Source organism: Panulirus ornatus, chromosome 17 (genome assembly GCF_036320965.1).
Source record: "Panulirus ornatus isolate Po-2019 chromosome 17, ASM3632096v1, whole genome shotgun sequence".
Taxonomy (NCBI): domain Eukaryota; kingdom Metazoa; phylum Arthropoda; class Malacostraca; order Decapoda; family Palinuridae; genus Panulirus; species Panulirus ornatus.
Window position 1 is genome coordinate 51,913,610 of NC_092240.1, and position 67,683 is coordinate 51,981,292.

At 41.6% G+C, this 67,683-nt stretch overlaps 3 protein-coding genes across 3 annotated transcripts; all 3 read left to right on the top strand.

Annotated features, from left to right (window-relative positions):
• Window positions 1–9,004: 9,004 nt before the first annotated feature.
• LOC139754486 (uncharacterized) lies at window positions 9,005–10,709 on the top strand. Its single transcript, XM_071671752.1, has one exon. The coding sequence runs from the start codon at window positions 9,019–9,021 to the stop codon at window positions 10,618–10,620; it is 1,602 nt and encodes a 533-aa protein (XP_071527853.1). The 5' UTR covers window positions 9,005–9,018; the 3' UTR covers window positions 10,621–10,709.
• A 5,121-nt stretch (window positions 10,710–15,830) lies between these two features.
• On the top strand, window positions 15,831–20,215 carry LOC139754449 (uncharacterized). Its single transcript, XM_071671723.1, has 4 exons — window positions 15,831–15,946; window positions 17,068–17,554; window positions 19,319–20,048; window positions 20,141–20,215. Exons 1-3 carry the CDS (start codon window positions 15,831–15,833, stop codon window positions 19,439–19,441), a joined length of 726 nt encoding a protein of 241 aa, XP_071527824.1. The 3' UTR covers window positions 19,442–20,048; window positions 20,141–20,215.
• A 13,517-nt stretch (window positions 20,216–33,732) lies between these two features.
• LOC139754757 (RING finger protein 145-like) lies at window positions 33,733–56,071 on the top strand. Its single transcript, XM_071672527.1, has 5 exons — window positions 33,733–33,871; window positions 38,349–38,519; window positions 39,703–39,878; window positions 43,966–44,124; window positions 51,460–56,071. The coding sequence occupies exons 1-5, from the start codon at window positions 33,841–33,843 to the stop codon at window positions 53,068–53,070; spliced, it is 2,148 nt and encodes a 715-aa protein (XP_071528628.1). The 5' UTR covers window positions 33,733–33,840; the 3' UTR covers window positions 53,071–56,071.
• The last annotated feature ends 11,612 nt before the right edge of the window (window positions 56,072–67,683 follow it).

The following is a 67,683-nucleotide window of genomic DNA, read 5'->3' on the forward strand; positions in this document are numbered from 1 at the left end:
GGGCGCTGGGCTCCTGGAGGTGCAGGATTGTGGTGAGGAAGAGGACAAGGTAGGTGGGTCGAGGGATGCGAGATGACGCTGGTGACGGTGGGAGGCGTCGGAGGGGTGACGTGGTGGGAGGAGGATGGCGGCTCCGCGACGTGATGCTCCTGTAGGAGGCGTGGAGCTCCCACCGAGGTCCTGGCCGACGTCGACGTCGGGAAGGTGAGGCGCCACAATGACACATGCCAGGAAACGACTGTCGCACACTTCCGACCTTCCTACCATGATGGTGGACGACTGTCGCACACTTCCGACCTTCCTACCATGATGGTGGACGACTGTCGCACACTTCTGACCTTCCTACCATGATGGTGGACGACTGTCGCACACTTCCGACCTTCCTACCATGATGGTGGACGACTGTCGCACACTTCTGACCTTCCTACCATGATGGTGGACGACTGTCGCACACTTCTGACCTTCCTACCATGCTGGTGGACGACTGTCGCACACTTCTGACCTTCCTACCATGTTGGTGGACGACTGTCGCACACTTCCGACCTTCCTACCAAGCTGGTGGACGACTGTTGCACACTTCTGAAGTCCTACCATGATGGTGGACGACTGTCGCACACTTCCGACCTTCTTACCATGATGGTGGAATTGAGGTCAAATTCGTAAGGGCGGCGCTTCTTTTGGAGGGGAGGTCAGAGGTCAGAGGTCATCTTTAAGGTATGAATCACCCACCCTAATGCGGGTCGTAGGTACATCCCCCCCGCCCCCCCTAACCCCCCCCCCTACCCCCTTACGTTATATCCCATATTGCAAAAGAGGTCTTGTTGACAAGGCGGTCCTCCCCCCCTTCCCCCCTCCCTCTCCGTGTTATTCTTTTATCCTCAGATTAAAAAGAAAAAAAATAGCGGCGCCGATCACAAATGGCGTTGATTATTGATGAGGGAGGAGTAATTAGTGTGCAATGTTGATGAGAGGTGTCGGGTCGATAGCTGAAGGAATGCAACGGGCCCCTCCGCCCTCCGCTTCTGTCCTTATTGCAATATGCAATGGCTTTGAGGAGGGGGCGACGAACCCACCCCCCCTTCCAGCGGCCGTACGCGCCACATCTGCATTTTTTTTTCCTCTCTCTCTCTCTCTCTCTCTGCATTTAAGACAAAAGGCGATCAGCCGGGCGTATAACTTCATCAACACGGCCCGGGCCGGCGAGAGGGCCCACCTGGGCCCTCTCGCCAGGCACAGAGGGGGGAGAGAGAGAGAGAGAGAGAGAGAGAGAGAGAGAGAGAGAGAGAGAGAGAGAGAGAGAGAGTCGACCTGTGAGAGAGGGGACAGGTGAGAGAGAGAGAGAGAGAGAGGGGGGGGGAGAGAGAGAGAGAGGGGGGGGAGGGAAGGAAGAGAGAGAGAGTAGACCTGTGAGAGAGAGGACAGGAGAGGAGAGAGAGAGGGGGGGGGGGGGGGGAGAGAGAGTAGACCTGTGAGAGAGAGTACAGGTGGAGAGAGAAGAGAGAGGGGGGGGGGAGGGAGAGTGTACCTGTATGAGAGAAAGAGAGAGAGAGAGAGAGAGAGAGAGGGAGGGCGGAAGAGATGTTTAAGTTCCAAGATGACTCATCATAATAACTGGCAACTAACTAGTGTTTTGGGTGTGTAGGTCTTGTGTGTGTTAGAACCTCGTAAATCTCGATCGAAGCAGGTGCTTTAAAAAACCTCGACTCGCCTGACGTCCCTCTTATGGATGAATACAAGCGGAAGTTTGATCCCAAATGGGGCGAGGACTCTTCCCGTCAAACGAGTTGGGATATGAGTTATCCCAACGTATATTCATCTGTGAGAGAAAAGGTTCAAGTAACAGATTTTGAAAAATGATTCATCAATATTGACCTTATGTTATTTGAATATGCTTAGTAAGGTTCTTATTCATTTATCTTCAGGTTACAATAAAGAAAAGGATATAAGTTTTTTTAGGGGGAAATTGTGTAAAAAATGTATAGCGAAGATGAAATGTCTTCAGGGCAAGGGAGGGTAGGGTAGTGTAGTGAAGATGATGGTGTCGTGAACTTTACAACGTATTCGTAATGGACCGTCCTTTTTTTTTTTTAATGTGAGTTTCCTCTTCTCGTAATTAATCTTCGTTGTTGTATAGGATCCTGGAACACAGCTCCTCCGAAAGTGTCCATTGGAATGGTAAAGTTAGAGAGTACTACACACTGCATCACATATCAGAATACCATCGCAGCGACGTCTCGGCGAAGACCAAGCCAGTGCCGAGGGAAGGTGAAGATTACTGGCGGAGGAAAAGGTCGTCTTGGTGTGGTAAATACAAAAGGGAGTTGACTTACGTTGGCACGTAGTGGACCTGCGACACGCTCAGCTGCGTTACTGTGTGGTTTTCAGCCATGGTGGTATGTGCCCCTCCCTATCTTGTCCGGGTGAACCATGTGTTTCTGGTTCGTAGCTGGCGGCTTATCCTACAGTGACAGAGGCTCCGCGTGGATCGTCCACCTGCCTGGTGATGTGAGAGGGTGTCCAGGTCATGAACATGTATATGGACACGTCCTCCAGAGCTTTGTAGTCTCCTTTAATTGCTGCACGTTGGGCTAGGAGGACCTTGTAGTTCGACATGGTCACCACCCTCCTCCTTGCTCGAAGTCGACTGGCGTTGGGTTGTCATCCGTCTTGAGGGCCTGCGCGGGCTTGTGGTGGTATTGTTGTGGGGATGAACAGATGTTTCGAATGGTTAGACAAGTCAACGTGGGCGCCAAGAGATAGGAGGTGTCATGATTTCGACACATCTCAGACGTGAAGTATAGAGAACTGTAATTTCCTCCACCTTCTGCCGAAGGCGCTGCAGGTGGAGGGTGTGGTCATCACCCACGTCCATCGAGCCCATCAATCGTCCATGGCTTAGCTTCCTCTTGTGCCTACAACTGGTTCTCGATGACACACACATAGGCTTGAACGAAAAGGACTTCTTCCTCCTGAAGGTGCTTTGAACGAAGAGGAATGACTCCTCCTGAAGATGCTTTGAACGAAGAGGACTTCCTCCTCCTGAAGGTGCTTTGAACGAAGAGGACCTCCTCCTCCTGAAGATGCTTTGAACGAAGAGGACTTCCTCCTCCTGAAGGTGCTTTGAACGAAGAGGACCTCCTCCTCCTGAAGATGCTTTGAACGAAGAGGAATGACTTCTGCTGAGGGTGCTTTGAACGAAGAGGATTTCCTCCTGAAGGTGCTTTGAACGAAGAGGACTTCCTCCTCCTGAAGGTGCTTTGAACGAAGAGGACTTCCTCCTGCTGAAGGTGCTTTGAACGAAGAGGACTTCCTCCTCCTGAAGGTGCTTTGAACGAAGAGGACTTCCTCCTCCTGAAGGTGCTTTGAGCGAAGAGGACTTCCTCCTCCTGACGGGGACACCATGACAATACCATCTCCACCTGGCGGTAAAGGTTTCCTCCCTGCCTCTGGGCATCGGAAAAAAAGGGGGGACCTTCCTTCGCTCGCTCGCGCCCGCCCGCAGCCTTTCCCGCTCCTGCAGTAGTGCGCCTGCTCCTGCAGTAGTGCAAGGGTGTGTTGGGGGCACTCTGTGATGTCGTCGACCTGGAACACAGTCGCGACGTCTTGGGAGGGAGGTCAGCACACCCTATGTGGAGAATTCCCCCTTCGTCCTCCTCAAATTATGTCCATGACTTCATCATCACGTGATCTCGGGGCAGACTTCGCCAGGGATGCGAGGGAGGGAGGGAGGAAGGGGGTCGTCAGGGTGCGAAGGAGGGAGGGAGGGAGGTGATTAGGTTGTTTGGTTGTTTAGCAAGCTTGATGAGAAGATGTGGGAATCTGGGAGATGAAAAGGATGTCGTAATGAAGGTCAACGATTGGTGATTACGTTGCGCGTTGAGTAGTTTAGTATCGAGTTATATTGTTTGTTTGTTTGTCTCTTTGTTTGTTTGTCTTAACTGTCGTTAAAATGGAAACTTGTATCGAGTTATATTGTTTGTTTGTTTCTTTGTTTTAGATATTAGAATGGAAACTTGTATCGAGTTATATTGTTTGTTTGTTTCTTTGTTTGTTTTAGATATTAAAATGGAAACTTGTATCGAGTTATATTATTTGTTTGTTTGTTTGTTTTAACTGTCATTAAAATGGAAACTTGTATCGAGTTATATTGTTTGTTTGTTTGTTTGTTTGTTTTAACTGTCATTAAAATGGAAACTTGTATCGAGTTATATTGTTAGTTTGTTTGTTTGTCTGTTTGTTTGTTTGTTTTAACTGTCATTAAAATGGAAACTTGTATCGAGTTATATTGTTTGTTTGTTTGTTTGAACTCATTAAAATGGAAACTTGTATCGAGTTATATTGTTTGTTTCTTTGTTTGTTTGTTTGTTTTAGATATTAAAATGGAAACTTGTATCGAGTTATATTGTTTGTTTGTTTTTGTTTGTATGTCTTAACTGTCATTAAAATGGAAACTTGTATCGAGTTATATTGTTTGTTTGTTTGTTTGTTTGTTTTAACTGTCATTAAAATGGAAACTTGTATCGAGTTATATTGTTTGTTTGTTTGTTTGAACTCATTAAAATGGAAACTTGTATCGAGTTATATTGTTTGTTTCTTTGTTTGTTTTGTTTTGTTTTAGATATTAAAATGGAAACTTGTATCGAGTTATATTGTTGTTTGTTTTTGTTTGTATGTCTTAACTGTCATTAAAATGGAAACTTGTATTGAGTTATATTGTTTGTTTGTTTGTTTGTTTTAACTGTCATTAAAATGGAAACTTGTATCGAGTTATATTGTTTGTTTGTTTCTTTGTTTGTTTTAACTGTCATTAAAATGGAAACTTGTGAAGATAGAATGTTGTGAGGACAAAGGACATAGTGATGATTGGGTAAAGACATAGTGAAGATAGGATGTTGTGAGAACAAAGGACATAGTGATGATTGGGTAAAGACATAGTGAAGATAGGATTTTCTGAGGACAAAGGACATAGTGAAGATAGAATGTTGTGAGGACAAAGGACATTGTGATGATTGGGTAAAGACATAGTGAAGATAGGATGTTGTGAGAACAAAGGACATAGTGATGATTGGGTAAAGACATAGTGAAGATAGAATGTTGTGAGAACAAAGGACATTGTGATGATTGGGTAGAGACATAGTGAAGATAGAATGTTGTGAGGACAAAGGACATAGTGATGATTGGGTAGAGACATAGTGAAGATAGGATGTTGTGAGGACAAAGGACATAGTGAAGATAGAATGTTGTGAGGACAAAGGACATTGTGATGAGTGGGTAGAGACATAGTGAAGATAGAATGTTATGAGGACAAAGGACATTGTGATGATTGGGTAGAGACATAGTGAAGATAGGATGTTCCGAGGACAAAGGACATAGTGATGGTTGTGTAAAGACATAGTGAAGATGAAGATGTGTTGAGTGGGTGGGCGTAAGGGACGTAATGAAGATGGTGTAAGGGTAGAGAGAAGACAAGGGTGCGCTGAGGATGAGACAGGGTAGTGAAGATGACGATGTCGTAAGCATTATAGAGATCGCCTGAGACTTTGATCTTAGCGGTTGATGGCCCGCTTACTCTCCATCATCATCCGAGGTCTGCTCATCTTTGCGAGTGAAGTTGTAGGTCTCTGTGAGTGAAGATGTAGGTCTCTGTTAGTGAAGTTGTAGGTCTCTGTGAGTTAAGTCGTAGGTCTCTGTGGGTGAAGTTGTGGGTCTTTGTGAGTGAAGTTGTAGGCCTCTTTGTGAGTGAAGTTGTAGGTCTCTGTGAGTGAAGTTGTAGGTCTCTGTGGGTGAAGTTGTGGGTCTTTGTGAGTGAGGTTGTAGGTCTCTTTGTGAGTGAAGTTGTAGGTCTCTGAGTGAAGTTGTACGTCTCTTTGAGTGCATTTGTGAGTGAAGTTGTAGGTCTCTGTGAGTGAAGTTGTAGGTCTCTGTGAGTGAAGTTGTAGGTCTCTGAGAGTGAAGTTGTAGGTCTCTGTAAGTGAAGTTGTAGGTCTGTGAGAGTAAAGTTGTAGGTCTTCACTCGCCCATATTTCCTTCAAAAATCACAGTCCTCCATGTACGAGAGCAATACCTCCCAAAATTTTTCTTCTTCTTCTTCTTCTTCTTCTTCTTCTTCTTCTTCTTCTTCTTCTTCTTCTTTTGAATATTCCCATACACGTATGTTGAGTTATGGACTTGGCGGTTTTAGGAACAGGATGGCTGTCACAATAGGTCGTTTTAGGAACAGGATGGCTGTCACAATAGGTCGTTTTATAAACTGGGTTTGAGATAAGCTGAGATAACCATCCACTTCCTTTATCTGTAGTGAAGATAATGCATCTCAGTGGGTAAGTTTGGTGTTACATTGTACCGGGCATCCAACCTATACCACCCAGTCAACTACCAGACATCCTTGCTACCACCCAAACAACTACCAGGCATCCTAGCTACCATCCAAACAACTACCAGACACCCTAACTACCACCCAGACAACTACCAGACACCCTAGCTACCACCCAAACAACTACCAGGCATCCTAGCTACCACCCAAACAACTACCAGGCATCCTAGCTACCATCCAAACAACTACCAGACACCCTAACTACCACCCAGACAACTACCAGACACCCTAGCTACCACCCAAACAACTACCAGACATCCCAGCTACCACCCAAACAACTACCAGACAACCTAACTACCACCCAGACAACTACCAGATATCCTAGCTACTGCCCAAACTACTACCAGGCATCCTAGCTACCACCCAAACAACTACCAGGCATCCCAGCTACCACCCAAACAACTACCAGACAACCTAACTACCACCCAGACAACTACCAGACATCCTAGCTACTGCCCAAACAACTACCAGGCATCCCAGCTACCACCCAGACAACTACCAGACAACCTAACTACCACCCAGACAACTACCAGACATCCTAACTACCATCCAGACAACTACCAGACAACCTAATTACCACCCAGACTACCAGACATCCCAGCTACCACCCAGACAACTACCAGACATCCCAGCTACCACCCAAACAACTACCAGACATCCCAGCTACCACCCAAACAACTACCAGACATCCTACTACCACCCAGACAACTACCAGACATCCTAGCTACCACCCAAACAACTACCAGACATCCCAGCTACCACCCAAACAACTACCAGACATCTTATCTACCATCCAGACAACAACCAGACATCCTAGCTACCACCCAAACAACTACCAGACATCCCAGCTACCACCCAAACAACTACCAGACAACCTAACTACCATCCAGACAACTACCAGAGATCCTAGCTACCACCCAAACAACTACCAGGCAACCTAACTACCACCCAGACAACTACCAGACAACCTAACTACCATCCAGACAACTACCAGACATCCTAGCTACACCCAAACAACTACCAGACAACCTAACTACCACCCAGACAACTACCAGACATCCTAACTACCATCCAGACAACTACCAGACATCCTAGCTACCACCCAGACAACTACCAGGCACCACTACCACCAGACAACTACCAGACATCCTAACTACCACCAACAACTACCAGACAACCTAACTACACCCAGACAACTACCAGACAACCTAACTACCACCAGACAACTACCAGAACCTACTACCACCCAACAACTACCAGACACCTAACTCCCATCCAGACAATACAGACACCTAACTACCCAGACAACTACCAGACATCCTAACTACCACCCAGACAACTACCAGACAACCTAACTACCACCCAGACAACTACCAGACATCCCAGCTACCACCCAAACAACTACCAGACAACCTAACTACCACCCAGACAACTACCAGACATCCCAGCTACCACCCAAACAACTACCAGACATCCTAACTACCATCCAGACAACTACCAGACAACCTAACTACCACCCAGACAACTACCAGACATCCTAACTACCATCCAGACAACTACCAGACAACCTAACTACCACCCAGACAACTACCAGACAACCTAACTACCATCCAGACAACTACCAGACATCCTAGCTACCCCAGACAACTACCAGACATCCTAACTACCACCCAGACAACTACCAGACATCCTAACTACCACCCAGACAACTACCAGACAACCTAACTACCATCCAAACAACTGCCAGACATCCTAGCTACCACCCAGACAACTACCAGACAACCTAACTACCATCCAGACAACTACCAGACATCCTAACTACCACCCAGACAACTACCAGACAACCTAACTACCATCCAGACAACTACCAGACATCCTAGCTACCGCCCAAACAACTACCAGACATCCTAGCTACCGCCCAAACAACTACCAGACAACCTAACTACCATCCAGACAACTACCAGACATCCTAACTACCACCCAGACAACTACCAGACAACCTAACTACCACCCAGACAACTACCAGACATCCTAGCTACCGCCCAAACAACTACCAGACATCCTAGCTACCGCCCAAACAACTACCAGACAACCTAACTACCACCCAGACAACTACCAGACAACCTAACTACCACCCAGACAACTACCAGACAACCTAACTACCACCCAGACAACTACCAGACATCCTAGCTACCGCCCAAACAACTACCAGACAACCTAACTACCACCCAGACAACTAAAAGACATCCCAGCTACCGCCCAGACAACTACCAGACAACCTAACTACCACCCAGACAACTAAAAGACATCCCAGCTACCGCCCAAACAACTACCAGGCATCCTAGCTACTGCCCAAACCACTTTCACAAACCACCAGCCAAACAACTGGTAGACATCGTAACTAGTACCCCAACCACTGCAAGACTCCCCAACTCCCACCCTTACCTACTGCTTGGCTCCCCTACTTACATTCACACATCTCAACTAACCACCTACAACTAAACCCTTCCTCCTCACACACCACAATGCTCGCCTGTACACCCCATCGCTTCGTGAACACACCACACCTGTCGACGTGTGTTTTTCGCATTTCCGTGCGACGCAATTCGCCAACTTACGTTTCTGCGTCAAATTTAAAAAATAAAATGAATCTCATAATGAACGTAATAATGCGTTTGTGTCAAGTGCTCCTCTGCTTCGGCGTCTTCGTCTGCGTGGTTACCTCTCACCAGGGACTCTCGCCCTACGACGTGGACCTCGACCGTAAGGAGGTGCCTGTCTCACAGGCGAATGAGCTCATGGCTCCACTCCTGCAGGGCTTCCAGCAGTGTATTGATGCTGGTATGGGCTGTACGATGCCTACCATATACGGTTCTCCCGCCTCTCCTTCGACTAGCGTGGAGCCTACAGCTATAGTGGTAGTGTCTCCTTCGACTAGCGTGGAGCCTGCTGCTCCAGTGGTAGTGTCTCCTTCGACTAGCGTGGAGCCTGCTGCTCCAGTGGTAGTGTCTCCTTCGACTAGCGTGGAGCCTGCTGCTATAGTGGTAGTGTCTCCTTCGACTAGCGTGGAGCCTGCTGCTCCAGTGGTAGTGTCTCCTTCGACTAGCGTGGAGCCTGCTGCTCCAGTGGTAGCGTCTCCTCGTAAGAAGCGGAAGTCTTCCATGCCTTCCTTTTACGAGCGTCGTGCCGCAAAGGAAGACCAGTTGGACATAAGGAAAGCCAGGAAGTTGGCCAGGCGAAGGAATAGACTGGAGGCCTTGGTGAAGAAGACCGGGGTGGACCGGAACGAGATGCAAGAACATATGAAGCGTCGACGGTGGCCCAGGAAGACGATACGGGTCGGGTTCACGGACGACTACCCGGAGACCGGGCGAGCGGCCGTGCACCGGGTCATGGACAAGATGAACCAACTGACCTGCGTGAAGTTCGTCAACGTCACCGACAACGCCAAGTACCACTTGCTCCTCGACCAGAAACGGATGGCTTGTTCCTCTGTCATTGGCTACCGCCAACAGCCCGATGGGTACCAGACAGCCACTCTCCACCCCATGTGTCTCAACGAGGAGGGCAAAATCGTGCATCTCTTCATGCATGTGTTGGGCATCCACCATCAGCAGGTGAGGTCCGACCGGGACGGATATGTCACTATCCATCACGACAAAATCATGCACGGGGCCGCGCACAACTTCCGCAAGATGGAGAACAGGTTCGCCTCGTCGACCCTCGGCCTGCCATACGATTACGGCAGTGTGATGCATTCCCCAGTGCAAGCCTTCTCCAACAGAAGGGGTCCAACCATGTCCCTCAAAAAGCCATACACTGGCACTGTGGGGCAGAGGACGATGCCTTCGGCAGGAGATGTCGCTGCTGTCAATCGTCTGTACGAATGCTGGGATGGCTATTTGGGCGACGACCTCCCCGGCGCTGTGCCATACAAGGACTTCCACAAAGGCTTTATGGCACACAAGCCCAAAATCTCCGATGCCCTCCAGCAGTGGATAGACGATATGAAGGAACACGTCGAGCTAACTCCAGAGCCCGAACCAGCTAAACCAGTGCGCAAACCAGTGCGCGACCCACATAAACCGCTGGATCTCTCTTCACTTCCAACTGTAGAGGAACATCAGCGTCGCCTAAAGACCATCTCACGGGAATTCAACCAGAGTGAGGACGAGGTCAAAAAGGAGCTGCAGGCCCTCTATCAGGTGGTAATGCATCTCGGAGATCTCATTAGACAGCTGCCTTGAGAAAGGTGGCAGAGGAGCGTTTTCGCCATTATGATATTCACAACAGGGGCCCACTAGGTCCCCTGTTGATTCATTATCTATTTCTTTCTTTTTCATAAAACCATATGTCAATCAGATGTCCACTATGATATGTATATAATTTTCATACTATTCGCCATTTCCCCGCGTTAGAGAGGTAGCGTTAAGCCTTTTCTCCAATATGACTTTCGCAATGGGGGCCCGTTCGGTCCCATGTTCATTCATTACGTATTTGCAGGCCAGAGTTTATTGATGATGAGTTTGAGAAGATATATTCTATTGGATCTAAGTTAAATTACCCTAGATCTTTCATTGATAAATCCCTTAAGTTAGCAAAGAAATCATTTTATAGAGTTGAGCCCAAAACCTCTCATTGACACCAAGAATCTTTTAGTTCTCCCTTTTGATAATAATTTCACTTTGCTTCCCACGTTGCTTAAATCCTTTAATGCAAACAATAATACTATAAAGAATATCTTAATCAGGAATTCACCAGAAAATTCTCCTGGGGTGCATCTATAAAGTGCCATGTAGAAATTGTGATAAGTTTTATGTTGGGCAGACTGGTAAGAATCTTTCTGTTAGACTTAAGCAACATAAATATAGTATAAGAATGGGACAAGAATCAAATGCCTTGCAACATAAATATAGTATAAGAACGGGGCAAGAATCAAATGCCTTGCAACATGTATATAGTATAAGAACGGGACAAGAATCAAATGCCTTGTTTAATCACTTTAAAAACTATGATCATTATATTGACTGGAGTAATGCCATCTCAGTTATTAACTCTAACTCTATTACCACGAGAAATATCATTAAATCTATTATAATACACACAGAATTATAATCTTAATATTAGTGATGGTCTGTACAAATCAGATAACTTTATTGTTGATAAAATTTGTAAAATGATAAGTTTATGAACGCTCGTTGTCTGTTTTGGACAATCGCATGTTTAGCAAATGGCGTCCCAGCTTCATCTCTTCGTTGTATATGAACTGACTTTTATATTTCTCTCTTGTGTCTCCTCTGATGATGCGATTATTACACAAAAGTGCACTTGGGAACTTATCATGTTTCATTTTTCCCGTGGACTCTTACGAATATACTTGATCACGCGCAAAATTGTTATCCTTTCCAACATATATATATATGAGGAGATCTAACACGGATCTTCGTCTTCTTCTTTTTCTTCTTCTTCTTTGTCTTCTTCTTCTTCTTCTTCTTCTTCTTCTTCTTCTTCTCCCTCCTCCTCCTTCCCTCGAAGATGTCTGTAAAATCAAGAACAATATTTGAGCCTCTTGTTTGTGAGGGTTCGTCTTCGGAGTCTCAGTGTAATGCGTGATGAAGGGCCCACTCATCATGATTCCAATGTAATGCTTGATGAAGGGCCCACTCATCATGATTCCAATGTAATGCTTGATGAAGGGCCCTCTCATCATGATTCCCAACTCCCTCTACTTCAGCCTGACCCCTTCCACCCTTGACCTGACCTGGCCTGACAGACAGACACAGGTGTCATCCAGGTCCACATACACGCAGTCCGTTGTTCTGGGGGAGCCGTGCCACACGGGGTGGTGTTCTGGTGTAGGACAGCGGTAGCAACAGTAATGTAACACTCCGTAACACACTAAGTGACATGGCTCCTCCTCCCCGTAACACACACTGAGTGACATGGCTCCTCCTCCCCGTAACACACACTGAGTGACATGGCTCCTCCTCCCCGTAACACACACATAGAGTGACATGGCTCCCAAACCCCCCGTAACACACACTGAGTGACATGGCTGCCGACAGGTCGGCAGGGTGAGTGGGTGGTCAGAAGGGGAAGCCGCGAGTCTCCTACTGTAAATGCATTTTCCAATGTAAATAGTGACTGAGATGCGGAGCGGCGCCCCCCCGCTCCCTATGCCTACACAGCCTAGAAATGGGTTGGAGGGGAAGGGGGAATTTGGCAGATCAAAAGGTATTATTATCATACGGGAGTGATTTGAAGAGGAGGAGAAAAAATAAAAAAAGTGGGAGAGGGGTGGTGGGGTGTGGATCTCCTGTTTCTCGTAAGATTCCGATCTCACTGGTCATAGAACACCTCTTGCAGGTCTTACAGGTAAGAACAGGTCACGAGTGAGGGTAGGCCGACAGGTAACACAACAGGTCACTAGTGAAGGTAGGCCTATAGATACAGGTCACCAGGCGCCTACAGGTAACAGAATATATATATGTATACATTGATGTATGTAGGAACACGTTAGGAATACATCAGTTTATACGAAAGCAGGTTCAGAAATACAGCAGGCTGTATGAATACACAGGTCAGAGAATACAACATTCTTTCTATAAGCTGGTGTAGTAATACACCATACAGTACATACATGTGAAGGTTAGGTGTAACGCACACACACACACACACACCTGCATTAACTCTACCCCATCCCATGTAGGTATAATCGTATTCGCCCTCCAACAAGGACTCTACTTAACTATGCATGGGGGTGGAGACCTGACCTTACACCCGGCTCTCTCGAATGTCAACAACCAGGGAGGGGGGGCGCCCCTCCCCCCCTCTACGAAGATTTCCTTTATAAACACAGTTTCCATTACTGTGAGGAGGGGGGGTGGAGGGAGGAGGGGGGAATGTATATATATATATATATATATATATGTGTGTGTGTGTGTGTGTGTGTGCGACACGTCCACGGACAGTTTGAAGAATTCGCCCTTATTCCATCAGGATATAGAGACCAGTTTGCCTCACACACCAGTGTCTCATGGCAAGGTTAGGTGGGGGTGAGGGAGAATGAGCTTTATTCATACGTTATGTTAAGGCTTTTCGTCCCTCGCTGTGGGTAGGGATAAGCCCCTGTTGAACTGCCGTGACGTAGGCCTACGTCACAGGACTGTCGTAGACGCCGCCTCACCCAACCACCCACCACCCCACGTTCGAAACCCCAACCATCACCCTCTTCCCCCACACACCCCACACACCCCACACCCCTGATCATCATCCATGTACGACCTCCTGGGGGAATGAGGCCTACGCCTGCAGTAGGGTCGTACCGTTGCGCTCAGGGGGAGGGGGGGGTCGTCGTACCGTCGTGTTTTTCGGTCTTGCTCAGGGGGGTCGTACCGTCGTGCTCAGGAGGGTCGTACCGTCGTGTTTAAGGGTTGTACCGTCGTGCTCAGGAGGGTCGTACCGTCGTGTTTAAGGGTCGCATCGTCGTGCTCAGGCGGGTCGTACCATCGTGTGTGATGGTCGTACCATCGTGCTGAAGGGGGTCGTACCGTCGTGTTTAAGGGTCGTATCGTCGTGCTCAGGAGAGTCGTACCGTCGTGTTTAAGGGTCGTACCGTCGTGCTCAGGCGGGTCGTACCATCGTGTGTGATGGTCGTACCATCGTGCTGAAGGGGTCGTACGTTGTGCTCAGATGGTCTTATCGTCGTGTTTAAGGGTCGTACTATCATGCTCAGGGGGTCGTACCGTCGTGCTCAGATGGTCGTACCGTCGTGTTTAAGGTCGTCGTACCGTCGTGTTCATTAGGGTCAGCTAAGCTCGCGGTACCAGTACAGTACATGACCATTTTGAATCATGAGAGAGTCGCAAAAATTTCCGTGTCGTACAGTCCAATTTCCGATGTGAACTGCGTTCTCAAACACACCATCTTAACTTTGTGAGTTGACCTGGCATGTATAGATGCTGCAGCAAGCCTTAAAGATAATAATGGTAATAATAACTATAATAATAATGATAATAATAATAATAATAATGATACTAATAATGATGATAATAATAGTAATGGTAATAATGATAATGATTATAATAAATGATAAGTGATAATGATAATGATATTGATAATAACAATGATAATAGTAATAATAATGATAATAATAATAATGATAATAATGATAATGATAATAATGATAATGATAATAATAAATGATAATGATAGTAATAATAATAATGATAATGATAATGAAAATAATAATAATAATAATAATAATAATAATAATAATAATAATGATAATAATGGAAGGGTAAGAGACATGTGCGGTAATAAAAAGAGTGTGGTTGAGAGAGTGCAAAAGAGGGTGTGTTGAAATGGTTTGGTCACATGGAGAGAATGAGTGAGGAAAGATTGACCAAGAGGATATATGTGTCGGAGGTGGAGGGAACGAGGAGAAGTGGGAGACCAAATTGGAGGTGGAAGGATAGAGTGAAAGAGATTTTGAGCGGTCGAGGCCTGAACATGCAGGAGGGTGAGAGGCATGCAAGGAATAGAGTGAATTGGAACGATGTGGTATACCGGGGTCGACGTGCTGTCAATGGACTGAACCAGGGCATGTGAAATGTCTGGGGTAACCTTATGGATAAGTGTGTGGGGCCTGGATGTGGATAGGGAGCTGTGGTTTCGGTGTATTACACATGACTGAGTGTGAACGAGTGTAGCCTTATTGTCTGTTTTCCTGGCGCTACCACGCTGAAGCAGGGGGTAGCGATGCCACATGGATGTCTGTATGTGTATGTATACGCGTGTATGTGTATGTATATGCGTATATGTTGATAATGTCTGTGTATATAAATGTGCGCGTAAGGGGCGTCTATGTATATATAGATCAGTAGATACATGTAAACAGATTCAAGCAAATGATCTACAGATTAACATATATGTGATTTGTCGAAAGATGTCGAAAGACGTGATATATAAAGACGCGCCATCAGTTCCCTCTACTCAAAGCTTACCCAGCTTAATATCAGCTTTGTGTACCTACGCTAGTTAGCTTGATTTCCACCCGTGGAGCGGCCGTCTCCTGATTGGCTACCAATCGCTGGCTCAAACACGCTCCGCCCATGACGATGATTGCCTTTAATATCCAATATTTTAAAAAAAATTATTATTCTCTCGCGTTATTCACGTTATTCCCACACCTCTACCCCAGCAATTTCAAACAAAATATATCCTAAGTCATAAATCCGTGTTGAAAGCACAAAAAATATTGTACAAACCGACTAAGGAACGGATAATAAAAGAAAATTATCAGGGATCGTGCAGGCTTAGGGAAGGAGGTGCGCGCGCAGGATCTTCTCTCAGAACCAAATACCAGACGAGATCCATCGACTCCCAGTACTTAGCAATGTCCAGTTTATCGCCTGTCGAGACTTCGACGAGAACGACGTCCGTGTAAACGTGCGCTATGATCAATGCAGTTGTTCGTGTATGCGCTGTGCCGTTCGGCTACGTTCACCGAGGGAAGGAATGCGAGGGTCGCATCCACAACGACATTTGTCTGGGGGCGCGAGACATGGCTTGGTATGATTTACGAAATCACACAGGTAAGACATCGTATCTTACATTCTGAAGCTACATGTGAGGTTTGCAATATATATATATATATATATATATATATATATATATATATATATATATATATATATATCAACTGACTTATATTTCTCTCTTGTCTCCCCTGATGATGTGATTATTACACGAAAGTGCACTTGGGAACTTATCGTGTTTCATTTTCCCCGTGGACTCATAGGAATATATATATATATATATATATATATATATATATATATATATATATATATATATATATATATATATATATATATATATATATATATATATATAATATATATATACTGAAACTAGCTAACACCAGGAGGGAGCGCCAGAGAGAGACGAAGAACGGCACCATTTGCCCACATCTGCTCTTGTCTGTCAGGTAGAATACACCAACAGTTGATACCTTGTCCACAGCCAAGCCCTTTCCTCTGACCACTTCATAATGCCCTGGTTCAGCCCAGTGATAGAACGTCGCCCCCCTTTCTACTGGATCGCTCTGATTCGTTCTATCCCAGGCATGCCTCTCACCCTCCTGAATGTTCAATCACCAATAAGTTCAAAACCTTTTCACTGCATCCTTCCATTTCTATCACGTCTTCCCTTCTCCCTTGCTCCTTCCATTTATATCGAGTGCGTCCTCCTACAATCAGTCTTTCTTCACTCATCCTCTCCATATGTCCAAACCACCATAGCCCAGACACATAGTCAACCCTCCCCCCTACACGTATTTGCATCAGTTGTCTCGTTTCCATCACGTCCACTCTCTCTCTCTCTCTCTCTCTCTCTCTCTCTCTCTCTCACACACACACACACACACACACACACACACACACACACGACTTGCGCCCACCTTGACTGAGATAGCTTGACTGATTTGTGCAAGTAACATGGGCGAATTTATTATGCACCCCCTGCTCCCCCTTGTGAGCCGTAGCGCATTATAATAGCAATCACGGAGCCTTATAGTCTTGTATGAAGACGTGGATGTAGTATTATGATTTGCATTTGCTCTAGAGTTATTATAATGGGGAAAATTATCTTTTACGTTACGAATTGTATATTGAAACGGTTGCTTCGTGCAGGGCTACTCCTCCCCCGCTGCCAGACGTCATCCAGAGTAACACCCCACCACCTTCACCCGACCGACTGGGCCACAGTACTATACATTATCCCTGGAAGACCAGCGCTAAATCCGACGCTCAGGTCATACCCACCCTCACGCCCACGCCTGGTGCGTCGTACAATCCATCGTCTCGAGAAAAAGAGGCGAAATCATGTCTGGCAACATCGTACGATAAGTTCATCATCACCGAGGAGGCGTGCGCGGCAGCACACGATGGTGGAGTGTGTCTTCAGTGTTGCATAGACACGTACTTCGACGAACGGCAGCTTCCCCACCTGGTGCAGGAGGTTCTGCGCCCACGACGCTGTCGACAGGAGCCTCGAAGGGCGTCGGTGAAGCCAGGAAGGAGAGAACACGACGAGAGTGTTAGAAAGGGACGGAGGTGGAGATGCGCCGGGCGAAACCTGCGCCAGATGGCTGATTTGTTTGAAGCCAACTTCGCTAAGGTAAGCTTTAAATAAATTAATATATATATAATGTACATACACGCACTTCCATATTACATACAAACTTCCAACAGAAGATCGAACCCGGGACCCCTGCGTGGCAGGCGGGAGCATTACCGCTAGGCTATGATTGCCCCTTTGTTCACTAATGTGCGACGAAGGGTATTCGAATAGTTATTACCCTAGTAGGGGCGATCATAGCCTAGCGGTAGTGCCCCCTGGCTGTTGGAGGTTTTATATATATATTCCTATGAGTCCACGGGGAAAATGAAACACGAAAAGTTCCCAAGTGCACTTTCGTGTAATAATCACATCATCAAGGGAGACACAATAGAGAAATATAACAGTCAGTTGATATACATCGAAGAGACGAAGCTAGGACGCCATCTCTTCGCCTCTTCGATGTATGTCAACTGACTGTTATATTTCTCTCTTGTGTCTCCCCTGATGATGTGATAATTACACGAAAGTGCACTTGGGAACTTTTCGTGTTTCATTTTCCCCGTGGACTCATAGGAATATCTTGATCACGCGCAAAAATTGTGATCCTTTCCAATATATATATATATATATATATATATATATATATATATATATATATATATATATATATATATATATATATATATAGTGTTGAGCATGTATATCAGGTTACTATGGCTTGCATGGAGTCCCGTATCTTATCCTCTCCCAGTCTTTCTCATCACACTCTGCTATTCCTCTGAAACCCTTCCCTTCCCCTGTGACTCATCCACTTTAAAATTCGAATCGACATCAGAACAAAGCTAACTTAACTACGTCTGTTGACTTTTTTTTTGGTCGTTCGTCAAAGGCATCGCCAGCAACTGTAAATCGACCCCTCTCTCTCTCTCTCTCTCTCTCTCTCTCTCTCTCTCTCTCTCTCTCTCTCTCTCTCTCTCTCTCTCTCTCTCTCTCCTCGTCTTCCGACCGGAGCCATCTATTTAACTCTCCAAAGTGACAGAGCCACTCTTTTTTGATACATTTGTCTCGAAAATCTTTTTTTTTTTTGCATGGTAGTCCTTCTGATGTAATCATTCTCGGGTTCAAAAGGAGCGTGCCTGGTGAGCCAGCTCCAGTCCTTGCTCATGCCTGGTGAGCCAGCTCCAGTCCTTGCTCATGCCTGGTGAGCCAGCACCAGTCCTTGTTCATGCCTGGTGAGCCAGCACCAGTCCTTGCTCATGCCTGGTGAGCCAGCACCAGTCCTTGCTCATGCCTGGTGAGCCAGCACCAGTCCTTGCTCATGCCTGGTGAGCCAGCACCAGTCCTTGTTCATGCCTGGTGAGCCAGCACCAGTCCTTGCTCATGCCTGGTGAGCCAGCACCAGTCCTTGCTCATGCCTGGTGAGCCAGCACCAATCCTTGTTTACCCATTTCGTCTCTGTCCAAAAAACCCCAGACTTCTCTTTCCTTCCTCATGGACGTCTGCCTCGATGTAGCCCCATTGTTCTTGCTTCTGCTGTTCTCCACATCGCATAATGCCCTCCAGCAGCAAGGACTCGAACCCGGGACTTTTGGCTGTTAGTTGGGGAACGCTGACCGCTCGGCTGTGATCGGTTAGCGTTCCGAGCGACCACGCAAAGGTCCTGGGTTCGAGTCTTTTGCTGTTGAAGAGCATTAGGTGTTCACATGCGCTATAGTCGTATATAGATATAGATGGATAGATCGATAATAAGATGCATTATCGTATAGATTCCTATATTTTCTTTGGGAAAATGTGAATAAATAACACGTCTTTTCCGCTCAGGATGGTGTTGGAATGAAGGTGGACCTGCCGTCAACACTGGCCCTTCCCACGTCCCTCGCCTCTTGTCTCTCGGCCTCCATATTGTGGCTCGTCTGCTGGAGACTCCTCAGTAACCTACGTTGATATATATATATATATATATATATATATATATATATATATATATATATATATTTTCCTATGAGTCCACGGGGAAGTGAAACACAAGTTCCCTAGTGCACTTTCGTGTAATAATCACATCATCAGGGGAGAGACAAGAGAGAAATAAAACAGTCAGTTGATATACATCGAAGAGACGAAGATATTTACCAAATGGCGTCCTAGCATAAGCTGGTTCTCCGGCCCTAAAGTATAAGTTGCACTACCAGTCTTTCACCCTTCCTTCAGAGACTACGTCACTACAGGCTGTTTGGGGCTTCGAAGAGGCGGTTCGAACCCAAGTGTGTTCCCATTTTGTATTTACTCTGTAGATAGTGTGTGTGTGAGAGTCAAAGAGACGCGTAGATGGTTCTGGAGACGAGATGTGGCTTAGGTATGTATCATTAAGCTTTCATTGATACATTTTCAAAAGGAAAATAGAAAAAAAAATCCAATCAAGATTGTAGTAGACGAAACGTCTACCTGGCAACAAATCCCTTCTCGTAAGGACTTCTAAATTAACCCTTAAGGTCTGTGGCTACTGATTGGAGGGCATTGAGGGGCTGAAGGGGACCTGTGGCTACTGATTGGGGTTGAGGGGCTGAGGGAAGGGACCTGTGGCTACTGATTGGGGGCATTGAGGGGCTGAAGAGGACCTGTGGCTACTGATTAGAGGGCATTGAGGGGCTGAAGGGGACCTGTGGCTACTGATTGAAGGGCATTGAGGGGCTGAAGGGGACCTGTGGCTACTGATTGAGGCATTGAGGGCTGAAGGGACCTGTGGCTACTGATTGAAGGGCATGAGGGCTGAAGGGACCTATGGCTACTGATTGAGGGGCTGAGAAGGGACCTGTGGCTACTGATTGGGAGAGGGCAGGACTGTGGTATGTGGGGCATGAGAGGGACCTGTGGCTACTGATTGAAGGGCATTGAGGGACTGAAGAGGACCTGTTGCTACTGATTGGAGGGCTGAAGAGGGGGAACCCTCGTCTTTCACCATCGTACATTAAGTAACCAATATGTCTGTCTCTGCCTTCCCATGGCATACCTAGGGCGCAGCCAGACATGTATTTGCGCACCACAAGTTGGCAATACGACTTCGTAGCCTTCAAGACTTTGTTTTGAGAGGGCCGCTGGAACACCACCCACTGTCGCCCTCCACACTGCTCCTTCCTTTACTCCTGCTCTCTCTCTCTCTCTTCTCTCTCTCTCTCTCTCTCTCTCTCTCTCTCTCTCTCTTAGCGATCTCGAAGCATTTTGTCGTAGACACTTCTATAGAAAAACTGGTCCTGGGATATATATATATATATATATATATATATATATATATATATATATATATATATATATATATATATATATATATATATCGTTTTTTTTTTAATTTTCAAAAAGAAGGAACAGAGAAGGGAGCCAGGTGAGGATATTCCCTCTAAGGCCCAGTCCTCTGTTCTTAACGCTACCTCGCTAACGCGGGAAATGGCGAATAGTATGAAAAAAAAAAAAAAAAAATATATATATATATATATATATATATATATATATATATATAATATATATAAAGTGCTAGGTCCCTCTCAATTGTCCCTTCAATTGAATATTCAACCAGTGCGATGTATGTTCTCTGTTCTTCAATGTTAAGTTGAACATTCGTTCTCTCGAGAGTTGGATTACGCGTGTTGTTGGGTTACGCTTGTTGCATACAGCATCTCTCCCCTAACTCCTCTCTCTTCCATATGTCCCCTGTCATCATCAAAACTGTGCCAGGTGATATGGTAGCTACGTGTCGCAGTTCTGTACGACACGTAGTTACGAGAGCCTTGCGTCCAGGTAGACTGCGTCACGGTATCATACACATCGCAAAATGGGTGTGTATGATGCGTTGGTGTGACTGAGCACCACCAGGGCTGATGGTGTGGGTGACTGAGCACCACCAGGGCTGATGGTGTGGGTGACTGAGCACCACCAGGGTTGATGGTGTGGGTGACTGAGCACCACCAGGGCTGGTGTGAGTGACTGAGCACCACCAGGGCTGGTGTGAGTGACTGAGCACCACCAGGGCTGATGGTGTGAGTGACTGAGCACCACCAGGGCTGGTGTGAGTGACTGAGCACCACCAGGGCTGGTGTGAGTGACTGAGCACCACCAGGGCTGATGGTGTGAGTGACTGAGCACCACCAGGGCTGATGGTGTGGGTGACTGAGCACCACCAGGGCTGATGGTGTGGGTGACTGAGCACCACCAGGGCTGATGGTGTGAGTGACTGAGCACCACCAGGGCTGATGGTGTGAGTGACTGAGCACCACCAGGGCTGATGGTGTGGGTGACTGAGCACCACCAGGGCTGATGGTGTGGGTGACTGAGCACCACCAGGGCTGATGGTGTGGGTGACTGAGCACCACCAGGGCTGATGGTGTGGGTGACTGAGCACCACCAGGGCTGATGGTGTGGGTGACTGAGCACCACCAGGGCTGATGGTGTGGGTGACTGAGCACCACCAGGGCTGATGGTGTGGGTGACTGAGCACCACCAGGGCTGATGGTGTGAGTGACTGAGCACCACCAGGGTTGATGGTGTGAGTGACTGAGCACCACCAGGGCTGATGGTGTGAGTGACTGAGCACCACCAGGGTTGATGATGTGAGTGACTGAGCACCACCAGGGCTGATGGTGTGAGTGACTGAGCACCACCAGGGCTGATGGTGTGGGTGACTGAGCACCACCAGGGCTGATGGTGTGGGTGACTGAGCACCACCAGGGCTGATGGTGTGAGTGACTGAGCACCACCAGGGTTGATGGTGTGGGTGACTGAGCACCACCAGGGCTGATGGTGTGAGTGACTGAGCACCACCAGGGCTGATGGTGTGGGTGACTGAGCACCACCAGGGCTGATGGTGTGAGTGACTGAGCACCACCAGGGTTGATGGTGTGGGTGACTGAGCACCACCAGGGCTGATGGTGTGAGTGACTGAGCACCACCAGGGCTGATGGTGTGGGTGACTGAGCACCACCAGGGCTGATGGTGTGAGTGACTGAGCACCACCAGGGCTGATGGTGTGGGTGACTGAGCACCACCAGGGCTGATGGTGTGAGTGACTGAGCACCACCAGGGCTGATGGTGTGGGTGACTGAGCACCACCAGGGCTGATGGTGTGAGTGACTGAGCACCACCAGGGCTGATGGTGTGGGTGACTGAGCACCACCAGGGCTGATGGTGTGGGTGACTGAGCACCACCAGGGCTGATGGTGTGAGTGACTGAGCACCACCAGGGCTGATGGTGTGGGTGACTGAGCACCACCAGGGTTGATGGTGTGAGTGACTGAGCACCACCAGGGCTGATGGTGTGGGTGACTGAGCACCACCAGGGTTGATGGTGTGTGTGACTGAGCACCACCAGGGCTGATGGTGTGGGTGACTGAGCACCACCAGGGCTGATGGTGTGAGTGACTGAGCACCACCAGGGCTGATGGTGTGGGTGACTGAGCACCACCAGGGCTGATGGTGTGAGTGACTGAGCACCATCAATTTTTCAATATTCTTCAACGGCTTTTGGGGATGTTTACCGTTTTTATGAGACCGGGGACTTAGAATTTGATATTGATATGTATCTCGGACTTAGAATTTAATAATGATATGTATCTCATCTATGTATATGATACATATCGAGTTTGATTGATCCTAGAGCGTTTAGGGGAGAGAGCAGAGTTTTGTTTTGAAAATCCCGTTTTTTGTGGGGATGTTTGTAAAATTGGGGGAGACTTGCAAATATCACAGGTATTATACCACCCTTTGTATAAACACTTAAGTTAGAGGATGTGTGTATGTGTTTGTGCGTAGACATTTTAAGCATCTGTTTATATGCAAATATACATTAAAATTCTGTAATGTACGTGTGTTCTTATTGACCAACCCATCTACGGCATAAGATGTCTTATATATATCTATATAGAGTGATGGTGTGACCCGTCACTTTTATATATATATATATATATATATATATATATATATATATATATATTATATATATATATATATATTCTTACAGTTACATTTAGACCATAAAGCATGTGTATAAAAGAAGACTAGTCATATTAAGAAAAAAAGAAAAGAAAAAAGAACACACACACACACACACACACCATTGCTTGAGTCTGGGAACACGACATTCCACTCTGCATGTCTTACCATCGCGTCATGCCTCAGGCCCAGCTGTGTGTGTGTGTGTGTGTGTGGCATTACACCTCTCTCTCTCTCTCTCTCTCTCTCTCTCTCTCTCTCTCTCTCTCTCTCTCTCTCTCTCTCTCTCTCTCTCTCTCTCTCGCCAGACAGCGGCAGCAGCAGGAGCAGGTCACGGTTGAAAATAATACCCCACGTAAGGCTACAAGGCTCTTCCATTAACTGTAGGAGGAGAAGAGACAGTCTCTGTGTGCTACAGGTGTGCTGTGTGTGTTTGTGTGTCTGTGTGTGTGTCTGTGTCTTTGTGTGTGTGTATTTGTGAATTTTCCAGGAAGTGAGAAACCTGTCTTTTGAAATGTTAGGTTATAGTTGTTATGAAAGACGTGAGAAGGTAGAGAGTTCCAAAATTTGAAGGTGTAGGGAAAAGAAACAGTTATCAAAACGGCCTACCCACACCCCTTGAGTTGCCGATGGCCACACAGTAATCATGTGACGCAGCAGCGACTTGTAGAGTATTCCTTGGTCTAGATAGTGGTGGGGGGCACACAGACAGCCAGCTCTCGGGAGCAAAAATTAGTTTTTTCAACCCCAATATCATTTTGATCAGCAAAGCCAGTTGCATAGTTAATGACATGCAGTGGAGACAGACCTCTTAAGAGAGAAAGAAAAATAATTCAGGAAAAGGAGGTCGTCAAAAGATGATCTCAAAATAACTTCCATAGTTATTTCTGCAAGCCATCATCACCACAATCTTGTCTCCATGATGAAACATCGGAGGGGAAAATAACAACATATCCTCACTCCCTCAAGTGCATGTCCCACAATCACTATAAACAGTAGCTGGGGTGGTATAGGGTCGTCAGCTGGGGCGGCATAGGGTCGTCAGCTGGGGCCGGTATAGGGTCGTCAGCTGGGGTGGTATAGGGTCGTCAGCTGGGCCGGTATAGGGTCGTCAGCTGGGGCCGGTATAGGGTCGTCGGCTGGGGTGGTATAGGGTCGTCGGCTGCGGCTGTAGAGGGTCGTCAGCTGGGGCGGTATAGGGTCGTCAGCTGGGCCGGTATAGGGTCGTCAGCTAGGGTGGTATAGGGTCGTCAGCTGGGGCGGCATAGGGTCGTCAGCTGAGGCGGCATAGGGTCGTCAGCTGGGGCGCCAATTCGGTCGTCATATTCCAGCCATAAATGTGATCAAGTAAATTCCTTTCTTACCCCAGGGAAAATGAAACACAACAAGTTCCCAGGTGCACTTTCGTGTAATAATCACATCATCAGGGGAGACACAAGAGAGAAATATAACAGTCAGTTGATATACATCGATGAGACGAAGCTAGGACGCCATTTGGTAAACAAGTGATTGTCCAAGACAGACAACGAGCGTATCATAAACTTATTATGTGGACAAGAAAATGTTTACAAACTTTACGAACAGTAAAGCTATCCAATTTGCATAGACCCTCACTATTATTAGTTACAATGCTTTGTGTATCTAATAATAGAGTATAATATATATATATATATATATATATATATATATATATATATATATATATATATATATATTATATGGGCATATTTTCTTCAATGCTTATGTCACATTTACCAGCTTTAACCCGACCTAGTGTGTTCCAGTACTAACCTCGGAGCCAGTAGATTGAAAGTCTTCTTAAAACTCAAGGTTTCATCTTCCTTTAGATATGAGACGACGAACCATCAACACCTTTGTGTTATGGGACATTTTATGGTCAAGCCAAGTCGTGTTCAACACCTAAGAAATAGAATATGTGATTAGGGCATGATACAGGGTGTAGGAAATGGTGCCATTTAACGCACATATTTTGAGATGACATTGGCGTAGAAGGGGTCTGGGCTGGTCGAGCGTAGCGTAACCCACACATTCGATCACCACGCTACGCCTCCTGCTGCGTTAGGCTACCGTGCCGTTCAAATTACGCAATATCACCGCCGCCATCAGAACGCCACTCTATAGACGCCACAACGTATAGACGTATTGACAGTGTTTACTATCCAGGACGCTGATAACATATTATATCACACTCGTATCATTTGATTATTTATCTTTATATCTTAGGATAACTATCGAGTGTCTGTGTGTGTGTTAAATGTCATTAGTAGGAAAGGTTGTTTATAAATAGGGGTGTCTCGCTGTGAGCGGATCAAAGGTACACAACACAAGAGGTTAAGATGTTAGAAAAGGCGGGAGAGGGGAAGAGGTTTTGAACAGCTTCATCCCGGGGGTTCGAACACCACCCCCCTCCACCAAGATTGCTCTCCTCCTCCTCCTCCTCCTCTCTTCTTCCTCCTCCTCTTCCTCTTCCTCCTCCTCCTCCTCCTCGCCACCACAAGCATCACTAACTTTACATCATAAACTCGCCTTTTTACGAGCTCCGGGGGACGACACATCCTCCATACCTGGCTCTATTACCCTATGTTAGTAACCCCATTTTTGAAGTGGCTGTACCAGTGGTAAAATAACTTGATAAATAGATGTTAATCTTGCTTTAAGATAATACACTGGCAAGGGTTTAGATAATATGAAGATCAGTCACTAAAGAATAAAGTGTTAAAGAAAACGTTTCGTGTTAAAGAAAACGTTTCTTTTTTTTTCCTAGTTTCTTTTCGTCATTTTTGAGGTTTTTTTATGCGTTTTGATATGGGGTAGGTCAAGACACAAGGAGTGAAGCAAAGAGTGTCTTCTCATATTATAATCACCCTTGGGTGGGTCTGGGTCGGCATTGTGTGTGGGTTTTGCTAGCCCCACACACACACGACATGGGACCCGCCTCATAAGTCCCCCATGGTTCGAGTCTCAGCCACTGTAGGTCACTCCTAGCAATCATTCCCCCAGGGTACCAGCCGTGACCACTGGGAACCTACCCTCAGCTGCACCCAGGGGAAGGGGCATTATAGCTTCATGCCACACTAGACATGTCAGCTAAACTTGCTACCTCTAGCTAAACTCGCTACCTCCAGCTAAACTCGCTACCTCCAGCTAAACTCGTTACCTCCAGCTAAACTCGCTACCTTCAGCTAAACTCGTTACCTCCAGCTAAACTCGTTACCTCCAGCTAAACTCGCTACCTTCAGCTAAACTCGCTACCTCTAGCTAAACTCGCTACCTCCAGCTAAACTCGCTACCTCCAGCTAAACTCGCTACCTTCAGCTAAACTCGTTACCTCCAGCTAAACTCGCTACCTCCAGTAAACTCGCTACCTTTAGCTAAACTCGTTACCTTCAGCTAAACTCGCTACCTTCAGCTGTCTCCAGCTATCTCACTTCCTCCAGCTACCTCCAAGCTTTAATGAATGAGCTAAATGGCACCGCCACTGCATCACAAACACGAACCCATTCAGGTTTTTGACTGCCAGTTGGAAGGGAAGTGACAGCTTGGCCAAGTCTGCGGAGGAAGCCAGGAAGAGGGAGGTATGGGCTCGAGGCGTTGCATCTGAGGCAGAGGAGGTGAGCCAAAGATGACAGTGCATGAGGAGCAGTTGCCAGTAGAGCAGCGGCAGGAGACAGCCAGGTCTTCTGGACATGTTCGAAGGGCGAGGGGTGTCAAAGATCCACTGTCATAGCCACAAGGACGCAACACCAAAGTGCTGTCGTCCCTAACCCCGCCCGCGTCCCTCATCCAGGGTGTCCGTCTTCGTAGAAGTCCACCGAACTAGGTCACGGAAGTGGAAGAGAACGTAAGTCAGCAGCGATGGTCGTTGTCAGGAAGCGAGATGAGTCGTTGCAAGTGACATGTCCCACCAGCTAGGCTATGCAATTGAGAGCGAACTCTTTGACAGCGAGATTCTCACTCAACAGGAGTCCACATTACGCTGCTACTGGCACTGAGTGTAGTACTAGACTGCAGGAGCCTTCGAACAGAAGTCCCGTGTGATATCAGGGCCTCTGTGTCATGGAAATTTGCATGGCCCTCGTGATCCCACAGTGACCATTGGAGCCGGTGGTGTCAAACTCCTGACTCACACCTCTCGGGCGCACTCGCTTCCCAGCGTTCAAACACCTGCTTAGATCAAGGGGAAACATGGTAATACTAGTCTGCCATTCCTCATTATGAACCCGTATGTTTACATCTGGAGATATAGGGGCGCGGGTGGGTCTTGTTGACCACATCCAACTCACAGGTGAATCTCTGGACAGATGTCTCCTCCCTAGCCCTCTGTAGAACCTTAAAACATTCTCTTCTTTCTTGACTGAGGTTTGAATATCATCCAAACATCGTCAGCACATAGTCGAGTAGATTGTGGTGTCCTACAGACCTTAATTTTCCCTAAGACACAGATAGAAATAAGCTAAAAAAAAGCTTGGGTTAGGGGCGACTAGCTTAGTCTGGCCAGGCTCTGCTACTGGCTTTACCACATATATATTATTACATGACAGCTATAGACTGAGTGTGAACGAATGGGGCCTTTGTTGTCTTTTCCTAGCGCTACCTCGCACACATGAGGGGGGAGGGGGTTGTTATTTCATGTGTGGCGAGGTGGCGATGGGAATAAATAAAGGCAGACAGTATGAATTATGTACATGTGTATATATGTATATGTCTGTGTGTGTATATATATATGTATACGTTGAGATATATAGGTATGTATATTTGCGTGTGTGGACGTGTATGTATATACATGTGTATGTGGGTGGGTTGGGCCATTTCTTTCGTCTGTTTCCTTGCGCTACCTCGCTAACGCGGGAGACAGCGACAAAGCAATATAAATAATAGATAAATGAATATATATATATATATCAGGCAGTTCTTTGAAGGTCCCCAGAGGTTAATTTGTTCCACGAGCGGCTTAACGAAACTCTAATTAATCCGGTTTTGTCTCCCTTTATTCAATCCACTCATCCCCCCTTCCCCACTCGGTGCATGAGCCCGTGAATCGTGCATGGCAGTGATTCACAGCGCCCCCCGCGAATCACACAGTGCATGAGTGGGTGTGGAGGGAGGGAGACACATTCATATCCCGTGTTGTTCAAAGGCAATGTTTTCATTTTGGCGCAGGTCGACGACGTCATCACCCCCTCACACACACAGACCCACCCACAACCACCACCCTTCTTTTAGGGTGTTTTAGGGTGAATCCACCCACCCGCCCGCCCGCCTCCCTTCCCCTTTTGGTCCTCCTCCCTCCGCCCCACTGTGGTACGACCCCGTGGTGCATCCTTGTGGGGGGGGGCTTTGACAGAGGCAAGGGTGGAGGAGGAGGAGGAGGAGAAGGGGGCCGAACTGAGAGAGAGAGAGAGAGAAGAGAGAGAGAGAAGAGAGAGAGAGAGAGAGAGAGAGAGAGAGAGAGAGACTATGTGGCTGGGCTGGCCTGGTTTAGATACGGATATTGAACAAATGGTAGAAACTTGTAGGATTTGTCAAGTGGACAGAAATAAACCCTATGTTGCACCCCTTCATGTTGGCCATACGTCGATAAAACAAGGGAGAGAGTATATGTAGATGTCGTAGGACCAGTTTATGGGGCATATATATATATATATATATATATATATATATATATATATATATATATATATATATTATATATAATATATTTGGTCCTCAATGATGCCTATTCGAAATGGTTTGATATAAGAATTATGAATGGTACATCAGCACTCGCAACCATTATTGAGTTGAGGGATGTTAATACCACTCATGAACTGCCCTTAGTGATAATGGGAGCCAGTTGACCAATTATGAATTTGGCCGATTTATGCAGAAAAATAGGACTGACCGTGTTACTTGTGTTGCTTTTCACCCTAGCTCTAATGCAACGACTGAAAGATTCGTTCAAACTTTCAAAATTGGGCTGAAGAAAATGAGGAAAACAGATATTAAAACAGGGTTGTCTAGGTTCATATTCATGTGTAGATGTTTACCATAGTCTGTAACTATGGCAGGTTGAGTCTGTAACTATGGCAGAGTTGCTGATGAGTATAAACCTACAAGGACCCCTAGACTTGCTTAGACCAAACCTGAAAAAAAAAACAAGGTACAAAGAAACAAGAACAAAAGAAATATCATAATTAAGGACAGACCTTTGAGGGGAATTTAGGGTTAATGATGAAGTGTTTGTGGAGAAATATAGTGGCAGGGGAGCTGTTTGGGTACCAGGAGAGAGTGGTAGGGGAAGTGACTAGACCCCTGCCTGTCATATAAGACAGAACTTTGTGATAAGAGAGTTGTAAAGAGCCATGTTGATAACATGAGATATAGAAGTGTTAAGTTGTCAGGGGGTAAGGAACTCTTGAGGGGAGTAATCATACAAGAATAAGGTGAGGATGGTGTGAGTGGCACACAGCAGCTTACATGACAAATAGAGTTGTGGGTAAGTTATGAGTCAGGTAGCTGGTTAAACACTGGAAGGTCAGAGAGAGAGAGAGAAGAGAGATTCCAGTTTTCCAAGCCAGAGGATGTCTGACATATGCAGGGAGAGTCCTGGACCAAGTACATCCTGTATGGTTCATTCAGGAAGCCTAGTGAAATTCAAAAAAAAAAAAAAAAAAGGTCAGGAAGTCATGAATAAACCTGTGAGATTAGATTTGTAAAAATGACAGTAATAATAAGTACAAACATTATATGTAATCCATGGAGAAGGAAACAGATGAGTAAGGCATTTTACTGAATTTATATAGAATTTCAAAAATGTGTATTTTCCTGTTTGTAGTATTTAAATGATTATGTATTTCTGTGGTACAGCAAGGAGTTAGTGAATTCCCTCAGTGAACAACGTACAAATACCAGTAAGTACATTATTTTGTATATAATGTTAGTTTCAAATTTAAGAAAGTAAAGGATATCATAGCTTTATATAGAATGTTTTTCAACCCAACTGGGATTATGTTTACAAGAATGGATTGCTGTAGCACCTACAGGTTTTCCTTAGAAATAAAGCAGTTATTTATGGACTATTTGATTGGAACTGCCTTGACCAGTAGACTATGCGCTCTCTCTCCTCTCTCTCTCTCTCTCTCTCTCTCTCTCTCTCTCTCTCTCTCTCTCTCTCTCTCTCTCTCCTCTCAGTGCTCCTGCAGCCCAACGCTGTGCTACCTTCAGTAGCAGGGGAATGTAGAATCCCACTGGTGGCGAGACTGGACCCCCAGTTACAGAGCCCCTAAGTCCTGTAGCACCATAAATATTGAGATATAGGGGGGTATACCGTCTTTAGGCTAATATAAATAACCCCATAGGAAAATGGATTGAAATTATTTGTCACGGGAAAGCAAATATTCCGCTGATCTGACCTGAATCACCTTAGCATGTATATTCCTAGAGGTAAGAGATCTTTATTTAAAGGTAGTTTAGAAAATATAATCTTTTATTATTCCAATAACCAATTTTTTGACTGGTACGAATATCCAAGACGAAGTTGCTGAAATAAGAGAAAAAAGTTTTAGTTGATTTATTAGAATATTCGTTGAGAAATCAAGTAATTCACACTTTAAATATTCATTATGTTCTTGAAAGTTGTAAAATGATAATGAAAGTAGATTTATGTTGGTAAAAAAAAAAAAAAGATATTTACATTCTCAAACTGTCAGACGCTTGACAACAACAATCAGCAAGTAGTGATTTCTTCCTGAGCGCCAGCTGGAGAACAACAGTAATGTCATTTGAAAACTTTCTTTATGGAACTTGTGTTTATATGTACGATTGATTTGAAGCAAGCATATTACTGTATATAATATATATATATATATATATATATTATATATATATATATATATATATATAATATATAATACGGTTTCCTACGTTCGCGCCGGGAACAGACGAAGAAAAGGCCTCATTCGCTCACATACCTTCTCAATTTGTAATGTTTTAATGCACCGAAACCACAGCCTCCTGTACACAACCAGGCTTTACAGACCTTTCCGTGGTTTCCCCTGGCTGCTGCATATGCTCTAGTTAGATCAGCACTATCGCCCCTTGTATACCATCTAACTCCAATTCGTTCTATCCCGTTCACGCCTTTCACCTTCCTGCATATTTAGGCCGCGATTATTCAAAATCTATGTCAGTCCATCCTTTCATCTCCAGTTTGTCTCTCCCTTCTTGTCGCCTCAACGCCTGACATAAATAGTTTTTTCGTAATGACTGACATGGTACGGGCAAGAAGCGTCCCACTCAGGGTCATCTCGAATAAATGAAAAAGGTCATAGAAAAAGAAACCAGATATTAATCAGGGTTTCGCCACACTGAAACTGTGGTAAGCAGCAATCAAACCCGTTCCACGGGTCCAAAACCCTTGGGGTTTGGGTCACATTAAGGCAAATCATGAGAACACTGGCCAAAATTAATACCTATAGAGTGATGTGGTGGCAACATCGCAGCGTAAGGAAAATTAAGGGTTAAATAGTAATAAGTGGAGAATTAATGAGATTGAAGGATTCTGATTCCATTCTATTTCATGAAACAGCTGCTCACATGAAAAAAAAACAATTGCGGCATCTATGCAACGCTTCTTGCTTTTGGAAAGCAGACTTTGTGATGTTTTGTGGAGTTTCCAGACAGAGCGGGGGATACGGTTGTGACCAATATATCTAATATTATTACAGTGCTCAAGTGCGGCGTTTTGAAACTGAGCAATGGAAAAGAAAATCATTCTTGGAAAGAAGAGAAGTTGCGTTTAGGAACTGCCAAATTTCGCAGTGTACTTCCTCCAAAATGCTGCATGGGTCTGAATCGAAAGGAAAATATGATCAGGACGAGAAAGAGAGCATCAGAGGATGAGAAAAACTGTGAGTGAAGTATGGTAGAGTGGAATCATCAGCATAAGAGTGAATAGGTTTAGAAGAGGATCATCTACTGAGAAGAGGATAGAGAATAGGTGGTAGGACAGAATCCTACGGGACACCTTATTGATAGAATAGGACGGGGATGTCGCTCCCTCGATGCTTACTAGGATGGCACGGCCTGAGATGAAACTATGCAGTAGAGAACAGAGAAGCAGTGAAACCAAAGGAAGGGAGTGTTAGAAAACAAGGACATATGCCACCCCTTGTTAGATGCTTTGGAGATGTCCATATGTCCGAACCATTCAGCTCACCCTTTCCAATTTTTTTTCGCCACACCTCTCTCTTACCCTAAAGTTACTCGATCAACCCTCCTCAACCACATAATGGCCTCAAACACTTAAATTTCAAACATTCACCCTCTTCTCGTCTGCTGCCCATGCCTCGCAGCAATGAGAAATTGTTGGGACTACTATACCTTCAAACATATCATTCCCCTCCCCTGTTAGTGACTTTTTTTTTTTAATCCAACCATTCCTCAGCGCTCCCAGAGCCTTCTCCCCCTCACCCACCCAATGGCTCATTTCCTCAGTGCTCCCATAGCCTTCTCCCCCCTCACCCACCCGATGGCTCATTTCCACTTTCATGATTCCATTCCCTAACATGTCCACTCCCAAGTTTTCTCCATTCAAACTCACGCCTCATTAAAATTATTGCGGGAAATGCAAGAGGGTGTCCAGCGGAAGAGGAAATGAGTAATATGAATGTACGATAATAATGAACTGACGCTAGATAAGGTTGGAAGGAGTGAGACACTGGAATGTTAAGACACGAAAATGAAACCAACAAAGCAATACAACACAGGATATTTTATATAGTGCGTATCTTAAATACTTAATAGCTTGGTTGCCTTATTATAAGAGGGGGAAATTTTGGAAAATGTCCATCGTTGAATACCAAACTTATAATCACTGGAGAAGAGGACAATGATGAAGTTATTATGACATTGATTTACATCGATAGCTCCTCTATTGTCCTCCTCCCCAGATATAAGAGATTCGAAATAATCAGGCCTTTAGATGGAAATACAGAAGAGTTATACAAAAGGAAGGTTCAGAAAACAACTGAGTAGATTTCTTCAGCCAGAAAAGTGTTGGCCTGTGAAACAATCCACTGCATGTAATAGATATCAGCATCACATACATATTTAACAACAGATTCAGTAGTCACCTACTAAATAGGGTTAGACAGTGTGCTGTGCCCTGCACAAATATATGTTAATCCTTATGGTTAAGTGTACATGAGCATATCAATGACATCATTGATACGTCATCGCCTAGTCTCCAGCTGTCGTCTAGGAAAAAAAAAAAGGACTCGGGCCTAAACATCTTTGCGAGTCTTGCTGTCCTCGTCTCCTTCTTGATAATGGCGTAACACATGATTGATTTTTTTTAATGATTCGTCATGGACTACTACATTCGCCGATTTATAAGAGGTAAGACTGAGTGAACGATGATTCCTCCCCCTCTTTCCTCTCATGGCCGTGACTTAGTGGGACTCGTGCTCTATGTGAGATGGGGACAGCGAGCAGTAAATTAGCGCCAAAGATGATAGCCAGGTCTGGTTTAATTGCTTAGCGAGGATTTAGTGTCATTTGGTTATATTAATGCTCGGAATCATTTACTGTAGTTGAGGATTGGATTAGATTTGCGTCTTACGTTGAAGGGGACTCTAGGAACTTGCTCAACGTAGATTTTTGCATTTTCTTTTAGTTATTTTGCCAACAAAGATAGCCTATACTTCGGCACTGGTGGATCAGACTATATTATGCTATTTTTGCTCATATTCTCTGTTGCCACTTTATTTCTGACGTTATTTGAACTACCACTTACCTTAGGGATAAAGGGAGATGGGCTGGGAATGTGGGGCTTAAGGTTAGGTAAGATTTATTATTTTCTTCCGTATTAACATTTTTTTGCACTTCACTTTGGTTTTGAGTAAGAGTTCCATGAGAACCGTGTTGGTAATGAATGTATGGTGGAGACTATATAAGCTTCGTATCAAAACTAGCTTTAGGAAATGGCCAGTTGTGTTTTTGGTGTTGTTATTTTAGCTTCACGTTGAAACTACTATTGGGAAATGGCCACATATATCGTAGTTGCAATATATAGTTTGTTGTGACTACAGAAATACTCTTGTAGGACCCGTTCTAAACTGTATTAAAGAAGGCGACTACATCGTCAGGGAAACTGTGGGGTTTGATTTTTACGAAAGTGGTAGTTCACACATTTATGGAAACTCAAGAGAACATATGAAAACCTCACCCAGCCTCCCAAACCATCAGAATTTAGGTGAAAATATATTTTAGCATTGCATCAGAACTAGCTTTGGGAAATGGTTGCTTTTGTTTTAAATCCTTTATTTATTCTTTTTTAATTACATACATACCTGCGAAGGACCAGTATACCTTCATTTTCACCATGAACAATATCAAATGAGATAATTCAGGTACTTAATGGGATTAGTGGATGTTATTGTAGGTTATAGAAGTAAACGCTCACATAAAAGTCACGGAATCAATGGAAATCTGCACTTAACTTTCCTAGTAGTCGAATTGTTTTAATCTGTAATCTCGTCAAAACATACCAGCCATGCGTATGTAAATGTGCTGCTAGTATGGGTCAGATGTCAACAAATGGATAACACATGCGCATACCTAGTAGCAGATTGATGTAATAATGGCACATTTTTGATATTTTGGCTACCGAGTGAGATTTTTAAAGGTTGTGTTGATATTTGTCTTATAAACTTAAACAATCATTAACTCAGATGTAAATAACCCATTTTTCCTTATTTGTTATTGCTGAATAAAGTATAATGACCCTAGTCATGCTCTGCAACCGTTATGGTATTCTCTATACATTACACTAAGATTGGAGAACACAGTCAGTATTCTAACTGATAGCAGGATGCTATTCTAGACAGTTACCAAGATTTTTCTTAATGTTCACCATTCGAAACCAATGAAGACATGGCAGTGCACATATTCTCAGCCATGCATAACCCTTGCGCCCTGTTTGATATTGCATAATTGATTGCTGCCCAATGCTTCAAATATTACTCCACACCCGCTCCTGTGTTCTCTGAACTTTACACTTGTTTTGCAAAACACAGTTCGTATTCATAGTTGATAGTGATGCAAAACCTAAGTAAACTTTCACCAAGTGTACTTTGATACCTTGGGTAATTTACAAATATAGCTGCAAATTGAACATAATTTTTGATACTTAATAATTTTGTTTTGCAGTGATGATATGGTGTGTAAATCAATGTATTTTAAGTGGGGTTCCACGAGCATCCTTCAGTCTTGACTTGAAATTTTGTAACAGTTAAAGAAAAGACTTATGGAAGCCTTTTAGCTCATAGTATATATATAGATCTCTTTTTGACTTGGAACTGGCTAATGGTAACCACAAAATTATTTTGGAAGCATAAGATTTTGCTTTAGAAGAGCAAAGAATGGCTGGAGAAGATCGGAGTTCCAGAAAATATTAGGTGTTACATATAGGTTCCTTGATCAAGTAAAGGATGGGAACTGCAGGTTTAGATAGTAAACTGAGGTCTACGAGGCATGATTTGGAATATATATTGAACTCTGTGAAAATGAATGAGGTCATGGTGGTCAGGGTGTCAGATATCAATATTGTGGAGTTAAGTAATGTAAACTTATGTGAAACACTTCAAAAATTTAACAGAACCTATGAAAATCTTATCTAATGCCAATTACAGCTCAGATTTAACTTCAATTTCAACATTCTTGTTGAAATATATGTAACAGACTCACCCATAATTGAGCTTCATGCCAACTGGTGATGAGTGTCAGCAAATGGAAGATATACCAAGTAGCTGTTCCTGTCATCACCCAACCTCCATGCTAATGTTGACACACTTCTCAACCTTTTTTCATTTTATGGTATATATTTTGAGTTTGCCTGACCCTCATGGTACGCAAAAGCAAAATTTGCCTTAATTCTAGTGTAATTTCCTATTATCCATTGAAAGGAAGGAAATCAAAAATCTTTTTATACACATGTGATAAGTACAGTAGCCTATATGTATTGTTTTTATGATCACTCATATATATTATGAGTTACTGAACTTTTCCAGTATTGTATGGAAAACAGTTTTCAAGCATTATCAAATTAAATTTCCACAAAGTGAAAAGGTAGATAGTTAGAAGTAATGTTGGATGCAAGTGTACAAAAGAATATTTTCCTTTGCTTAACACTTCACTTTCTATCAGTTACAGCTTATACTTGGTACAGTGCCTCAGTTGCAAAATATATTTTTGATCGAGTAAGTAATGAAAGGGTAAGAGAGATATATGGAAATAAAAAGAGTGTGGTTGAGAGAGCAGAAGAGGGTGTGTTGAAATGGTTTGGTCATATGGAGAGAATAAGTGAGGAAAGATTGACAAAGAGGATATATGTATCAGGTGGAGGGAACAAGGAGAAGCAGACCAAATTGAAGGTGAAAGGATGGAGTGAAAAAGGATTTTAGCCATTGGGGCCTGAACATACAGGAAGGTAAGAGGCATGCAAGGAATAGAGTGAATTGGAACAATGTGGTATATTGGGGTCGACGTGCTGTCAATGGACTAAACCAAAGCATGTGAAACGTCTGGGGTAAACCATGGAAAGGTCTATGGGGCCTGGATGTGGATAAGGAGCTGTGGTTTTAGTGCATTACACATGACAACTTGAGACTGAGTGTGGATGAATGTGGCCTTTTTTGTCTGTTTTCCTGGCGCCCTCTTGACACCCAGGCAGGTAGTACTGGTAATGTACTTCCCTTGTCGTTACCTGCACATTATTAACCTTCACTGCCATTGTTGTATTTGATATCAAAGAAAAAAAATGATGCTCCAAATTATGGTCTGTATCTTTTGTTCACACATTGTGCTAATATTAAAGAATAAAATTTACTGTCAAAAGGTAGTTTTCATGCATACTTAACCTGGTGATTTACTGTATTGTGATCTTATAAGCTGAAGGATTTCTCTGATTTTTTTTGTGTGTTGTATTTTGAGTAGTAGGTTAAGATGAGGGAAGTGTGATTTGGAAAATTTCCTCTCGATGTAAGATATTGAATAACTTGTGAAGCTAAGGGCATATGTGAATGGAAATGATTTTCAACTATGCAGGTAGATTGTCGATTTAGCTACTAATTGAAGTGAGGCTTGGAGATTTATAATGCAGTTGAAGCTTAATGTGTAGAGAATAGAACTGAGAATAGAATTGAGGCTGCAGACATAGACATGACATGGAGCGTGATATTTTATTTTGTGATATTAGAAAAGGCAGTAGTTGCAAAGGTTATGAATATCATGGAAAATGTGGGGTTGATTAAATTGAAAACTGTTTTAACTCTTGTTAAAAATAGTTGTGCTGTTAAAAATACTTGTTTTAGCACTTGCTCAAAATCAACAGAATACGTGAAAACCAACAGAACCTATGAAAACCTTACCTTACTTTCCCCAGTAGCTGAGATTTTTTTTTGAAGAAATTTTGTGCACTGAGAGTAAGGTTGCCTACTTCTCACGACTGCATGTGATTACCACAAGTAGGGAAGGTAGCAGGTGATGCTAATGGGTGGTTGGTATAATTGTTGACATTCATCGACTCTTGGCTCAATGCTCATTCATCAGTATTTCTGTTATGATTCAACACGAATATTGAAAATTAAGATACATCTTGGCTTCATGAGAGTTTCAAGCGTTTCTTTTTTTTAACGTACAAGAACTAGTTATATCTTTGGTGATGATCCCACCAGTTATTGGTGAGTTCAGAATTTTGGTCATCCAAATGCTTACTTATGTTCATAGCCACATTGATATGCCAAAGCTCCATTATTGTATGATTTTTACGAATACTCGTTTTTTTTGTCCTCTTAATTATTACTGTCTGTTTCAGGGTCCAGAGGATGGAAACTAAAAGATGAACAATTTGAAGCTATAGCAACTGTAATTTTAAGAGTTCCTGGCTATTTCATTCTTGATTACTGGTATCAGAATGATATCCGTAACTGTAGTCCTCGGTCCTTGGCATGGGCAGATGTGGTATCATCGGGCTTTGCAATATTCGGTGAGTTGAGTTTATATCTTTTGCATCACTGCAGAAAATAAGAATATTATAACAGCTTTATACCATGCTGAATTGATGAGTTATGACCCAAAGTTCATTGATACACCTTTATTTTTTTTTTAACTTTATCGCTGTTTCCTGCATTATTGAGGTAGTGCCAGGAAACAGATGAAGAAAGACACATCCACTGATACACTTATATACATATAAACATGTACATAAACATATGTATATGTGCATATGCATATACATATATACACATGTACATCTTTCTTTCTTTCTTTCAAACTATTTGTCATTTCCCGCGTTAGCGAGGTAGCGTTAAGAACAGAGGACTTGGCCTTTGAGGGAAGATCCTCACCTGGCCCCCTTCTCTGTTCCTTCTTTTGGAAAATTAAAAGAAAAACGAGAGGGGAGGATTTCCAGCCCCACGCTCCCTCCCCTTTTAATCGCCTTCTACGACACACAGGGAATACGTGGGAAGTATTCTTTCTCCCCTATCCCCAGGGGTAAACACATGTACATATTCATACTTAATTGCCTTCCTCCATTCCTGACCTCACCCCTCCCCCGAGGAAACAGCACAAGTGCATGAAGGAAAAGAAAAAAAGATAACATGTACATTCTCTTCTTTTCTCCCACACCCAATTGCTGCTCTGTGTTAGCAAGGTAGCACCAGGAAACAGATGAAGAAAGGCCCCATCTGCTCATATGCATACATGAGCAGTCATGTGTAATGCACCAAAACCACAGCTCCCTATCCACACCCAAGCTCCACAGACTGCGGTATACCACATCATTCCAATTTACTTTATTCCATGCATGCCTCTCACCTTGCTGCATGTTCAGGCCCCAATTGCCCAAAATCCTTTTCATTCTATCCTTCCACCTCCAGTTTGGTCTTTCAGTTCTCCTTGTTCCCTTCACTTCTAACACCTATATCCTCTTTGTCAACCTTTCCTCACCATTCTCTCCATATGTCTGACAAAAGGTTTAACATGCAAGAATATATGGGGCTGTAAAAAGAATATGACACATGTAGGACATTGCTTGAGCTCTGCTAGGTACTTTGTCAAATGCAAAGAAATCATATATGCCTTTATGCATTTCAGTGTCTTAGATTTACTGTGATAACTGATGATATATGAGCAAAGATAGAATGATTGTCTGTATTCTTTTACAGCGGTGATCCAGGGTGTGTTGGTGTTACTGCTGCCTTTAGAACAACTAGTGAGTTTATATATGCACTACCTCACCATTGCTGTCCTAGCTGCTGCGGACACTTTCTCCAATTATTACATTGAGGGTGAGAAACACCTAGTGAACCAAAGGCCAGATTATGGCACAGTCAGCTTCCAGGTAATATTCTATTAATTCTCCTGAGTAATTTCTCCGACATTTTTGTTTTGAGATTGTTGTGATTATGAAGTGCTTTCTTCTTCTGTTTCTTGTAGTCTGGCTTGTGAGCATGAGAGATTTTTCCTGAATTTGGATGATCTTAAGGAAAATCAGGGTCAAGACCTTCCTACCATAAACCTCCTCCCCAACTCCGCAGCTCCTCTGTGTCTCAAACTCAAACAAAGATATTGTCCGCATGTTGACGGTGAATTGGGGACTTCTCTATATCTTCAAAAACCATTTCCTCTACAAGGAAGTTGTCTTAGGAGCAAGAAAATGTCTGCATTTGAGATTTGAAGATGTACTGTTTGGGAATGGTCCACCATCTGGATACTTTTTTAGGCTTCATGCTGATGTCATCCCACTCTCAAAAGCTGTTTCTGGTTGACTTAGGAAGACCAATAATGCAACTGATATTCTGATGATGCATTAGGTGTTTAAAATCCTATTCCTGTCAGCTTACCAGTTGCCATACTAGTCTTTCTAGATTGACCAGACCCAGCTTTTCAGGGAGGGATGATGTTGGAAGGAAACCCAAACGTGTCCGTTTGATGGGCATGACCCATGAAGTTTCACTTGTAGACACATTTTTGTGATTCTAAGTAAGAATTCAGGCCTTTTTTTTTTCCCAGTGACACCTACGTAGGACCCATGGCTTGTTTGTTACTGGTAGAGGAGAAATATCACCTGGAACACAGATAGTGAAAATATCACTAAACATATGCACAGCAAGCAAAAGTTGCATCCCATGAGGTAACAGAGATAGCAAACCATGTCATCTAACTCTTAAGACTATGCCATGCTTCTAGACAAATGATATTCCCAGCATAAGCAGGTAATATTATTTGTTCTCCAAATGAAACCTGATGCATGAAAGTTTGTTTTAAACAGTAATCATTTGATCTTGCAGAGACTTTATGTAGATAAGGCATTAAGAGAATATTAAAGGGACTGCACCTATATTTTCTTATGAAATTTCACCATATTTTGCTGGAGAGGTGTGTAGCTACACTTGATGGACCTCATGAAATACTATTCAAATTGTTTTGGATAAAGGCAAAATGCCAAGGGAATGGAAAAGGTCAAATGTCATGCATATCTATTAAAAAAGGAGACCAGTCTAACTCACAGGTGTAGTCTTAAAGGTCAAGGAAAAGATTATCTGAAAGCAAATGGATGACTTCCTGCTGTGGAGAAATTACCATGTTGAAAGACAACATGGTTTCAAGGAAAAAGGACATGTACAAGGAACCTCTTAGATTTCTACAAGAAAGTGAACTTTTAATTGGACTAAAAGAAGTCTAAGTGGATTGTTTTTATCTAGACTGCCAGAAAACATTTGACACTGTACTGAATGGGAGACTGATTAAGAATCTGGATCATGAGGCAGACATCTAGAGGAGACTCCTTTGATGGATAGAAAATTATTCATGGAAGGGAACAAAGGATCCATATCAGAGGAGCTTTCTCAGAATGAGTTGAAGTCACTTGTATTCTTAGAATACTGCAGGATTCTGTTCTGGGATTTTTACTTTCTTGAAGTATGTGCATGACTTACTAAAAGCTGTGGACTCCTACTTGAATATATTTGCAAGTGATGCACAGGCCACCAGGACAGTGAAAAGACTCCAAAGTTGGTCCAAAATATGGTTAATGAAATTCAACACAATTAAATGTAAATTAATGAGGATTGAACAGATTGAAAGAAGGCTTCAATATGAGTACAGTTTTACTTAGGAGGAAATCAGCTGCAGGAATCTATGTGTGAGAGCAGTTGTAACTGTTGGTGAAATCAACTCTTTTTTGTAGAAAATAGAGGCAAGCTTCTTGTGAAAATAACAGCGGATTTGTTTATAGCCTCCCAGCTAAGACACCAGAGGTAGACAAAAGATTTTATGACCAGTTGATAGAAATTCATAATGAACAAGATTCAGTCAGTGGCCATAGGCTCTACATTGAATTGCTTGATGGTGCCCTACCGCAGTTAGTTGGGAAACCTACTCACAGTGAGAACATATTAGATATAGTTCTAGTTACAAATGAAAATCTTGTTAATGATGTTGAGAGTTGATGAAACAATGGGTATCAGCAAGTAGAATTATGAGCATGGTTTGATAAACTTTAAATGTACCTAACAGCACTGTATGATGTATTATAGAAGCAGCAAAACCTTTATGATTCATTGTTTTGTTGTTTCATGTTTTCACTTCATACAAAAGGGATTGTCGAATGACTGTGAAACTGAACAAGCTAATATGGGGGAGGGGGTTGCAAGTGTTGCGGTATTTTGAGAAAAGGGTTGTGAGCAGAAAAAGGTTGGGACCCACTGGGCTAGGGTGTGTGTGTTGTGTGTGTGCATACTTGCAGAGAAGTAAAGACATGGCACATATATACACAGTTAAGAGATGGGCTGTGCAAGTGAGTGGCTGTCTCCCTGTAACACACAAGTAACTATCACTTGTTTGTAAAAGTAATCATCAGTATGTAACAATGTCTAAGTGAGAAGAGAATATCTGCACTCCGCAGCAGTCTTCAATTACTCTCGTAACCCCAGACTGATATGAATCCAGCTTACACCCTCTAGTCACCTTGAATTTGAATAGACAGTCTTTCTATTTGAGCAAAACACCAACCAGAGAGGTAGTTCAATGATAAGAATACAGACCAGTAGTAAACACTGCAGTCTGCTTAAATATGATAAACAATGGAGAGCAAGAAATGAGCACTACAAAGTAAGGAGAGAAGAGCAGAAAATTTGAAAAAACTGTGGAAGAAATAAAAGACAATCCAAAACTTACAGCAGAACAATGCTTGAGGATGATGTGAAATTATGTAGGTAGTTGAATAAGATCATAGGTGTTTTCACTGTGGATGACTGTAATGCACTGGCATTACCAAAGTCGGAGTAAGTCATGAAATTTATATTAATTGTCAGAAATGACATAACCATGACATTGGACCATGTAAAAGATATATAAACACTGGTGGCTGAATTAGAAGCAACAACGTATATATGACGGGACATATGTTTTGCTGTCTTCTCGTATTTGTCTCCCTCATAATATGATTTTGTAATAGTTGTAGGAAAACTACAGAAACTACCTTTTTTTATCAGAAAATTACCCATGCTTTACATGTATTCTCAACATTCTCAACAGATTTAATATATATGACAGTGAACATGAATGTTTAGAAACCTCTACGTCATTCTGAACCAGTACACTATTTTTGATAGGGTTAGGTGGGTCAGTAGGGCCTTCATGATACTGTGCTGTGCTGTTAAGTTTCTGTGTTGTCATTTTTCTAAGTGGAAATTGGTAGATATTTTTTGAACTATAGTAGCAGTGAAACTGAGTGGAAATGATATGTGCATTGAGAATGTGAAGATAATTATGGACACTTGAAAACTTAATGAGTGTTTTGAATTAGTTTTGAGGTTGATAGTATTTACAACTTTAATATAAATGTCCAGTTCAGTTGAGAATGGATGTTGCTTGATGAAAATTACTTTTTAAAAATAGATTATGGGTACATTGTTGCTTGGGAGTGACTGCATCTATCTCTCAAAAGTGATCATTGAAGTTAATTGTATTGTAGATCCTTATTTATTCATGCCAAATCTAGGAAATGTGTTTGTGAGTTTAAAAATATACATGGCACACTTTGTTATATCTATGCACAGTTTACTGTTTATAAAAAAAAAGTTGTGGGGTCTGTAATCCAAAGTGCATGTAAATTTATCAGGCTCATTCTTTAAAGAATAAACAAGAAAAAATTGAAATACATAATAAGCTTCCTGATTGTGTATTTTTTTGAAAGATTAAGATAAAGTTACTGCTTATCATATGATAAGCTGTGACAAATATTAATGCATATCAAAAATGTGCAAGAATTTTATATTCCAGTTGATTTTACTGAATCTTTCTGACACTAGATATTAGAAATTCTGTTACTTTGTCAACTGGAGAAATACACCGAATGGGAACTGTTAATCCTCCAAAATGAACAGCATTTCTTGCTCATTCTCAAAAAATTTATGATTTTACAGGGATTCTCAAATATGTTGATGCTGCAGAAGTCCTTGTTTGATCCTCACAATGACATGGAAACATTGTACTTGAGGCAGCAAGTTGCAGCAATTGTATTTCACACCCTTGTGGCCACATTAGTCACATTCTTCCTTGATTTAGAATGCAACAAAGATAAGGTAAGATCGCCATGTAGTTTTGCCGATTTTAACTGTTCTTCTTAACATAGAGCAAGTTGTAGACTCACAGCTTCACAAAACTTGTATACATTTCAGCATGTACATAGTAATATATTGAATAGAATACTCCACACTACAAGAATGTTTTTTGGTTTTTCATGTTTTACGTTTAAGGTGATTGACTTGATGAGACTGCATTTGACTGCCATTCAGTTTAATGGCATTAACATTTAAAGACCTCCAATGACTCTACTGTGTACTACTCTCTCCCTTATCTCTCCTTCCATTTCACCACACTTACCCAAGATGGCTCCCAGATACTTAAATTTCCTCTCTTCTCCCAGTCTTTCTACCCCCATATCCAAAGTATTATTTAGTAAATTTCCTCTCTTCTTCCAGTCTTTCTTCCCCCATATCCAAAGTATTATTTAGTACACTTTCTTCTTTCACTCTCTATGGTTTTACAAAATCTATACTTTCACTCCATTTCCTTTTATACACCATTACTTTATTTGCATTTACCTTCAATCTCCTCCACTTACACACACTATTAAACACCCTTAACACCTTCTGCAGCTTATCTTCATTTTCCGCAAGCAACACAGTATCATATGCAAACAGGCTTGCCACTAACCACTATATTTCACCACCACACTCCACAGTATCATCCACAAACAGGCTTGCACTAGCCACCATATCTCACTGCCACACCCCATCTCTGCACCCCTTTTCCTTAGTTTTGCTTCATCTTTCTTATCACTCCATCCATATACCAACATCTGCCGTCTCCCCTTCTCCCACATTCATCAGTTCTTCAAAATACTCTTTCCATCTTCCTTTCACTTCCTCCTTTTGATTCAGCAATTCCCCTTTCTTACTTCTCGCATCAACATTTCCACTCATACATCCACCTCTTTCCTTTTACACCTCCTTCCAGTATAGCTTCTTATTATACCAAAACTTTGCCCTTAACTTTCTTCCAAAAAGCTTCATCCTCTCTTTCTTTGCTTTCTTCTATCAGCTTGTTAACATTCCCCTGACATATTTTGTATTCTTCCCTCTGCTGAACTTCCACTGGTACATTCTATTGAGCAGTCAATCATATGCCTTTTCCTTCTCTTCCACAGCCTTTCTAGTCTCCTCTGTCCACCATACTTTGCCCTTTTTATTCTTGTATCTCACTACCTTGTATCCAGCCACAGATTCTACAATCTTCACTAGTATTTCTCGAAACATTTTGATTTTAAACACCTCATTCACACATGACTGCATTCCTACATTCACTGCACTTCAATCTAAGCTTTCAGTTACCTTGCTTTCATACTCCTCCCTGTATTTTTCCTGATTCATCTTCTCACTTGCCACCACTTTTACCTCTACATTCTTCCTTACACCATACCTCCACTTCTCACTGATCCTCATCTCTACAAGAGCCACTAAATAGTCAGAGTCTCCGAAGAATTCTCTTACGCCTCTAGCGTCCACCACAGCCTTTCTCAATCTTTCATCCACTGCCACTGAGTTAGTCAAAGCCTTTTGTTCATCTCTTCCTCCATTCTTCATCCATGTATATCTGTGGATCATCTTGTGCTGAAAAAAGGTATCTGCAAAGAATAAACCCCTCTCAGGACAAATGTCCAAAAGATACCTTCCATTCTCAAATGTACTCTAGGCACTTCCCATGTACCAACTATTTCACCAATTCCATCACATCCCACTTTTGCATTCATATCACTCAACACGACCATGTTTCTCTCATTCTCAGAACCATTTATACGATCATTCAAATTCCTCCAGAAAAGCTTCATTTCATCCTTACTTCATTCAGTCTTCTTATTTACAGGTACATATACTCATACCCATGCATATTTCACAATCCCAGTCTTTCCTTTCACCCATGCTATTCTCATGCAGATTTTTCACTTTCCAGTTGACACAGCCTCTAAGAATACCTCCAGTTTATTTTCCATACATGACTGTACTTGCTGCTGTTACTTTCTGACCACTATCTTAATTAAGCATAGCACTAAAATTCCCAGATTCACTCACAACTTTAACATCTTTACCTTTCAGACTGATATTACATTGAAACTTCCCCTCTCTTTGAAACCTGAGGATCTTTCCATTAACTTTTTTTTGGAACACTTGCCTGTGAACTTGGTTCTCATCTAAAAGGACAGCATTTTCTTCAGAGTTAATTTTTTCTTTCTTTCTTCATTTATCCAAATCCCACAATCACCCCATTTGCTCAGATCTCATGTATTGTGATAATCATGAAACTTTTACCAAGGCAGCGTTTTACTTTGCTGATGAAATCCCACTTGTATAAATGCAATGTACTGTCGCACAAGTCATACTTCCATCATCAAATATCCTATCATAATTCACCTACCTTCCATCCATACCATAGTGTCAGAAGTTTCGAGTCAGCTTAATCCTTGATGATAAACTTTTGTGTCCATAAATGTATATCTTGTGTTGATTTTTCCCTCAAAGTCTTCTCCATATCTTTCCTAATTGCACGTCTCTGGGCTATGTACCATTTTCCATCCCTGCGCCCATTTGCTTCCTTACCTACACATTTTGCTCAGTTGCCTTAACCAAAGTTGAATGTTTATGTAAAACTTTGTATAGTTTTAACTCCCCATATTCATGTATTGTTGGGGTTAGGGGAAAATTGTTCCTGCATGTTGCAAAAGACAGTTAAAGGGATAGGACCAGGGGAACTAGAAATTCACCTTTCCTGTAACATTCGTTTTGAAAAGGAGTCAAGCATGAATATTTCCTCTGAGGCTTGGTTGTCTGTTCCTGGCTCTTCCTCACTAAGGTGGAATAAGGCAAACAGACATGAAAGGAAAGGTCTTTATGTATCAGAACCATCATTTTCTTTATCAAGTCATTGGAAAAACGCTCGCATATCCATGGTGTCGTGTACACTCTCCTGTTCATGTGCAGTTTTACCTCCCCCTTACCTTCACTCATTATGTTATCTGCAATTCAGTCTCATTACTTCACTTCATTTCTTATTATATTGTCTCTTCATTCATATCTCTTTCATATTCTCCCATCATCTAATATCTTTGAAAAATTTCCCACATCTCTAATATCATTACTTCATGTAAGGTATTTGAGGTGATCTCTTCACCTGTCAGAAACTTCAACATTTTTCACTAGTACACAGCTGCCTTTTGCAATATAATCTAATTTTTGGCACATCTCATCGATAAGCTTACTTCCCACTTGTCAGAGTTCTATATTTTCATGAATTTGGTTAATGTTATTGATAGATAATTAATTAGAGTAATATACCATCAGTACTATTAATGGTATTGATAATGAATAGTGTTTAGTGATAAGAATTTCTTTACTACTGAAAAATTATTCAGTTCCCGTTTATTTTTCGCTGTTGATGAACTCCAAAGACTTATTCCTGCAACCTGCTAAGGCAGAGATATTTGTTTTAGCATGTTGTGATCAGGAAACCCATTTGCTCTTTGTCTGGAAGGGAGAGGATTGCACTGTGAGGTCCTGTAAGGGGAGTATGCTGCCTGATATGGAAACAGAAATGTATCTGTAATTATCATTCAGTGATTAAGGACAGCAAAAAGTAGCATAATCAAAGCATTTTCATATTCATTTCTTTTACCCTCATTTTTATACTTGAGCAGCTTTAACAACAATTTCTTACCTTCAGACAGAGTCCTGTGAGCATTAGATCCAAAAGACTTCTGTACAGGGTTAAACACCATTTCAGCCCCAAAATAGATTGTATCCACCAGTACATCATCTACTTCCATGACCATAATATCTATAAGGCCAGCTATTGCTTGTCATAGAGACCCAACAGTCTTACAGTAGCCTGTCTAGAGCCTATATCTTTGGTGTAATTCAGTTGGTGCCTCTTAGTCTTTTTATGTTCAAAATAGTGCAGTTGCATTGCCATTGTCAGTCTGATATTTTCTCATGACCTTCTCCTGCAGTCTTCACAGAGATGTTTAATCTTATTCTTTCCTTTTGTATATGAGATGCAAAATGTCAGTATTATGTTCTTTCTTAAAAGCTCCATGATGCATCAGTTTAGCTAGGTAAATGAGGAGCCTGTATGTTCATTGGACTGTTAGGGTATTACCAAACTTTTTCTGGTTGCAGTTATCATGCAAGTGAAAAGTCTACTTTCGGGAGTTTGTACAGTCAGAGTATAATCTTGCTAAAGAAGTTACTCCAAAGGAGTCACTTCTTTTCTTGCTGCTGAATATAACACAGCCTTTAAGCTTCAGGGACCCCAGACTTCTTGAAAAACTTATCCTCAATGGAATCATCCAAAATACCCCACTCTCACCTACACAACATGGGTTTAGACCCTCTTACGCCACCACTATACTGCACACAAATTCCACATATCACGTCCCGGATAGATTCATATACTGCCCCTACCCTTCCCAATGCACAACATTAGTGGCAGTAAAGATGAACATAGGGTTTGAAACTGTTCCCTAATACATACACACAAAAAAAGATCCTTGATGCCACCTTCCAAGACAGACAAAAAATTGTAAGCCAATTTTAAAGCTGTCTGCCAAACCATTGGTGCTCGCAGAGGCTTCACCTCCAAAATTCCTTAGCTCATCAGTGAAGTTCCTCAAGGTGCAGTTCAGTCCCTTCTTACTTGACCTTAAATCACTTCCTGCCCAAGAAATTGTGAAAGTCCTCTGAAATGAGATGACCTCATTGTCACATCACAGCACCCTGACAGTACCCTAGCAACAACAGACTTGCAACACTACATCACATGATTAGTACACTGACTCACCCAAAACAGAATATCTACAGCAGCTCTGAAGTCTACTGACACTTTCTTAATCCCTGACAGGAATGAATCCAACCTACACCCTCCTATCACCCTGAGTGGTCAACCACTCCCACTCACCAAAACTCCAACCACTGGGCATCATGTATGACAGACACTAGATCACGTCTCACTTCACGAACATTAACCAGGTTTGGACAGGAAAAAGAATCCCTTAGCATCCTTTACGAAAATTTCATCTGCTTCACCTTAAGATAAGCTTCATCTACCTGGCCACCCTCCCAGGCAAAAACAGACATAACAGGTGCAAACCTCACAAGACAAAGCACTTTTATCAGTCACTATCTACCATGCGACCACAAACATTCAGCACTTTCACAGTGAAATGGAAATACAATGCTCCCCTGCCACTTTGTGACCCAAGGGGTTCTGGCCTAATTGAATCGCTGAAAATCGAGAATTATACTAAGATTATGATTTTTGTCATTACCAGTTTCTGACTTTTCCATGACACTCCTTTATATTGTGAAAAAAAAATCAAGAAATAGGTGGTTGAGACACTGTTTAGAGAGCTGTATAGGCATTACGTACTGGGAAGTGAGTGGAGATGATTGGGAGTTGTGCAAGAGAAGTATAAGGAATTCAAGTGGAAGCCACAGGGGCTTGAAAAGAGGGAAGATGAGGGTGAATGAGAAAATGTTTTGGAAGGAGGTAAAGAGAACATGTGGGAACATCAGTAAGACAGTAGATGGGCAAGTGTTTATAGGCAAGGTGTAGGGGAGATGGTGCGAGTAATTTGATTTCAGGGATGTGTTAGATGACAGGGTATCAGATATGGGGTATGTAGATTGTGGACATTTGCTAAGTGAGAGTCATGACAGAGTGGTTTGCATGAGATGAAGTTTGGCAAGGTGGTTGGAGTGGATGGTATTGCAATTAGATTTTCTAAGAAAAGGGGATGATAGTGTTGTTGATTAGTTAGTTAAGATATTCCTTGAACTTATGGCAAATGTGAGGAGCCTGAGGATTGGTGTAATGTCTTTATAGTGTCACTGATAGGGTAAGAGAGAGGTGTGAAAGTAAGGGTATGTATGAAAGAGTTGAAGAGGATATGCTAAAATAGTTTGAGCATATATAGAGAATGAGTGAGTAAAGGCTGACTAAGTGGGTATACATGATGGAGGTGGAAGGATTATGGAAAAGGGGGAAACCAAGGAATGGGAGGAAGGTTGGTATGAAACATGCTTTGAGTGCTTGGGACCAGAACCTGCAGGAGCATCGGATGTGATTATGGGTAAGAGTGAATTGGAGCAATGTGGATTACATTCACCACTCATGATCTTGGTCCGGTATTTTGTGTTATATCAATTTGAAGCTGCAGATGTTCAGGGTCATTTGGTTTCATCTGTAAATTTTGATATCTCACATTGCAGCCCATTATGAATATCATTGATATATGAGAAAAAGAGGATTGGCTTCTTTCTTCCCAGTCCCCGGGGATGTCTACCCTCGGAGATATGCACGCACTGACATGACCCCACAAGCACTGAACAACCTCCTTTTCATCAGAATTTTAAACATTACCCCAACAGATGTAAACCCATCAAAAACTGCTCTTTCTAGACATTTATAAGTTATCCTTTCCCCTGTGTGTTTTGGACACCCATTACTATTTCACATTCTCAAGAATCTCTTACTCAAAACACAACCTCCACAGTTAAGATGCTGAGCACTCATTCCTCAGTTATCTTGTGACAACCACGAAGACACACACACATTACCACACTTTATGGCCTCTGATCCCACTTTGTCAAAGTGACCATTTTCTTGAGCACTGTAGGAGGTCCATAGAAGAGGTTTCTAGGGCAGTAAGGTAAGGTAAGGTAAGGTATCTGGGGGGATAGATGAGAAATAAAACTACCCATGTATCCATAGACCTCTCATCGCCAAATAACAGATATGACTAGATGTCATCAACACTTAGTGGTTACTGCAATATGCTCTGAACACTGTTGTGAAGTAGGTTACCAAAATACTCTTGTGACTTTTGTATATGGAGGCCTTAGGCATTCTTCAACATTATAATAGATCAGCTAAAATTTGATTGTTGGCATGGAAGCATGAATTGTAGATCTGCATGAGGTCCTCTTTGATGGTAACATAATTCTATGTAATGCCTGGTTGAAAGGGTAAACAGAGGTAGGAAAAGTTAGAACACCAATGTATGTGGGTCACCATTCCCTCAGAGCACATCAGTTAATTTGGACTGCAATTTCATATTAGAACATTAATTAATGTGGGCCACTTTTTTGAGGGTTAATGAGCCTTAGACAACCTTAAAGAAATGATTGTGGTTGATGAGTGAAACCCTGATAGATACACCCTGTTATAGAGAAAATGTTTTTTCTCTCCTCTGAGTGATAGTTCTCAAATTCTCACGGGGCTCTGTCTCAGAGAGAGCAATTATGTTGTATGCTTCAAAATCACCCTCTTGTGAAAATGTAATAAGTGTGTTTCTTTCATTCCAGATCCTGTTGTTGGTGTACCTCGTGCCTGTGTTTGCTCGATTAGCTGGCTTCCCAGTGACAGAGCTCCACTTGACTCACAATTTTGCATCCTGTTTTGTTATTTTCTTAACTGTACAGTACATTTTTCTATGTGTTCCTCATGTATTTAGATTTCTGAAGCACATATACAGCACTCTTGTAGAGATGGTTGAACTGTATGGACCTTTGGGAGTTTTACTCACACTTTGGGGCCGCCTTTTTGTTCCCATACAACTGCTGATATTCTGGTTAATGCTTTTTACTACCCAGTTGTATAACCATTATCTCCCTTCTCACAGTACTGGTGTTACTCCTACAACAGGGACTATCATGACAGCATCAGCTGCTGGTACTTTGGCTGGTGTAGCTTCAGCATTTACTAGTGGAGCATCAGCAGGGACGGGTAGTGCACCATCTGTAGGTAGCTCATCTTCAGGTGGGATATGGTACTTGGTAGTACAAAGTGCTGCTGAGGTGTGCTACACTCCACTTACCTTAGCTGGTACTTGTATGGCAGTCTCTTATGCTTCTAGGATAATTTTATCCATCACTAGAACATATACAGCTGGTCCTGGAGCAGCGCCACTGCCGGATGACCTGGCCCACTCAGGTTGGACTGAGGGCGTTACAGTTGCCCTTTTGGCTGTACAGACTTCACTGTTAAGCATGGCTATGCCAAAGCGTTTAGCTGTTTTATCTGTTATCTTGCTCATTGTTGTATCATCTCTGGTACAAAGCATGTATGAAATTGTCGAACCTGTAGTCCTGGCTCTCAGTGCTCAGGGTGTGGCATCCATATCTCGACATGCTCGTGCAGTTTCTGCATGCCTACTCTTGTTACTTCTTCCTTTGTACATGGTATATATGTTCACACTTATATTTGAGCAGCACTTTTTGTTACTTCTTGTTTTGTCCATAAGTATCATGACATCTGTGCAAGTGTTGAGTCTGCTTGCTATCTATGTACTGCTTACTTGGGATGCAGTTTGTGCTCAACCTTGGCCAGGTTTAGATGATTTAGTTTATTACACTCGAGCTACAGCAAGAGTATTTGAGTTTATTGTAGCTGTATTTGTTGTGGGTGCAGGAGTGAAAGAGTCTATAACAGGCCAGTGGTCATGGATTAATGCTGTTGTACTGCTTATTCACTTCTATTTTAATGTTTGGCAGCGTCTGCAGCAAGGATGGAAGAGTTTCTTGCTAAGATTAGAGGCAGCGAAAAAGATATCAGCATTACCAGAAGCTTCTCAGGAACAGTTAGAGGCACATAATGATGTTTGTGCCATTTGTTATGCTGAAATGACTTCAGCTCGAATAACTCATTGCAATCACCTGTTTCATGGCCCCTGTTTACGCAAATGGCTGTATGTACAAGATAAGTGTCCCATGTGTCATGCTCCCATCACCCTTAAGGACCCAGATGCTACTGAAAATGATAGATATGACTCTGAAACCTCTAGGCCACCACCAGAAGCTATAGAAACAGAACTTGGGGCAAATATTCCTCTGCTTGATGATGGGGATATTGAGATTCTAGATGATGATTTACAAGAAGACGAGAATATGTTGGACAGACAAATGATGGAGACATAAATGCGAAAGAGGAAGTACCTGTCAGGCACAGAATTTAGGCTAAGGAAGACTTTTTGGTGACAATTAAGTCTGCAGTTTATGAGGAACTGCACTGAATTTATTGAATTCATGATAAACCAGCTTCGAGAATTTGGTGTATCATCATTTGTCTTCGAATTAGCTCAGTGAGGCACTTTACATGATTTTAGTAAGTATTGTAGAAAGGCCTCTTCACATCCTGTAACTTTGATCCATATATTTTCATGTACTAAGACCAGGATTTGATTTGCAGAATCTTTCTCCTTTACTTATCATGTTAGTCACCCTGCTCACACCCTCAGGTGACAAACACTGAACAGCAACTCTTGTATTAAATGCTGAAGAATTCTTTCTGTTGTTAATTGTTTGCATTAAGAACTTGAACTTTTAGAAAAGAATGAGAGTTGCCTTAGCAAGTGCACATAGGAATGGAACTAGAAGGGATACTGGAGGATGTAAGTAAAGGTAGAAATAAGAAGTACAAAAAGAGACATAGACAATAAGAGACATAGAAATGGAATATAGCATCTTTGAAAGATAGTTCATAGGTTGAGGTTATGTGTCACATCTGGTCATAGGCATACAGTCTGAACCTAGCCAAGGAAAGAACCATCAGTGGAAAACTGAATACTTCTCCCACAGTAGTGCTTTCATTGATGACCAGGGTCTAATAGTTTATTATGTTCAAAAGTAATCATGAATTATAATATTCCTAAAAGCTAGTGCTGCATGACTTTAATGGACAATAATATATGATATTTTGATGAGAATCCAAGGAATGATATTTTTAGTTGATTTAACCTTTTGATGTATTGATATAGATATCCCCTGCTTTGTGATGTATTCGCATTTGCATTGTCCAGGACAAATGAATAAAGCATGATAGACTCCCAAAAGTAGTGTAAAAAGTTTCAGATGTCATGCTTTGCAGTAGATGCAATCACTTTGACAAATTATTTTATGCTAGCAAGTGGTGGCACTCCCCAAACCAGGCAGTTCAGTGCGCAAGGCTATACAGAGGTGACACATACTGCATTCTTATATTGTTATAGAGCAGGGTTACATGTTAGCATGAAATAGGGACTGCCGAGAAGCACATTGATGTGATCCACATTAATATGCACCATACATTTTTAATTTTCCAAAAGAAGGAACAGAGAAGAGGGCCAATTGAGGATATTTCATAAGGCTCAGTCCTCTGTTTTTAACGCTACCTTGCTAATGTGGGAAACGTTAATATGTATAAAAGAAAAAAAACGTGTTAAATGGTGATAAGGAGTCAGAGACAAAAATAATCAATAATTGTAGTAAAGTGCATAAAAACATTCCATTTTTCCAGTTTGGACCTCATTAACATATTTGTGGCCAGTGTTAACTCAGACTTTGGATACAGTTCTCCATTTGGGACTGTGTTAACTCATTTTGTGATCTGCTTTAGCTTAGATTTTGGACGTATATTCCATTTGGGACCATATTAACAAATTTTGCAATCCTTTTAACTCAATTTTCGTTTGTAGAATCCAGTTGTGACTGTTTTAATGCATTTTTGCTCTGCATTAACTCCAATTTTGCTGTATTAACAGAAAAAGATAAAGCATGCTAATGTGAGACTCTGCTATATTACATATAACCTCTTCAGACGCTTTTCAGTGATTGGAAAGTGCCAAAATGAGTTGTTTTTTGAAGAAAAAAGGAAAGCAGTTAAAACACTGGTTTGGAGGCAGAATTAGAAGTTTTGAGGTTGGTGAATGCAAATGTAGCCAGAGCTCCTGATATAATTATGTTCTATATCAGTGACAGCAGTACATTAGAATGTAGATGGAGTGAGACATCATGCCCAGAATGTGACTCCCATAAGTTCTGTGGAAATTGTTTATACCACATGTGAAGTTATGGAGAATATGGAGCAAATATTGAATGTTTGGATCAAAAATCCAAATCAAGGTAACATTCCTTTAAGCATGGTGATTACTCTGAAGAAAAGTAAAGAATTTTATGAGGATCTTAGGAACAGATATGCTAAGAGTGTAGAAGTTGACACTTTCGTGTTTACTTACGGCTGGTTTCAATGTATTGGTTTGCATAGCATTGCAGTGACTGGTGAAGGTGTAAATACAGATAGGGAACCCAGTCATATTAGATTTTATCATAGAAGTTACACACCCCAACATGTGTTTAACATAGGTGACACAGGGCTTTATTGAACACTTGTGCTAGTAGGAATACTTATTTCCAGGACAGAGAAGACTCCACTTAGGTTCAAAGCAACTAGAGAATGCCAAACTTTTCTGGTAGATGGGAGCAGTGCCGGAGACTACTTTCTAGTGTATCACTGTACAACACCTGGGGCTGTGAGGGGTTTATTCAAAACCACAGCCTTTTGTATGGCACTCAAACGAGGTGTGTATAACAATTTGCATTTCTCAGAATTTGACGTTCTTATTTCTGCCCTCTTATGAAGGATTATTTTGCTAGGAACAATGTGCCACATGAGGTAGCACTTGTCCTTGAAATGCCCCTGGTCATCTAATCCTGGACAACTTATCTGGACACATTAATGTCAATTTTCTGCCACCCAACACAACTTGGAGACTGCATCTGATAGATCAATGAGTTACAGTGTTATTCATGACATTGTTTGTGTTCCATCATCTCTCAGCTCATCAGGGAAACAGATAGGAAAATAACTCAGAGAGACATTTGGGATGGCCATAGCATTATGAAAATGATGGATTACTTAGGAAGTCACGGTAGGAAATTGCATTTGAGATATTGAATGGTGTGTGGCAAAAAAAGTTTAGCCAGAAAATGTTAGAAACTTTTAAGGATTTGAAGAAGCAGTTCTAGTCATACAATGCAACATTATGCAGTTAAAAAACAAGTCTGTTAAGCACATAGAAAAGGAGGACATGAATATGCATTAGTCCTATGGAGAGGATTTGTCAAATGAAGATCTGATACAGATTGAACAATAACAAGAAAAGGAAAAGTGTTAGATTGATGAAACAGAACCCCCAAAGTGATAACTGATGAAAATGTTAGTCTTTCAAATATCTCTATACAGTAGTAAAAATTTGTAAAAATCCAAGCAGAGAGAGGTTTTATAGTCAGCATTTGATATTTAGTGTTCAACCTGTTGTTGGGAGTTAAACCAACTGAAAAAGAGGAAAGGTGTTCAGCTTATTTTAGGTTTATTCTTTGATGAAAAGCTAGGTAATTCCGGTATTTTATCTGTGTAGCTCCACCATGGCCTCAGTACCCCCACCAACCTTGACATACAAGATCCCAAACCATACTTATATACAATATTGTGTTCTTTGTTTTCTGTTTATTAAGATTAGGAATATACCTGCATTGTACTTCATACTTTTTGACATTCAATTCTTATTTTGGGGAAAGATTGTAATGTGAAATATTACCTAGGAATGTAACCCCTCGTCATCCCATTGTTTACGGTAAAATCAGTGCACTATCTCATTTCTCGCTTGTTTTCCAGTAATGTAACTCCATTTTATGGTAGGGGATACCTGTATTTGATAATGCAAGAATGGATATGTAATCTAAAAACAAAAATGGATACGAACTAGAACCCATCAGTGATCTACATGAATAATGATTCACGTACACTAATATTCAGGTTTTGTCAAAGCCTTTTGCATTTCATTCAATTTGGGATGATAAAATCATTGTTGCAGCTTTTTCATTATAAATCTCAGGTGCGTTTTGGTTTGACTTTTTTTTATTATTTCATGTAATGAGTTATATTGTCCATTTCATTGATGGTTCTTATAGGTTTAGGATGTTAAAGCGTTAGATTTGAAGTATTAAAATGTTTAATGCAAAATTTGTCATTTTTTATTGACTAAGCAGAGAAGAGAGAAATTATATAGGGTTTAGACTCACTAGCTCAGAAGCAAGAGATAAATTATATAGGCATTAGACTCACTAGCTCAGAGGCACACTTGAAGAGGTGTGCCATCTGAGCCATATACCATACCCACTTGAAGTTGGTTAAGTACTCTGAAGACTTAGGTTAAGGAAAATGTAGAGGAGGAGGATTAGCTACAGAATCATTCTTAGTAGAATTAGAGTGGATCAAGGTACCAAAGAGCACCTTCAGCTTATGGTTCTTTTTATATTTTTTGTCAACTTTTCCAACCACACATTCATGGGACTTGAAGAGGTGTGCCATCTGAGCCATATACCATACCCGTTTGAAGTTGGTAAAGTACTCTGAAGACTTAGGTTAAGGAAAATATAGAGGATGAGGACTAGCTACAGAATTTTAAGTAGAATTAGAGTGGATCAAGGTACCAAAGAGCACCTTCAACTGATGGTTCTTTTTATATATTTTGTCAACTTTTCTGACCACGTGATAATCTGTTATCTGCTCTACTCCTGACTGTCTTGCACAGATTGCCTCATCTCATATCTTTGTTTTTTCTTCTTTTATTTCCCAGCTTTACCTCTGGTACCTACTGAAGTGTATATTCACAAAGGCAACTCTCATTTTTTTTCATGCGCTTCCTTCACATGAGAGGCAAACAGAAATATCAATTCTTCAGCAGATGTTTAGTGTTGTATCTGACTCTTCAGTGCAACTAGGTGTGCAGGCAGTTTTTTGCTGAATGCTAGAGAAGATTCAGCATGCATCTTTTATTTAGAATACAAGGAAACATGACTTGATCAAAACGAGGTCTGTAAATATAATGCCTAGGTGAGTGCAGGAGTTAAGATATATTGCTTGAGAAGTAAATTTAGGATTGTAATAGATTGAGGAAGGAGGAAATTAGGGGGATTTTTAGAAGTGTTGTCTGTAAAATAAAAGGTAGAATATTGTATTATGTGAATATGTGGAGAAAATTGATGGAATTGAAATTATTAGAAACATTTTAAGTGGAGACTCTTTAGGAGCAGTTGTAAGATAGTATGTGTGTGAGAAGAGTGTTACTTAAAATGCACATTGATGGTATTTGGTAGAGGTTCTGTATATGCCACCCTGTTGTGAATCTGGAAACATTTTATAGGATTTAAATTTAGAAGATAGATGACCACAGAGATAATGCTTCATTATACAGCTTTAACTGAATTTTTATTACTTTATGAATAAAAGGTTTTTCCTTGCTTAATATATATGAAACCACATCTCATTTTTTCATACATTAATTTTGAATTGGGAAAAGTCATTCATGAACTCCCTACTGGTAGACTTTTCAGGTCAGCAATACCAAATAGATTTTTCTTCCAGTTAGTGGAAGTTTGACATGTATGAGTTAAGATGTAAACCTTGTAGAAAATGATCAGATTTGATGAAAGGTAGTATGGAGTCAAATCCTTTTGTAAATGAATGGGAACATTGCAAATTTGTAATGTATGTACAGTATATGTTTTTTGATGGAAAGACGTATTCAGTTTTATAAGAACATAGTTTATGAGTTAAATTTCGTGAATAGTTTTGCATCTGTTCTTTTGTTCATGTGACCTGAATGGTTGTGTGCGGTTTTCATGAATTAGTCCTTGAGACAAAATAGATTGGTGGGAACTTTTACTTAGGTATTTATTACTATTTACATTTGGTAAACCATATCCTGTATAAACTTCAAGATGGTTGTACGATTATTCACATGCTTTTATAAACATTGCTGCACAAGGTTGTAAGAGCTCACTTATGTTACGATTTTGTGAAGAAAATTTGTGATATTGTATACTATGAAAGAATAAAGTGCCAAAGGTTAAATTAAGCAGGTTGTTACATTCGCAGTACTGTACACTCAAAGTTTCTGGGATATGGATGCATTCTCATGGTGAAATAGGTTTAATGGGATGTTATTCACTGTGTGAATGGAGGGCTTATCATTTATAATGGCAGAGACCTTGAATTAATCAAACCACACTTGGCTTGGAGTTTGTCACACCATGAAAAGTGGGATACAGCTAGAAGGATCAGCTTTCGGTATTGCTGTAACACCATGGCAAATTATGTATTGTCTGCTCTATGTATATCTTTAATCTTTCAGTATTGTTTGAAGATGCTTATTACCATTTGTTGTAACTGAGAAAGTACTCTGAAAAGTTATGTCATAAAGTACCCTGTGAAAAGGCTACTTTTTGTCGTATGTCGTATGGCAGTATCTAGTTCAAATTAAGTTTATGTCATGTCTGTGATTCCCCTTACATCGTATTTCCCTAGTTTTTGTTGGCTACTGTTGCTTCATTAATTTTACTGAGCTTGTGGTTACATTTTTAATGAAGCCTAGTGTAATAGGCTTCGTGTTGTAAGGCTTTTGCCGTTCCTGGGCCAATACTAGCAAGCACTGTAATAACATTATTTCCAGTTAACTTAGTGTTAGGACTCTTGGTGTGATAGACAGTCATTCTAGTGTTAAAGATCACATTGGCAGTAACTGATATCAAGGTATATAACTAGTAATAAGATGGATATTATTATAATTATTATTATTATTATTGTTATTATACTTGATCGTTGTTTCCCACGTCAGCAAGGTTGCGCCAGGTAACAGATGAAGAATGACCCATCCACTCATATACACATATATTTACATAACCGCACATACGCGTACATATACATTCATATACATATCAACATATACACATACATACATATACATATATATATGCATATACATATTCATACTTGCTTGCCTTCATCCATTTCTGGCGCTACCCTGCCCCATAGGAAACAGCATCGCTACCCTCTGCTTCAGCAAGGCAGCACCAGGAAAGCTTATTTATAGATATATATAATTTGGAGTTGCAACAAAGTAAATGAGTTTCTTGGTCTTTGTAATTATCATTAAGTGAAAATAGGTGTCAGTGTTACCTAAATTTTTTATGAGGGATATTTGAATATGTACATTCAAAGGAAGTGGAGATGTTGAAGCTGGATAAAGAAGACATGCTGAATAACACAATTCTGTATTTTTTCTAGGCATTCATCCTAAATGTGTCACCTTACACAGGTTTCCACACCTAGTAGGTTCACTTTAGGAAGTGGAGGAAGAGATGGGTTTCTTCCTGTATACCGTTCCATTTACTCGATAAGGTACATGATAAAACAGGCATTTGTACATTATTCATCTTGGTCACCAAACATAGTCAGGAGTGTCCAGGACTGAAACTTGGTAGGCTCTTTTTATGTTGTGCATAGATTTGTGTGATAGTTTGATAAAGATTCCTGAATAGATTCATTGAAATAACCTTGTAAGGTTAGTAAGGCAAAGTTGAAAGAGAAGAAAATTATTACATATTGAAGTACTATACTCATTTTTGCTTTGTGAAATGAAAATGAGTATACTGATGTTTTTAAAGCATTGAGATGGCAGAGCATTTACTCATAACATATTCATGAACATGGTCAGATATTGTTCCATGGAGATGAATAATGGGTATCAGCTTTGCAGGAAAATGAATGCAATAATAAGATATGGCTCATCAATACACATTTCTCAAAATACAGCTTTATATATTGTAATTTCATTATGTATTACATATAGAATATTGAAAAGTTGTGTTTCTAAAACTCATAAACTCCTAAAATCCTTGGTGTAATGCATGGAAGATTATCACCAGTTTGAAGCATAAGTTTCCAGAGTTGGCCAGTTTCTTTACCTTGTGTTGCCATAGCCTATGCCACTGTTTTGTCGGTGTTCTCTATATCTAAACGTGTGGCAGTCAAGCTTTGTGCTTTTCTCAAGCATTTTTGAGATATTTATAATTCTGCTCTTATAGTGACATCCAAAAAACATACAATTGTGCCGAGTGTAGTGCTACACAGAGGAAGCACATTGCACTTGCCAATATGCGGAAAGTAGAAACCCTACAAAAATTAGACTAGGGTGCATCACCTGATTTTCATTTTGTGGTAATACTGTTACATATGGAATCAAGAGACAGTATTAAAAGTTTTCAAAGTTCTTCACATAGGGTAAATCAATGCATGAAGTTTAGATTGACTAACCTTGATCACCTGGTCCCCAATAACTGGTGACATCTGTCTGGTGATTCACATACCTGGTGTTCATGAAAAAATTCAGTAAGTATTGTACACATACAGAAAGATATTTAAAAGTTTCAAAAGTTGTGTGTAGCAAGGGTGGGTGGTTGCGTTGGTGATTATTTGGAAGTTATAGCCTTCATCAAGGTATATACAGTACACAGTAATGTCATTTTCTCATTCATATGTAGTTCATCATATTTGATAACAAAAATGATAATTTTTTCACAAGATTTAAAGAGCCAGTCCTATTGGTGAGGTTGGAAGGGAAATTTTTGAGGTTGATTGTGGTGGGCAGATGTGGTGAGAAAGTGAACCCCTAAGCTCATTCTTCTCGTCCCCCTGCTTATTGTTGTGATATAACTCGAATTTATGCTAACAAATTGTGTATATTACATATACAAGTTAGTATATCTGTAGAAACCCAGAAGAAAAGAAGTACACTATTTAAGCAGTTTTTCTGGAAACATCTCTACTGCACGATGAGTAAACTTCTCTAGCATTGTTTTTCTCTGATATGGAGTACACACGTGCGTGTGAGGTAGCACTAGAAAAAGACAACAGAGGTCACATTCGTTCACACTCAGTCTCTAGCTGTCATGTGTAATGCACCGAAACCACATCTCCCTTTCCACATCCAGGCCCTACAAAACTTTCCATGGTTTACTTTAGACACTTCACATGCTCTGATTCAATCCATTGACAGCATGTCGACCCCAGTATACCACATCGTTCCAATTCACTCTATTCCTTGCATGCCTTTCACCCTCCTGTATGTTTAGGCCCCAATTGCTCAAAATCTTTTTCACTCCATCTTTCCACCCCCAATTTGGTCTCCCACTTCTCCTCGTTCCCTCCACCTCTGACACATATATCCTCATTCTCTCCATGTGACCAAACCATTTCAATACGCCCTCTTCTGCTCTCTCAACCACACTCTTTTTATTACCACACATCTCTCTTACCCTTTCATTACTTACTTGATCAAACCACCTCACACCACATATTGTCCTCAAACATCTCATTTCCAACACATCCACCCTCCTCCACACAACTCCATCTATAGCCCATGCCTCACAACCATATAACATTGTTGGAACTACTATTCCTTCAAACATACCCATTTTTGCTCCGAGATAACGTTCTTGCCTTCCACACATTCTTCAAGGCTCCCAGAACCTTTGCCCATTCCCCCACCCTGTGACTCACTTCCGCTTCCATGGTTCCATCCGCTGCCAAATCCACTCCTAGATATCTGAAACACTCCACTTCCTCCAATTTTTCTCCACTCAAACTAACATCCTAATTTGCTTGTCCCTCAACCTTACTGAACCTAATAACCTTGCTCTTATTCACATTTACTGTCTGCTTTCTTGTTTCACACACTTTACCAAACTCAGTCACCAACTTCTGCAATTTCTCATCCGAATCAGCCACCAGCACTGTATCATCAGCAAACAACAACTGACTCACTTCCTAAGCCCTCTCATCCACAACAGACTGCATACTTGCCCCTCTCTCCAAAACTCTTGCATTCACCTCCCTGATAACCCCATCCATAAACAAATTAAACAACCATGGAGACATCATGCACCCTTGCCACAAACCAACTTTCACTGGGAACCAATCACTTTCCTCTTCCTACTCGTACACATACCTTGCATTCTCAATAAAAACTTTTCACTGCGTCTAGCAACTTACCTCCCACACCATATAATCTTGATACCTTCCAGATCCATAAATGCTACATACAAATCCATTTGTTTTCCTAAGTATTTCTCATATATATTCTTCAAAGCATTTATAGTTGCCAAAAATTGTATATATTGAACAAAAATCAAGTCGTGTTGATGATTGTTTGTTATTGTGTTTATTTGTTTCCTTGTTTGATGTTTTGTTCATTTTGGATTTGCACTTCACATTGTTTCATCAAACCTGATAGAATCATTGTTAATAAAAATGAAGAATGTCTGACAATTGACATTTAGCTTTCTGCTGTCAGTTTAGGTAAAAGTAACCAAATTTAAGAAATATAATGGCTCTTTCAACAGATTTTTAGATTCACTTCAAGGGGTTTAAGTGATTTTTTTTTTTTTACAATATTACATGATACCTTTTCGACACTCCAGCTGGAACTCACCACTGTCTTTTCACTGCCTATCCCCCATGCCTGCATGTCTCCTTCTAATGGTGAATGCTCATGTGAAATTTTTAGTTTTAGTACAGTATTTCATATTTACATTTTATTTACTATATATAATGGCTTTAAGTTTTAAAGCCATGTAAGCAGTGTTCAGAAGTGATAAGAAGGTCAAACAAAATCTTGGATTCATGGGTGGGGCTTTTAGATTTATGTCAAGGGAAATCATTGGTTTGTCTTCTCATGGAATACTTTGTTCAATTTTGGTCATCATATCTATAAAAAGACAGACAGATTGGAGAGAGTACAATGTCAAGCTACCAAGATGATTTCTGGATTGAGACACAGATCCTACAAGAGCTGACTAAATGACTTGGATTTACTTAGTTTAGAAAAAAAGGAAGGTTGAGAGGTGATCCAATGCAAAAATTCAAAATTATCAAAAGCTTTCATAATCTCAAGTTAAGCAGTTACTTAAAGCTTGATCTGCTTGATTATATTACTAGTAATGGATACAAACTCATGGGCAGACATTTTACCTCCAATAATGTTAAGTACTTTTTCTTCAACAAGATTTTTAACATGAAATGATTTCCCAAGTAGGATGGTTGAAATTGGACCTTAAGATATGTTTTAAGATTTTTTTTTTCCCTTACATAATCACCATTTGTCACATTAGCAAGGGAGCCCCACAAACACAAATAAAGTCTGCATCTGCTCACGTTCATTCTCCAGCTGTCACGTGTGATGCACCAAAACCACAGATCCCTACCCACAAATAGGCCCGGCAGACCTCTCCATGGTTTATCCCGGATGCTTCATATCCCTTGGTTCAATTAATTGACAGCATGTTAACCCTTGTATACCACATTATTCCAATTCTCTCTCTTATGCATGCCTCTCACCCTACTGCATCGTCATGCCCTGATCACTCAAAATCTTTTTCATGCCATCCTTCCATATCACGCAAAATCTTTTTCATTCCATCCCTCCATCTCCAGTTTGGTCTACCAGTTCCCTCCACTTCTGATACATATATCCTCTTTGTCAACCTTTTCTCACTCATTCCCTTCATGTATCCAAACCATTTCAACACACCCTCTTCAGCTTTCTCAGCCACACTCTCTATCACCACATATTGTCCTCAAACATTTTATTTCCAACACACTCACCTTACTCCACACAGTCATAACCTAAGCCTAAGCAACACATCTATTCAATAATGCTGGAGTACTATACCTTCAAAAATACCCAGTTTTGCCCTTCTGCATAATGACCTCTCTTACCACGTATTTTCCAGTGCTCCTTGAACCTTTGCCTTCTCACCCACCCTCTCTCTAACTCACTTCCTCTCTTATGGTTCCATTTGCTGTCATGCCTGCTTCCAGGTATCTAAAACTCCTTACGCCTTCCAATTTTTTCCTGTTCAGACTGACACCCCCAACAAACCTGTCCCTCAACTCTGCTAACCCTAATAATCTATTTTTATTCATATTTTCTCTCAACTTCTTCCTTTCATTTACCCTTCCAATCTCAGTCATCATCTTCTGCAGTTTCACACTTGAATTTGCCACCAGTGCTGTATCTTCAGCAAACAACAACTAGCTCACTTTCCAGGTCCTCCCATCCCCTATATGCTGCATGTTCACCCCTCTCTCCAAGACTTTTGCATTTACCTTCCTCACCACCCCATCCATAAATAAATCAAACAACCATGGGGACATCACACTCCCCTTCTGCACGCCAGCCTTCTTCACCTGACCTGGAACTATTCTTTCTCCCTTTTTGTAATTGTACACAAGCCTTACATCCTTATTAAAAGCTACCCGCTGCTTCTAGCAATTTTCCTCCTATACCTCCTATACGCGGGAGACAGCGACAAAGTATAAAAAAAAAAAAAAAAAAAAAAAACTTATATTCTTAAGACCTTCCACAAAGCATCTCTATGAACACTTATGCATTCTTCAGATCCATGAATGCCTCATACAAATACATCCATTTCTCTTCAATATTTTTCACATTTTTCAAAACATACACTTGATCTACACATCCTCTACTACTTGTAACCACACTGTTCCTCCCCAATCTGATGTTCTGTACATATCATCTTTCTCTCAATCTTTACCTTCCCGTACAACTTACCAGGTACACTCGACAAACTTTTACCTCTGTAGTTTGAACACTTACCTTTATCTCCCTCGCTTTTACACAGTGGCACCTTACATGCATTCTGCCAATCTCAGGCATCTTATCGTGATCCATACATTCATTGAAAATCCTAACTAATGAATCAACAACACAGTTACCTCCTTTCTTATTAGATTCAACAGTATTACCATCCACTCCAGCTGCCTTGCCACATTTCATCCTATGTAAGGCTTTCACCATCTCTTTTCTCTTCACCAAACCACTCTCCATGACACTCTCACTTTGCATACCACCCTTCCTAAACACCCTATATCTGTCACCCTGTCATAAGTTTTCAGTAGTCCTTCAAAATAATCATTTCATCTCCTCCTCTTCACTTCATCATTACCTGTTATCATTTCCCCTTTTGCCCCCTTCACTGATGAAGCATCAGTGAAGGGGGCAAAAAGGTTTTTCGCTTATCATTAACCTTCCAAACATCTAATTTTCCCTGCAGTTTACTGATACTCGCTCACTTTATGGAGGCCATTACAAAATTGATTTTGTTGTGATATGGAGTAACTAGCTAGTAAATCAGAGCATTATGATATATTTTCCATGATTATTTCAAGTATAGAAATGTTTGAATATCTCATGATTCAGTTTTGAAACAAAAAGTTTTTTGAGCTAAAACTCATTATCATGAAAAATTCTTCTTATAATAATTAGAATTTTTCATGCTGAATACAAAGTTGGTGTTAGAATATCGTTTAGTCGTCTTTATGACATTCAATTAAACTGTTAAATGAATTCAATTTTAGATATTTTCTTATTATTTGCATCGTATTTACTTTTTATGTGTTGGTGACGAAGAGCATTATGATATATTTTTCATGATCATCTTAAGTATAGAAGTGTTTGGATATCTTGTCTTTCAATTTTAAAACAAAGTTTTTTGAGCTAAAAAATACCCTGAACTATTACCTTTAATTTTTGGCATTTTTCTCAGAAAAATAGATTTCCATTAAAAGCTCATTATAAGAAGTATTTGTCCTTAGGAGGTGAATGGTGTGAATGTAATTTGTTTTTGATATTGGGAAGGAGGTGGGGGGTGGAAGTCGTGGATTTGATGACAAAGAAAAAAAAATTTGTAATATTCTCGAAAGTCTTCCCAAACCACATATTCTTGAGAGCGTCTTTGTCTTTGAGTGGTTTCCGCACAGCTCTCTATTATGGTACTACAGCTCTGTGTCAATGGAGAACATATACATTTATATTATCAACTGATAACTATGTGTCAATGGAGAACATATACATTTATATTATCAACTGATAACTATAGTCTTACACTCCTTAACTCAAGGATTATTGGTAATTTAGCAATGAATAAGTCGTACATTTATGTTTGGGCATTTCTGATAGAGGCTTTGGGAAAGAGGTGGATATGGACAGTTCGAAATCGTATTCATAAATGGCGTTCGTACTCCAACTCCAATGGGTCTCCTGTGATAGAGACGTACCCCATCACCATTGGGTCTCCTGTACTAGAGATGCTCTCCATCACCATTGGGTCTCCTGTACCAGAGACGCTCTCCATCACCATTGAGACTCCTGTACTAGAGAAGTCTGCTATTATTATATAGTTACTAGAAGCTGTAGTGTACTCCTTCGTGACTGTTTAAAGTGCGTCTTTCCCAGCAGTTGCTAACCTTTATGTTGGTGGAGCCGCTCTGTCTATGCAGCATCCGGCTACTTATCTAGGTTGGATACATAAAAGATTGGAAAAGGTTATGCCGATATATATATATATATATATATATATATATATATATATATATATATAAAAGTGTTACTGGGCTCTGCTTGCTCAAGGTTACACTACGAAGGAAGTCACTTTGGCGAGGATGTATCACTATACATTACCTTACTACTGGACATAGCACAGCCTTGGGTTTGCATGAGGCTGTAGAAGAGTCCTGGGCATCACCAGGATCTTTTCATTTACCTCTGTGCAACTCTTGGTCAGGTGTTGCCCAATTCCGCCTTCGAGTCATTACACCTCGTGAAAAATTACTTTTTGCCGAGGATGAATCGTCACCATTGAACGATAGGGAGTCGTATTCATGAAGACCTAGCTCCAAAAAGGTGATTATCATTTTATATATTTAATCGCCGTTTCCCGTGTCAGCGAGGTAGCTCTAGAAACAGACTTAGAAATGGCATGTATTTGCATAACTTATGTGTGTCTATCGCGTATAATGCACCAAGACGGGTGCCGTCTAATCATTTCCCATATTTTCCTCTGACCAGTCCA

Coding starts and splice junctions, on each gene's coding strand:
- LOC139754449 (XM_071671723.1), top strand. CDS start 15,831: ATGATCAATGCAGTTGTTCGTGTATGCGCTGTGCCGTTCGGCTACGTT. Junction 15,947..17,067: donor GGGGCGCGAGACATGGCTTG/GTATGATTTACG, acceptor TGCTTCGTGCAG/GGCTACTCCTCCCCCGCTGC. Junction 17,555..19,318: donor TTGAAGCCAACTTCGCTAAG/GTAAGCTTTAAA, acceptor TTTTCCGCTCAG/GATGGTGTTGGAATGAAGGT.
- LOC139754486 (XM_071671752.1), top strand. CDS start 9,019: ATGAATCTCATAATGAACGTAATAATGCGTTTGTGTCAAGTGCTCCTC.
- LOC139754757 (XM_071672527.1), top strand. CDS start 33,841: ATGGACTACTACATTCGCCGATTTATAAGAG. Junction 33,872..38,348: donor CATTCGCCGATTTATAAGAG/GTAAGACTGAGT, acceptor TGTCTGTTTCAG/GGTCCAGAGGATGGAAACTA. Junction 39,879..43,965: donor ATGGCACAGTCAGCTTCCAG/GTAATATTCTAT, acceptor ATGATTTTACAG/GGATTCTCAAATATGTTGAT.